The sequence below is a fragment of the Gigantopelta aegis genome, chromosome 9, assembly GCF_016097555.1.
Source record: "Gigantopelta aegis isolate Gae_Host chromosome 9, Gae_host_genome, whole genome shotgun sequence".
Classification (NCBI taxonomy): domain Eukaryota; kingdom Metazoa; phylum Mollusca; class Gastropoda; order Neomphalida; family Peltospiridae; genus Gigantopelta; species Gigantopelta aegis.
This window is the reverse complement of record NC_054707.1, coordinates 42,386,526-42,447,473: the sequence shown is the minus strand read 5'-3', so window position 1 is coordinate 42,447,473 and position 60,948 is coordinate 42,386,526. Positions and strand designations below refer to the sequence as shown.

At 37.1% G+C, this 60,948-nt stretch overlaps 3 protein-coding genes across 3 annotated transcripts; 1 reads left to right on the top strand and 2 right to left on the bottom strand.

Moving 5' to 3' along the window:
• Window positions 1-4,400: 4,400 nt before the first annotated feature.
• Window positions 4,401-19,951, bottom strand: LOC121381267 (phospholipid phosphatase 1-like). The gene is made up of 6 exons (XM_041510508.1): window positions 19,810-19,951; window positions 15,344-15,495; window positions 13,194-13,492; window positions 11,338-11,395; window positions 9,830-10,006; window positions 4,401-5,983 (listed from the first exon to the last, which is right to left on the bottom strand). Exons 1-6 carry the CDS (start codon window positions 19,871-19,873, stop codon window positions 5,828-5,830), a joined length of 906 nt encoding a protein of 301 aa, XP_041366442.1. The 5' UTR covers window positions 19,874-19,951; the 3' UTR covers window positions 4,401-5,827.
• An 80-nt stretch (window positions 19,952-20,031) lies between these two features.
• On the top strand, window positions 20,032-36,612 carry LOC121381205 (single-stranded DNA-binding protein, mitochondrial-like). Its single transcript, XM_041510400.1, has 6 exons — window positions 20,032-20,135; window positions 27,401-27,500; window positions 28,546-28,665; window positions 29,543-29,630; window positions 31,325-31,413; window positions 33,838-36,612. The coding sequence occupies exons 1-6, from the start codon at window positions 20,109-20,111 to the stop codon at window positions 33,891-33,893; spliced, it is 480 nt and encodes a 159-aa protein (XP_041366334.1). The 5' UTR covers window positions 20,032-20,108; the 3' UTR covers window positions 33,894-36,612.
• A 6,144-nt stretch (window positions 36,613-42,756) lies between these two features.
• Window positions 42,757-57,043, bottom strand: LOC121382206. Its single transcript, XM_041511732.1, has 6 exons — window positions 56,915-57,043; window positions 54,674-54,706; window positions 51,652-51,945; window positions 47,959-48,031; window positions 45,689-45,822; window positions 42,757-43,805 (listed from the first exon to the last, which is right to left on the bottom strand). The coding sequence occupies exons 1-6, from the start codon at window positions 56,973-56,975 to the stop codon at window positions 43,732-43,734; spliced, it is 669 nt and encodes a 222-aa protein (XP_041367666.1). The 5' UTR covers window positions 56,976-57,043; the 3' UTR covers window positions 42,757-43,731.
• Between the last annotated feature and the right edge of the window lie 3,905 nt (window positions 57,044-60,948).

Here is a 60,948-nt window from a genome sequence, read left to right as displayed (position 1 = left end):
CTAATAGACCAAATCAATTCCTATTTCCGATAATGTTAACGTTTACTAATAAAACTGATATAAGCAGCATTTCAACACACCCAGGAAGTACAGCAATAGAAAGTGTGGCACCTCACATCTAATCTACCTGCAAGAAAATGGGGGGGGGGGGGGGGGGGGGGGGGGTCACATATCATTTAAGTGATTTAATTAATGTTTTTAATAGCAACCATCATTTTTGCTGAAAATTGCAGTTCCATTTTTGGGGGTACACCGCATTAGTTTCAACCTCTGGTATATACTGCATAACAACTGTATTACAAATAAAAGTGTATTTATTTATTGTCAATGGATAATAGTATTTGCACAAATAATCAATGTCACATATTACTACCAATCACACCCACAGCTGCTTTTACTCCGTAAATATTTGACGGTGCACATCGAACTTTGACACGGAACTGTCTTCTTTGGTACTATGCAACCTGAAACGACTTTGTTAGTAATGTTCATTTGTGAAACAGAGCAGTTGTGACTCAGTCTGTTGAATCATTTTGTTGTAAGGTGAGACATTGAGGCAGTTTTAATAATTAAAAAAAATAAAAAAAAAAAAAAATATATATATATACAGAGATTTTTATTTATTTTTTAAATGGTGTATGTATGCTTGCATGCATGTGAATGATATCACAGTTGGAAGTTGGAACACATTGTCAACTTTAAACTCCAACCCACCGCTAGTCCACTAAAAGAAATTAATTGTATGAATGTGTCAACCATAGTGCTACATCATCCTTTTTTATGCAACAGGAAGGTAGGAAATGTTTTATTTAATGACACACTCAACATACTTTATTTTATGCAACAGATACACAAAACAAATTCTCCCTAAAAAACTTTCTCACCTACAATATCCTACATGTAGCATGGTGTAAAAAAACACCAATACATATTTTTTTTAGAAAAAGAAAAAGAAAATTAAAGGGTTGCTGTCAGAAAAATGACCAAACAAATAACTCACAAATAGGACAAATACAAGAAACACATTTTAAAATGATTTTATTTATTAAGTATTTATTAGAGATTGTTTTTGCCAAAGCAGATATCCTGTGGAATACCTACATAATTATTTAAAATAAGACACCAAATATGTTTTGAGCAAATTGACAATAATGTATGAATATGCTGAAATATGATAATATAAGTGTATTACATACATCAAGTAAAAAGCATAATATGAAAACAAAGAACATAACATTATTCAATCTATCATACTCTAAAACTGATTTTCTCCACAAAAATGTAGATTTAGGCAAAGAAAAAACAAACAAAAACACATGTACATGTTATGTAAATAATCTAATTAATAAAATGTATAATTATGATTTAAAATCGTAATTTAGAAACTAGCTACACATGTATATACCTTTCATGTATATATATATATATATATAGTAACAAACAAAATGATTAGAGAACTGTCTTAAAATCCAGTGAAAATTTGTATTTAAAAAATATTATTTTAGTGTCCAGAGTACGCATTATATGCTACATATTAACACAATAACACCAAGAAGTGCTGCCTGTTGATAAACCTGTTACCAGCAACAGGTAAATATTTCTGCATCTGTCACACTAAGAAATGTCTTTGACTAGTACAATTTAGAAAGCTTGTGCTTACATAAGAATTGTTTGTAATTTTGTGTGAATTTATTGATGCATAACAGTCACAAATTGTATACAATTGCATAGCATAGCGATGCAAGTTTATACTAAATTTGTGACTGTCATACTCTGATAAAGTCACAAGAAAGTAATAAACAATTCTTATAATTACAAACAACACAACTTTTGAAAGTTAAAAACACACATGAATCAGTTTTTAACATTCTACCTGTTTTAAGTGTTTTATATAATGATATCCCATTTGATGTAATAAAGTAATTTTTCGAGGTGTTTAGTATAAAATTGTTTCACTACACTACACAATTTTATACAATTTGTGACTGTTATACATTGATAACTTCACCAAAAATTACAAACAATTCTTATATAATTACAAACAACACATCATACATGTATTTAGTTAAAAATACATATAAATCCATTTATAACACCATTTCCACAAACATTTTTACATAACGACGTCCCAGTTGATTATTTTCTGTGGTTTATCAAAGAGAAACATTGGGCCGATTTCATATGTCTGGGTTTCGAAACACCGGGTTATATCAAAACCTAGGTTTAACACTGGTTTACGTAAAACGCTGAAAAACCTGACCAAGACATACACCCGTGGTGTATTTCACATGTGTGTGTTTTACCTGTGTTTACAAAACCACGCTTTTTACATGAGTTACCCGCAGATTTGGAAAGGGACATAAGCGAGGAATAGCTTACACTTCATATCACTTTGTAGTTGAAACTCGTTACTGGTATATTATTAGCATTTGCGTTCGAGATGGAGGATCAGCTACTTCCTCCCCTCCCCCTCCCCCCCCCCCTTCCAAATGTGGAGCAAACCTTCACATTCTGTAAAAAATGATGGACATATTTGGGAAATATTAGTTATAATCCATGTCAAATGCTTACAGAACCCTACATAGCTGTTGGTAATAATAATGCAAAAATGCTTACAGAACCCTACATAGCTGTTGGTAATAATGCAAATATGAATAAACTTTTTGTTATTGGCATTTCCCTTTAATTCTAACATAATATTAAAAAACAAAAGATGGGACGCGTACGCCCGAGGGCACCGAGATAACGTATGGTCAAACTTTCAAAACTGTGGGCCTGTACCGCCTTGTTCCCCCTTTATTAAGACGAAACAAACACGAAAGTATGTCATAAGATTGCAGTCTGTGATAGACGTTTATTGCTTTGATACCGGTGGTAACCGATCAACTATATTTATTACCCCCAGTGACCAATCATAACAGGGAAAATATTTTCCGTATTTTCTCAATGAGAAATGCAGTGTTGTGACGTACAATATTACTGGATGATTTGACGCTTACAAACCAATGACTTTGTCGGTACTAAATATAACATCATCGCGATTTGGCAAACACACAACATGACATCATGTACTTTAATGAGTTTGCGTTCACGACTGTTTTAATATTAAATTTATAACAAAATGTCATTTTAATGCAAATCATTATTTATATTTTTAGCAGAATAACGATAACTTTTGTTTTTTAAAATTATCTGTGAACGTGATTAAAATGCAAAGTTATAGCAATACCCAGGACAGTGTGTAAAGTGGTTAACATTGTTTCTATAGCCTTCATGTGCGTCTAAAATAAAGGCATAGCTGGGGAAATAAATAGTATAGCAAACTCAGTACAAGTTATTATCAATGTATGTCCCGAGTGAAATACTTTTCATTTGTCACTCGCTAAAGCTTGTGACAACTAAAAATGATTTGATTCGGGACATAATTTTTATAATAACTGTTATCTCGTTTATTATCATCTATATATCTCAGGCGCTTTGTTGTTCATTCACCACAAACATGGTGAAGGGGTGGATCTAATTATACAGTCGTGCAAAAAAACCCAGGCAAAAGGGCATCTTGTCTAAAGGGGGAAGGGGTTCGAACCCCCCTACCCCCACCCTGTATTCGTTTCTGTACAGTGGTGTAGGCAGGATTTTGTATTGGGGGGGGGGGGGGGGGCACCTGGCAGCCAAGTAAACAATGATATTGAGTACGCCACTGATCACCCCTAATTTTGCCGGGATTGGGGGGTTGCATTGAAGTCTTAAATAAGGACAAATATTACACATGTGCATATGGGTAAACTCCCACATTCATAAAACATTATTAAACATACATGATTGTCCAGGAAAGTTACATATGACAAAGGGTTAAATATCTTTTGTAAATTTAGCTTTCAAGAATCAGAAAATGGTGGGGGATGGAGGGTCTGTTTTTGCCTTTGATTTTAAGGTGATCTTTGTTTCATAATGATATATGCAAACCTTTTAATTCCTCATATATATTGACAAATCAAAAAAACATGACGGTAATAATCTCTGTATCATATAACATCAAGCTTAATCCAACATTTATATTTGGTAAACTTTAAACTAACTATAATAATTCCTGTCTGCCATTATTCCATTGATGTTCAAATTAGGTATACATATATGACACACGGTCTGTTTACTAACATGCATAGCACTAGAAATAGAATCTACATATACTTCTTCATCCAAATCCACTGTTATCATTTTATTCAATTATTTATAATTAAAGGTGCCTAATTACTTGATAACATAACCTCTGTTTATATACTGATGGAAAGAAATAAAGGATCACACAGATAGCAACCAGAAATAATGACTGCATCAAAAATCAATTCATATTGTCAGAAGTTGACTGGGAACATATAGGCAGCACATTCAACACTACAGACATTCAATACCACATTCCAACTTGGTATGAAATACAGACATTATTACATTAGTTGTGAATTACATTTGGTCTACAATTCCATGTGTTCCCTTATTTCTTTCCATCAGTATAAAAATATTCATTATGGTAGGGGATTGTCCTCTCTGCTAGTGGTCTAGTCATAATTTTCTGTTGCTATACAACTATGGGTTAAATTGCATTACAGTTTGTGACACGACATTGGTAAAAATATTTTATGATTTACGTATATTTTTTTACTTTATTTGTTAAAACCTAAATATAGTATCATAAAAAAAAGAAAAAATTAATTTTTTTTATTGACAATTATTTATTTCAGAATCTTATTTTTATGTACCAATTCCCATGCAGCAAACTATAATGCTTTGTTTTTTGTTTAACTATAACTTACTTTAATTTTTTCTTTAAATTTATAAAAAGTACATTTTTAAAATAAAAAATAAAATTTATTTAATATTAATAATGACAAAATAATGAATACAATACATATCATTCTGAATCATTAAAAAAACTAATAAAGCCATGTTTATTTGTTTACTGGTATGCAGTTTACATCTATAAAAGTAGTTTCATAATCTGATTATAACCTGCGTGCACTACAACAGCTTGTTCTGAATGTGCACGTAAAACCCTATATGACCTGATTAATTTGCATTGGAGCATGATCCAATTTAGTCGGTTGACTGCTCGCCTGAGGTGCTAGAGTCCTAGGATCGAACCACCTCAGTGGACCAATTCTCCTATTGGTTTTTTTCCCTGTCCCAACCACAGCATATAGGTTATTATCAGAGGGTGTTTCGGTATAATCAATATCATACATTTGGAATACAAACTGTAATATGTGTACCTCTGGCCAGCATAAAACATTATTTTTATTCCTAATATACAATATTGACAATACCGAAATGCACGAGGGTAATAATCTCTTTAACATATAATCTCAAGCTTGAGACAATATGGGTTTTTTAAACTGTATACACAACTTTAATTCCAATCAGACACTGCTCGATATTGAATATGTGACACTGTGTCCTTTTGAATGCGAATGGCATCAACTTAGCATGATGTCACTTTGAATATCCTTACATAAAAATAAACAAGTACTTGACGTTTTTTATATTTCATAACGCTGGACAGCTTTCAATGTAATCATGAATATTTGTTTGTCTGGTAATTGTGAATGCATACATCAATAAACTTAGTGCCGTGACCTGACTAATTGACATCTAACTTGCAAAGTTACCAAATCTTGAAAGTACAAATACATGTACATGTATGTGATCTGAAAAATATTAAATATCAAATTTGTTTAAGTGAAGACTCCGTGCTCTATAAATAATCGGCCTTGGACCGTGTCTTGAAAATTAAAGCACTCAGTGAACTCAGAATGTTGAAAATGTGAGTATTCTACATGGCAGTCATTTCATCAACTTCATCTCTTGCTGGAATAATCTGTTGTATTCCACATTCCTTTGATTTATCAAGATCTGCTATTCCACATTTCTTAAGTTCCACCTCACTGGAACACCGGGACTCTGCATACAGTCCACTTACCTTTAAAACCTATATGAAAATAAAATATAACAACTGAAAATAATTATACAGTGAAACCCCTCAAAATCGGACCCTCTTTAAACCGGAATTTCCTCAAAACTGGACGCTTTACACGGTCCCGTGATTTGCGTATCTTTTAACACTAAAATGTACCCCTCTAAACCGGAAACCCCTCTAAACTGCACCGGACGAAATATTCTTGCCCACTGGACAGGGTTATCCAGCTTTTGCACGGTGTTAGAAAAATCTGTCTGACCCTAGGGCTAGATAAATATGTCCGACCCGAGGGCTAGACAATTTCTACATATGTGTGACGTCATAACTCATGTTTTACGACGATTGACGTCATAACTCATGGTTTTCAAAATTCTGTTTGCCATTTCACGTTGTATCATTGTTTTAAAAATATTTAAACAAATTAATATTTTCAACTTTATATTTATTGGTAAGTTGAACATTACATATTTATGTCATTGCATAAGGTGGACTATATTTTTCCACGTATGATTAAATGAGTTAGCAGGTGAAATGTATACGAATGGTTCTATAATGAATGGTTCTATAATAAACAGACCGTAGCTTACAAAATTAATGTTTCGTTACTGTAATTAAATGGGCAAGAAAAAGAATCAATCACCGTTGTGAGGTATAGATAAGGCAATTCCAACCCTCGGGACATTTTGTCCCTCGGGTTGGAATAGCCGTATCTATACCTCACAACGCTGATAGATTCTATTAATCCAGTCCCATTATGTTCCTTTAATGCAAATTTTACCTCATAAAACCAGACGGTCACACCGACGTCAATCATTTCTGCATTACTTACCGGTATACTTTGAATACCCACTCAGCCGATAAGGTGATTGTATACGCAGAGCTAATTACATGGGCGCGTGCTCCAGTGTCACTGTTATGCAGTTGACAAATACCAATTACGGGATTAATTAACAGCTTTGATGTTTAAATAACTGGAAGAAACACGTACTCGCTTTATTCTGAGCTCGATTGTTACAAAGTTAACATTCTCAGAACAATAACAAACGTACGAATTTGATTGAGCTCCTTTTCATAGCCTAGGCTACATGTACGTCTCAGGATTACCACAATGAATGGCAAAGGAACTAGGAATTTAATTAATTTTTCCAATTGTTTGAATTTTTTTTCTTCTTTTTTTCCCATCTTTGCAAAGTTTATTTAACAAAATAAAGAGTAACCAAGAGTAAAATTGTTTGGCTTGGTTTGGTGGAAAATTTGTCAACAGTGTTTCATTTTAGTATTTACTTTGGACATGTCGGAACGTCCAGCGAAACGCTGCCATGTTGAATTATCGCTTGATGATAAACTTAATATAGTTCGAAAGTTCGAAAGTGTACCTGTTTTTTTTGGGCAGTTTTATTAGGTACTATATCAGTAGAGAACACCAACCAACAAACGGTTTACCTCAATACTGAAACCTCTGTAAACCAGATACCCCTCAAAACTGGACTTTTTCCTTGGTCCCATGGCTGTCTGGTTTTGAAGGGTTTCACTTTACATGAAATTGATTTTAAAAACTTAAATTATTAGTTATTTACTGGCTGAACACCACTAATGCCTGTGTTGTTACTTTGTGTAGCAGCTAAATATAATCTGGTTTAGGAAATAGGTATTCATTAAAAAACAAAAACATAAATTACTGAAATTTATTTTCAATTTTTGTTTTTGGATGATAACAAGTAAGTTGACCCCTGTAACATTTAAATAACCCATTGGTTTCAAAAGTTCTTATTATTGTTTTTTCTATTTGATATGTGGTATATAATATTATAAGCTGTCATTTTCAGCACAATGAGGCAGTGCTTTGGATTAAGGTTGGATAACTCCAAATTTCTATTGTCAATATATATAGTGATTTTTTTTGTATGTCGGTTATCTTACAACTGTACAGTGTACCCTCGATTTATTGCCCGATTTAATGCCAACCCCACCTACCGCCAACTTCTTTTCAAGTACTGTTTGTATCTCTGTTTAATTCCCTCGATTTACTGCCTCCCTCGCCATCTGCCAAAGTTCTTTTTGAACCAAACTCCATTTAGTTATTATAATCCCCTCGATAATACCACCAACAGTGTGGTCAGCAGTTAATCAGAGTGCGTGATTTGACCAGGTGACTTGTGAAAATCTAACATCGATGACCACTGGTGGTATCCAGTAAATGTGCTTTGTGTTATTGAGTGGCAATTAGCAACAGCTGCTCTGGGTAGCCACGGTATTCATGCGCAATTAGCATTCTCAGAACAAGAACAAACGACAGTCTGATGATCACGTGAAAAATAGATGCATTCGATTTGTTATTTCATTCATGGATTAATTACTCTAGTACTAAGTGATGGCATTCATTTGGTAAAACAAGCCTGGGACAGTGTCAGTGCCACGACCATCAGAAACAGTTGGATTCATACAGAGGTTGTTCCCCTAAAGCTTGAAGAACCAGCCAATGAAACGACAGCATTACGGGATTTTGTTGGTGACATAACACACGTTTGTTTTGTTTTTATTAACAATGAACTGCGAATGGACTTTGATGAGTTTGTCAATGTTGGTAATGAATGAATGAATGTTTAACGACACCCCAGCACGAAAAATACATCGGCTATTGGGTGTCAAACTATGGTACATGTAATTCAAATAAATAAAGTGATGATCAACATCAATATAAAAATTCAAGACTTAAACAAAAACAGTGTAAAGAACTGTGCAAAAACACAAATATCACAGAATTTTACGGATACTGAATTTTACTCAAAACTTCAATTTTGTGCTGTATTGGCCATTCTCAAAGAGAATGTTACACCCCTGCACCATGGTGAGGTTACAGCACATGCAGGGGTCAATGTTGGTAAAGAGGTGGTGACATTTGCAGTCTCAGTGACGAGCAGATTGTTGAAAGTATCAAGAATTGAAAGAGTCTGACACTGAACCGGAGCCATCAGTGACCATACAGTGCCTGGGATGCCATTAAAACATAAAATGTTCGTTTTGTAGAAGGGAATCAACATTCTGACTTACAATGCTCATAAATACATAAAATATTTTATAATTTCTTACCTGGTTGTTATTTTCATTTTATTTTATTTTATTTTTGTTACTGCCTGTTAGTTTTATTTAAAACAGGTTATTCTGTTGACATTTAGCAACTTCAAACAAAATATGTTTTGTAGTAAACCCAAGGCACCCTCACTATACCGCCAACTCGATATAACGCTAAAATTGCATTGGTACATTAGTTGGTCTTAAATCAGGTTATACTGTACTTCCTAAAAGTAGCAGTCATGTGGCCCTTTCCATATTATGCTTTTTTTCATAGAATATATTCCGACATAAAAACTGTACTCAACTGTGTGCAAACTTGAGATTGTTTCTAAAATAATAGTTATTAGCAGAGTGTAGGGAGGAGGGGAAAGAGTATGGATATTTTATTTCAGTTAATTCAAATATAAAGGCAAAACAACAAGCTCTGGTCAACCAATCAGATTGCTGTTAGGTAAAGAGATGAAAAATAAACAACTGTCAGAGATTAAAGTAGGTTATGAAATAATTGTTTAATACTGGTGGTTTGGCTACTAAGACTGGACCTAGGATTGGAGTTGCACAATACCAGTAGTCTAAAATGGCGGCACTATTCAGAATGTTTGCTAACTATCACCTGAAACCATATCGTAAGTGTTAGACGAATATATGAAAAATTATGGACAAATATCTTTAATCACTATGGACACACACAAAAAACCCCGGTATTTTGGATAAATAAAAAAAACCTTTCATCTCTGAACTGTTGCTTTATTTTTAAATTTTTAAAAAGCTTTGACCACTTACAATAAGAATAGCCATTACAGCACCAAGCAGATCTCCAGCCAAGACATCGGTCCAGTGGTGCTTGTAGTCAGAAATTCTCGACAGGCCAGTGTACAGGGCAAGACTGAAGAAAAGTGTTTGTAGAGCCGGTTTCAGAAGCAGCACACCCTTCCATGTGAACCGTCGCTGTATGTAGATCTGTTAACAACAGTGAGACATTCGGCACTGATTGGTTTCAGGATCAAACACACATGGGTTATTATTATATTTCTATTATTCCAGTATTCTGTCCCAGACCACTGGCTATCCAGAGGCCGGGCCCGAGATGGACATGCCCGAAACCTTAGTGGTATAGGGGCATGTTAAAAGGGTACGCTTTCTGTCTCTATTATTCCAACAATGAATCAACATATGTTCTAATCTATTAATGGGGAATTGCACATACATGTACATGTACACGACTGCATGCTGTTAGTGTTAAAGTGCAGCCTAATTAGACACCATAAATTTCTTTTCCAACATTCAAGATCAAGATCCACAAGTACATGTAACATGTGTAACACTTAATAAGAAAGGACAGGAATATTTGTTTAACTACTCTTCAGCACATTTAACAATACTGCTGTTTTGGAGTCTAACATATGATTATTTTGGTATTTGGTCCAGAGAAAGTGAGAAAGAGAGAGAAAAACCATCTGTTGTCACATAGGCTAGATACTATCAATAAAGCTTCAAGTGATCTTTTATATGCACTTTCCCATAGACAGAACAACTATATACTCCAGCCTTTGATGTACTAGTATTATTGTGGCACTTGTTGGAATGGGACAAAACCTGAGTCCTCTGAGAGCAATCGATCCTACAACCCATTATACCTCAGGCAAGCCCTCTACCACAGATTTACAGGTACAAATTGCACTCTTGCATCTTAATTATAAAAGCAACCACATAAACAAAAGGGGAGGGATGTAACTCAGTGATAAATCCCTGACTTGAGGTATGATGGGTTGTAGGACAGACCACCTTTGGTGGACCCATCAGGTTTTTCTCCCATTCCAACCAGTGTCCCATGATTGGTACATCAAAAACTGTGGCAAAGTTGATGCAGTGGTCTTGCTCCCTCTTGCTTGAAGTTAATACGAAGACTCAACTACCTTCTTGAAGTCACATGGCAGCTTTAGGTTTGACCACATCAGTTACTATTACTGAAGCTTAACATACACTGTATATTTAAGTGCTGAATTTCTTGTAGTTGGGGAAAGCAAACAAATTATAGACATATACATGCATGACGACATTAAAAAAAATATATACAAAAGAACTTCAAATTATATACATTTATATATTACTCAGTGGTCAGTATTTTCTGTTAGATGTTTCATATTTTCAATAGAAAAAAAAAGAGGATAAATTACCAGGTAATTTCTTTGGAACCACAGTTACATGTATACAGGGAATACATTTGAAAAACCTATACCAACTTATTTTGTAGCATATATATGTATAAAAGTACAAAGATATGTACATACCAAGAGAAAGACCATAAAGTACATAGACATTGATGCATGCCCAGACAAAAAAGACACTCTGAAAATATAAAAGAGCAGAAAAACCTCAAATCCAGAAAAAATATATAAACAAAACTAAACCATTATGGAAGAACAAAAAATAAATTATAAATTAGTTTTTGATAGTCTTAAGTCTCAATTTGAAACATTCCAGATTCACATGTAATGAAGCAATGCTTTGATGTTATTCATTGTTAAAAAAACACTCAATAAAACCTTTATTTTTATTATTCATTGTTCCATAAGGATGGAGAGGAGATGGTCCTAATACACACACGTTTTATTTGGCTAAATTGAAAGTAGTCCACAAACTATATAGGTACACTTTTACACCCCCACATTCCCAGTCTGGAGCTCCACGCGGTAAGATGTGTTTGTTTCGCTTGTGCACGTGCTTTCGTGTGCTCGACTTGGGGGTCTTTCATTTCGTTGATTTTGTCAGCGAAATGAAGTTTTCTACTGGGATGTATGCGGCCACTGGAATTGATTGAATGCTGGAACGCTTCTCGTTTCAACAGCCTGCACCACCAGGTTGGATTCTTTTTTAGCGAGATTACTTGCCTCCACGTCATTTCTCCGTCTGACTGTCGACTTGTTTTTTTTCGTGACTCGTATGACAGCCATTCTGCAGAACGCCACGGTTGTTCGTGTTTAGTCTCTACATGTCCGAGCCTGTCCTAGCAGCACTGGAAGATTGACCGCCCCAGTCTAAGAAGAAATAGGAAGCGGGGTCGGCCCCTACTACTCTTTTTCTAGACTTTACCTTGCTTTATAGTGATACCATCTCGTATCCTCCGGAGTCGGGCCCGTCCGCACCACTATACCAAACCATGTCGACTGGACTATACCATAGTCTGATACTCTCTCTTGTTCAAACGGATCCGGCTTCTCAAGATCTGTATTTCAGCACAGCACTACACCTTCAACGTCTATCGACTGTCAATCTAGAGGTTTTCTTGATGGGATGCAACCCATCTCGTCCCTTTAAGCTGTGCACCCAAACGGCCTTAACGAGGCCACTCGCGTGGACATATCGATCGGACTTTAAACTTTTAGATCTGCGTTCAAAATTTTATGTCGAAATTACTTTTCTTTTTTAAATATTATTAAATAGTCCGATCCTCTCTTCTTTCTCCTATTTAATTTTGGACTGTCCTTCTAAAATGCTCCAAATTATATAAATATTCGGCCGAGCAGTCAATTCTTTTTTTATTTTGGCTTGTAACCTTTTTATTTTTTTTATTTATTCTATTAACTTTTTTACTAATTGCTATTTTCAAAATTCTGCCCATTTTCATCCCCCCTCTCTCCCCCCCCCCCATCCCGAGTCATGCCACCGATCTTATCGTAGGTCGGACTCGGGATGGGCGTGTTCGAAACCCTAGTGGTATATGGGCACGTTAAACTAGTTATCATATCATATCATACACCCCCACCCCAAAAAACTCTTCCACAACATGTTATATCTGATGCCACATTTGTGAATAGTGCACATGATATATATAGCAAAAATTTTTTTGTTTTTTTTCATTCCTTCTGAATGGCAAACATTGGTAAATCAGTTACCAAGTGTTTTCCATTCAGAAGGAATAAAAAGCAACTCTTGCTATATATATCACGTGCACTATTCACAATTTATTAGTACACAATAGCATTGGCTTCTTGAACATGTTACTATTGTTTTTTTCTCTTAAAACAAAACATTCTAACATAATTTTTTTAAATTGCAAACCAGTATGCATGCATAATGGTCTTTCATAAAAATCCTGTTTAAAATACATTTTAAGAAAACAAAAGAAACAAAAATCCAAACAAACCTTGCTTCAGTTATTAAGCTTTTATCTGTTCCAGTGCAAACATCCTCTGTGACATATCTTGCTATGGCCCCGGTCGAACAATTTGCAAGATTCCAGTCTGGTCTGCAAATTGCAAAAAAATGTGGCCTTAATCGACCAACAGAATACTTAGCAATATTTGTAATGAGGTTTGTGACCCCTCCTCCAAAGAAAAATGCCACCAGTGTTTTGAACACAACCTTAAACAAGGTTTCTATAACTGATCTTCGTTTCTTTGCTTTAGGACTGCTAAGTATTATCACCAACTCTGTCACTATAATCTGAAAATAGGAAAAAAGTACTTCATTTTACATACATGTACATTTATTATGTCATCTCGTTTTTTTAGCAACTCTCTTTTTAAAATGAGAGAAAAGTTGCTTCAACATATTGTAAATATTGTAAAAGGTATTTACAGTGAAACCTGTCTAAACTGGATCATACTGGAGAACTAATATTTATCCAATTTATACAGGATCAGGTATTTGTTTAGGGGGTCACATTTTAGAATTTAGAAAATTTGGGACCATAAAATGTGGCCAGTTTTGACAGATTTCAGGTTATTTCAGGGTCCAGTTTAGACAGGTTTCACTGTATAACTAAACCAAGCCTCCAACACCTGTTACCACTATACTATCATCATCATTTAGATATATTTCGTGAACATATATCAATTATTATATGACCCATACAACAATCACTACAAAATTCTTCCCAAAAAGACTGATATATATATACATGTACATGTACTGTATACAGTCAGACCTTGTTACAACGACCGTTGTTACTACGACATTTACACCATCCGACCACAAATTCTCGGGAACAAACATACATCAATGTTATTCTGTTCATTACACCGGAATTCACACCTTCAGACACTGACAGAGCAAATTAGGAACAAACGTGCATCCGACGTCTTAAAACCGATATTACATAATCACAGATGTCATAGCACGTTGGCAGTACACACAGCCATCTGGCATCCTTGATCACATTGTGAGCCGACAGTGTCACATGATGTCCGAGTTACCAATGTATGCCAAATCTGTAGATGTGTATTGCTTTTGAACATAAGCCTTTAGTCAATCAATTAAAGGATTAACTTCAGAACAATCAAGTCTTCTATTTTGAAGATATTTCGGAAACGAAGTAGGTACCAATAATAGTCTTTAACTAAGGAATGATTAGACTGACAGTGAATGTGCCTTGATCAGTGGCGTGGGGGCAGGGGGAGGTGGCAGGGGGACCATACCCTACAATCAAACCTTTTTTTAAAACTATTAAATTTTATAACATCATACATACATACATATGTAATGTGGGTTGCCCCCCCCTCCCCCCACCCCCAATAAAAAAATCTGTGGCCTTGATTAATATAATTAATGTTTAAATGCATATTAATTTATATGTACATGTATGTGTTATTATTCTTAATAATAATTAATGGCAATACATTAGTTATTTAAATGCTATTCTGTCTTCAGTTAATATTAATTAGTATTTTCTCTTACGTCATTTTGGCAAAGGATATAACCAATGACAAATTAATTTGATACAATGGCAATTTCGATACAATGACAAAGTGACCCAGGAACGAACATGGTCGTTGTAACAAGGTCTGACTGTATATACAGCCTCAGACAATGAAATCACTGTCATATTGATCTGATCCCAAATCCTGTTGAACCCCCGATAAAACAACCAACCAACCAACCCATCAACAACAAAACATGTTAATATTTCATTTCATTTCAACTTATTTTTGTGCTTATATCCAATTAAGGTTCAAGCATGCTGTCCTGGGCACACACCTCAGCTATCTGGGCTGTCTGTCCAGGTCAGTGGGTTAGTTGTTAGTGGTTAGTGAGAGAGAGAGAAGAGGGTGTAGTGGTCGTACACCTACCCACTAGGTTGTTAAAACTCCTGCTGAGTGGAAGCCGATACCGGGCTGCGAACCCAGGACCTATACCAGCCTTATGTCCGATCCTTACCAGTAACCACGACACCACCGAAGCCAGTTGTTAACATTAATAATGACTACAGTTGTACAGTTGATATTCAATTTATAATCTGTTGGAATACAAAATACATCATAAATCAAGAGAATAAAGCCACAAAAGTTGACCTACACAAAAACATGGTAAAATGAATCCAATACTGTACATCACAGTGGCAGGAATAGTTGAATTCTTGAACGGGTACATCAGGCTCTCGTCATCACAGAAAAATCCACGATGATACGGTATGGCTAAGCGGCGAATTACAATGGAAATTACCCAGGCTGAAAAATAACACATCATTTTAAGCTTATGTAATTATACCATATATACATGTTATACTTTAAGCACTATTTTGGTTAACTTCTGTGTTTTTTAAACTTTTTTAAGAGTCTAAATACATTTATAACCTGGAAAGGACAGTTTAATGACATCCCTCCACATGGTTTATTCAGTGTTGCTATGTTTCAAACATACAGTGTTTGTCACACATGGTCTATGAGAGCTCTACTAATGGTGAAACTTCTCAACGACAGTAAAATGATAATATCTGGTGTACATTATCTGCCAGTTCATATTTATTTGCTGCAAAAGTGACCTTTTAAAAAATTGCCCTTGATTGGTCGTTTCACCCATGGCAATTTAAAACAAAAAATGCTGTGTGTGCGTGTGCGTGCGTAAGTGCATGCATCCGTTTGTCCCAAGGCTGGATCCTGCAGCATAATACATATATCTAACCACATTGTGGATTCTATTTTTACGGTACGGGACGTGGCCCAGTGGTAAAAGCACTTGCTTGATGCGTTGTCAGTCTGGGATCGATCCCCATCGGTAGGCCCATTAGGCTATCTCTCGTTCCAACCAGTGCACCACAATTGGCACATAAAAAATGTAGTGGGTTTCCTCATTAAGACTACAAGTCAAAATTACCAAATGTTTGACATCTAATAGCCAATGATTAATAAATCAATATGCTTTAGTGGTGTCGTTAACTTTAACTTTTATTTTTAATGCACTCATGTATTTTTGGTCAAAATTCAGTTATATAAAGAATAATCCATTCTAGCATTTCTCAAAAAGACTGGAACAGTTCAAACTGATAAAACCTCCACCCAACCCACCCCCACCCCCAAAAAAAAGAAGAAGAAAAAAGCCCAAGGTATTTGGAGAACACTATTTTCCCACACCCACACGTATTTTACAAGTGAAAATTTTCTTTAATTTATTATTTGTAGTTTACTTTTAATAATACATTCATGTTACAATACCTGTATTAAGTAAAGGTTAAAGTTTGTTTTGCTCAACAACACCAGGCCTCTGAAAATTGAAAATATGCATGACCCATTTATCGATTTACGCAGAAATAAATCTAGGTAACCCATTTCCTTTTTGCGTATCCCGTTATGTTCAAGTAAATGGTGCTCCAAATTTTGCGCATACAACAAACAGGTGACGCAAAATTAGATTTGTGCGAGCAACGCACGAACAAAATGATCGTTATCACAATTTTCACAGGCCCGCTAGACCATTAGAGTACCCGGTACATTGATTAATTAGCTATTGTGTTCAAGTAAAACATTTGGTAAGTGCAAGTCTGACATGTAGTCTAAATTTAGAGGATACCTGCTAAATTTTTAAATCAGCAGAAAGGAATTTTTAATATGCATTTTCCCAGACAGGACAGCACATACCATGGCTTTTAATATATCAATCATGGGGCAGTGGTTGGGTATGTTTCATTTAATTATCATATTCATTTAAATTTTATTCTTATATCCATGTCAGATTTAAAAGTATGCTGTCCGGCACGAAATACAAATGTAAGAAGTAAAATATGGCATTAATATTCTGTTATTTTGTTTTCAAAATAGCAGACCAAAAGAAATATGGCTTGGTGAAAATAACACAGCAAGGTGTGATGGAGGCTTTGGGACAGTGTGTGTAAAATTAGGTTGTCTGAGATGTATTTTAGAGCATTATTAAATTGAAATATAACAGAATCACAAGCACAGTCTCAGCTAAATAAAAGATGAAATGATCGTACATACATCTGTCTCTTGAAATAGTAAATTTTTATTTCACATGCATGCTGAGCCCTGTGTCCTGAGCATACAACTCTGCTACCTGGTTAACAACATGCAAGTTTAATGTCACAGGGGCGGCGCAGATGATATGGCCAGTATGGCCATGGCCATACCACTTTTGTGTGTATGTGTGTGTGTTTATATTTGTTATATCTGTCAAAATCTCCTTCACAGGTGAATTTGAATGGAGAGTCTGCCAACCTCGGGCCGTACTACTATGTTTTACACTGTGCTTCCCCTGTGTCATAATTGGACTCGAAAATAATCAAACAAGCTCTGTGGTATCAGATTTAGGAACAAATCTGTATTTTAAATACAGCACCATAGCTTGCAACCATTTGGTTGTCGACATTACTTAAACATTACCTAGAGTTTCCTTTAGCCTTCTCCTACATAATACTTGAATTGTCCCAAACAACTGTGACTGTCACCAAACCTGTGTGTAAAATGTTTAGGGATATTAAAGACTATCATTAAAGTGCTTAGACATCACATTAAAAATTTAATTTAATTATGAATTATATAATTCATCATGGAAACGCTAGGTCGATGACAGTCACTTTTCGCATCCTTGTTTTGGCTTCATACACAATAAATATAGCATATCTTACCGTAATTTCACTTGAAATCTATATTTCATAAAAGGTACAATTTTTTAATCACAAGATTTTCTTCAAACACGTTCAGGTGTATTAGTAATGTTCAAACAAACAAAATTCAATAGCAATTTTGCACTGAACTTTTTCCAGCATTCTTAATACGGAAGCGTCATGTACCCAGTTTCGTGGTTAGGCCATCGGTCAACAGGCTGGTAGGTACTGGGTTCGGATCCTAGTCGAGGCATGGGATTTTTAATCCAGATACCGACTCCAAACCCTGAGTGAGTGCTCCGCAAGGCTCAATGGGTAGGTGTAAACCACTTGCACCGACCAGTGATCCATAACTGGTTCAACAAAGGCCATGGTTTGTGCTATCCTGCCTGTGGGAAGCACAAATAAAAGATCCCTTGCTGCTAATTGGAAAGAGTAGCCCATGAAGTGGCGACAGCGGGTTTCCTCTCAAAATCTGTGTGGTCCTTAACCATATGTCTGACGCCATATAACCGTAAATAAAATGTGTTTGAGTGCGTCATTAAATAAAACATTTCTTTCTTTCTTTGTACCCAGTTTAGTGTTATTGTAAGAAAATACAAAGTGACATCATTGGAACACTGACGTCATTCAAATTCAAAATTAGCTATATTATTACAATGCTTCACCACATTAAAGGGACATTCCTGAGTTTTTTTTAACGATTGTAATTATATATCAAATATATGTTACTGCATAAAATATTAGTGGCTGTTAAATTTCATTTTATTTCCTAAAATATTTTTTTTTCGTACGTACGAAATTATTTAAAGACAAAATCCAGTTTGGGCTTCTTACAAATATTAAGATGACCAGAAACACATTGAATATACAGACACTGACATTCTAAACAAGAAAATATATTTAATATGTAAGTTTAATCATAGAAATATTTTATTAGTTGAAAACATCTTACAATGCAGCAAACTCAGGTAGGCCAAGGCTATGTCCCTTTAAAATAAGAATTGGTCTACTAATCTTGACCCGGGTACCAGACTTTAATAACCCATTACAGTTGTATCTTTATGGGGGCGAACTGGTACCTTTGTAGGGGCAAACTGGTTATGCACGTAGGGGTGAAATGACATCCTATTTGGGGGCGAACTGACTGGGGGCGAAACGTCATGGATTCCCTTGACCCCTGTCAAATTTCTATACCAAGCAGACAACGCTGTTTACAGGTGGCCTCAGATTACAGTTATCTTCCCATCTGGTTGTCCAAAATCCGGAAATTTGTCCGCACAAGTAGTCTGCTGTTTGACTGTGATTATTTCATGGCAGACAGCTATGAAGTAGCAACTATTTGACAGGAGAGAGCATGTAGTTTGTAAACATGTGTAACTTGTTGACATTGAAGACTTGTTTGTGGTAATTCCGGCACATGCAAAAATAGTGCTTTTTGTGTAAAATAGGTGTACTCAGGCCTAGTTTAGAGGGAGTGTTTATTTTAACCAATAGGCTGGAAGAAAGAGCTGGACAACAGGGGTTGTCCTTTTCAGGGTATCATGTGTCCCCCAAGCAGGCAAAGGTACATACAAAAATCCACGGGCCTGCTGATATTAATAAAAATGTTATAGCCACTAAGGCTATATATAGAAACATATAGCGAAATTAATTGTGGTCTGAGGCCAGGTCGGGTTGTTTGTTTGTTTGTTTTTTCATAATTCTGGACAAAATATTAATTTTAAGTTTTAAAGGTAGGATTTTCCTTTGGAACATTATAAATAATAAATACTTATAATAATATAAAGTTAGGGTTAGGGTTAGTGACAGTGCTAAAGGAAAGTCCTTCCCAGTGATACTGATAGCAAGTTGACAAAATTCAACGAAAACTGATTATACACGGAAACATCTCATCATCATGAATCTGGCAAACTATACTCACCAACTATGGCAAATAATATATCACCAGCAACACAGATAACACATTTAATATTACTACCAGCCATTGTCAGAGAAATGAAAAGTTAAATAGTCTTAAACGGCAGTAAATATGTTCAAGTTAAACATGTCAAAAATAATTTACAACTTTCCGAGAATTCCCGAAAGTATCTAAACAAATTTACGTAAATATTCGGAAAAATCACGGATATATTTTTTTCGTGAATAAGGGGAGGGCAGTCTGTTTTGACTAAAACACGTGCGTTTGTTTTCACGTTCTCAAGAAGTGCTTTTGGAACAGAAATGTTTTCGATTTTTGCGCGGAGATGCGTACGTTTGTGTTACTTTATGCTATTTTATTCAAACAATAACACATTTTTTTTATGATACAGGCAAAGAACACGGAGTGTTACGCCATTTTTCAAGCTAGTTAAAGGCTAAATGTCTCCAATGTGAAAATTTAAAGTGACAGTTTGACTCATGACTGTCACTTAAGCTGTCAATGTAGCAGATAAAGTTTGTTTTGTTTAACGAGACCACACAAGAGCTCGTTGATTTATAAATTATTGGCTATTAGATGTCAAACATTCAGGCCTCTTGAGAATTAAAAATTTGCATATGCCATTTATGGGTTATGCTAAAACAAATTTGGTTAACCCATTTTGTTTTTGGTAACCCCTCTAGTTCATCAAGATTAACCTTGAATGTAAGTGTGCATACTTGCATACACGGTTAATCTTGATGAATTAGTAACCCGACATGACCATGTAAATGATGTTATAATTTCAATGCGTGAACAAAAATTGGGTTACACAAGCTATACTTACGTGAGCAATGCTCAAGCAATTTTCAGAGGCCTGAACATTTGATAATTCTGACATAACCTGGTACAGTTTTTCATTTGATGATTTGTAACAAGGAATCTTTTATATGCACTTTATATAGGGACCGCAGACACTTTTTAAATATGACAAGAATGATATTGATTGTTTGTTATACTGAAGAAATACCTTTAAAAGCATTTTTTAAAAAAATTCAAAAAAAAATTCAATTAGCCCTGACCCCCAAAATTAAAATTTTGTAATCAGGGTAGGTAACTCCGTTTTGCAAAAAAAATAAAACCCCAATAAGTTTGGCACACTCAGAATTTTAGGAATGTATTCATTATTTTCAAATAAAATACCTTCAATACCATTAATATAATCAGTATAATTGACTGATTGATCATTATAATACACATCCACCCCCGAAAAGGGTTCAACATAAGAAAATGGCCATTTTTGTTGCATAAGCATAAGCATACAACATGTGAAATGTAATAAAACTAATTTGTGCATTACAAATGAACATTACCATCATCGTCATGTGCTACATGTAGTAATCAGTAACTCCTCATTCGTTACCCGCATTATCACAGCATTCAATTGTACAGAGTAAAGAGCATCAATCGGCCATGGAAAAAGTGATATACAGGTCAATGGTCAATATGTAAGAGGACAAAATGTGTACCATTAATGTTGTATCTCTGTAAAAATGTCAACTTGTGTGTGTGTTATATGAGAGATAGAGAAATGAGACAGATAGACCGTGAGAGAGGAGGGAGAGAGGAAAAGGACAGAGCAAGAGAGAGAACAGATGTATGTTAGGTTTTGGGAAATTGAGTTTCTTTATAATTACAAAATTTGAAATAATTAGAGAATGCTTCATTGTTGGTTGTTTGACTTATTAGCTAGCCTGTCTTTGATTTTTAAAAAATAAGTTAGTGGCATTAAAAAACAAAATTACATCACCCATGCTGTGTTATTGAGACAATTATGTACACATTTAGTGCTGTCGCTGTCAAAGGTGTGCAAACAGTGGTTTAATTGGTGAAACAAAAAGTTGTAAAATACATGCAGTTAGGATTTAAAAAAGTTTTTTTTACACATTAAGTATATAGTCAAAGTTGACATTTTTACCTGGGTACCACTTTAATAGATTACAGCCAGTGCTTCACAACTGGTGTAACAAAGGCTGTGGTGTGTACTATCCTGTCTGTGGGATGGTGCATATAAAAGATCCCATGCTGCTAATCGAAAAGAGTAGCCCATGAAGTGGCAACAGCGGGTTTCCTCTCACAATATCTGTGTGGTTCTTAACCATATGTCTGACGCCATATAACCGTAAATAAAATGTGTCGAGTGCGTCGTTAAATAAAACATTTCCTTCCTTCCACTTTAATAGTTAATATTTTGACTTGACATTTTTTCCAGTGACATTTTGTCCTACATCCGTTAATTATAAAGATGTGGTTATAGGGATTAATTTTATGTGATTCCCTAACAACAGATGTGTCAGGGCCACAATAAATTTATTCATAATAACAAATCATTGAAAATGTAAACAAATATCCGCCATCTTGGATTGTAGTAAACACACAAACAGGAAGATGTTGTTAACGGGCGATCACAGTTATACAATAAATCAAAACATATAAATTTTGTCTTGTACTGCAAGAGTAATAAATTAAATATAATTACCTCACAAAAATAAATACTTGCAATAACAACAACAACACTATTTTTCAATAATTAAATGTGGTATCGCTACTTTTTCACTTTGCCACTGAATAAAACGTAAAGTGGCAAGTAACATGAGTTCTATATTTGTTATAAAGTTTTATCAATGTGTTTTATACCTATTACAAGTACTGGTATTCTTCCAATATTAAACAATAAATGTTTTATAGACGTTTTAAACTAACATGTGCTTTTCAAACCTTGCATTCAGCAATGGTGTAACAGATGTGAGTGGCGCTACCAGTCTTCCGGTGCAGTCTCTACTTTATAGTATCCCACACATAGGACAGTACATACCATGATCTTTGATATATACCAGTCATCAGGCACTGGTTGGGATTGAAAAAACAAACAAAATCTGAGAATGGGTCCATGATTGGATTCGATTGGGCTAAAACGGAACAACTACCAAAACGGAATCATTTTCATTGGCAAAAACCAAACTGATTTGGCTATAACGGCTTCACATTTTTTCCTTTACTATAACAGTTCAAAATCAACCCCACCCACTCCTAAAATTAAAAATAAAATAAAAATAAAGACTAGCAAGGTTTTCCCCTTAAACATGTGTTGTCTCTATTAAATACTTAATGATGTAAACAATGCATGATTTATTCTAACACATGGACTGTATTTCACAGATAACAAAACAAATGTTTGTTTCAGCGGCAGCTTGGTTATGATTGTCTGCATTAAATTTTGCCGATGTCTAGGTAGCTGCTATTATTTCTATCTCCTCTACATTAATATAGAGCTATTGTTTTATTGAAGATATCATTGTTCACAACTTCACAACCATTTTATGCAAGCATTAAACAGATTTTTGTTCCATTTCAGCCATATAGCTATAGATTTTGTTGCCGTTTCAGCCAACACTAGGTTCCTTTGTGTCCATAAATTTTGGTGCTGTTTCAGCCAAAACTTGGTTCCTTTGTGTCCATAGATTTTGGTGCTGTTTCAGCCAAAACTAGGTTCCTTTGTGTCCATAGATTTTGTTGCTGTTTCAGCCAACACTAGGTTCCTTTGTGTCCATAGATTTTGTTGCTGTTTCAGCCAACAATAAGTTCCTTTGTGTCCATAAATTTTGGTGCTGTTTCAGCCAACACTTGGTTCCTTTGTGTCCATTAATTTTGGTGCTGTTTCAGCCAACACTAGGTTCCTTTGTGTCCATAGATTTTGGTGCTGTTTCGGCCAACACTAGGTTCCTTTGTGTCCATAGATTTTGGTGCTGTTTCAGCCAACACTTGGTTCCTTTTTGTCATATTTGATTCCATTTTTGCTTGGACCATTTTGGCAGGGTTCCGTGTTGGCTATAACCAGTTCTATGACTGGAGGACCTCCGGTGAATATACCAACTGAACTACAGTGTAAACCTTTCTACCTAAAGCCAGCTCATCCTGGTTGTTACCGGTTTGACCCTAATGCCATTTTGCCAGTAGATATCAATATTTTTGTTACTATTTGCCTTGACATAAAAAAAGAAGAAAAAAAAAACCCCTCCCCCAAATAAACCTCCAACACTACCCACCACAAGACAAACAAACAACAAAACTGTACTAATCATAAAGTGTTTATGTTGCCGTTATCCTTTATTTGCACAATCCATTAAGTTTAACAAGCTAAATTAGTGTTAAAAACTGTCAGTTTTGAAAATTCAGATGACTAAAGGGTTATTAAGTACTGTGTCTAAAAGTAAAATCTACATTAACAGGGCTCATGCTAGGTCTAAATCATAGAGCGAAGTCACTTCTCTCTCAAACTTTAGAGAGGGCGAAGTTTTTATTAACAGGGAGACTTGAAGTTTTAATCCAAAAAAATAAAATACGCAAAAAGAAGTTATCTTAAAGGGACACACCCTAGTTACAGTTATTTGTTAACCATTATGGCGTTGTTTTTCGCTATTAAATCCCATTTTTCACAAATAAAATTGCACTTTACTTATATTTTATTATTTAGAATACACATTTCCATTCACCTGAAGTGCTTTTTGGTAATCCTGATGTTTGTAAAACCACGAAATGCATTTTTTGCATTTTTTCACAAGACGTGCTATCGAGAAAAAACCGTTAAGCAAGCGAGGTCCAATCTATTTTTAGAGGGAATCTTCCTGTGTAAACGTCACAGATGTTGGTATACCACGTGACCGTTATCATTTTGGTTCGGTTTGTTTTCTCGTACACGGTTCGCACAATCAACATCCGATTTGTTGTTGTTCATTTGTGAGATTTTTCTTCACAGTTCGTGAACATTTTCAGTAACAATAAAGTTCAGACAAGTAAGTGTCTCAATACAAAACGTTACAAACCCTTAAAACCAATAATTTTGCTAAGTCTTACGATATCTGGAGAGGGGATACAACCAGGACAGAACAGTTGGAACATGTCCAGGAGAGGTGAAAAGAACGCACCCCAAGTCTGTGAAATTTGTCGTGACGTAGGCATTGTTGTGCTTCGAGCGATATCTACCAGTGACATCAGAATACTAACTTTCAAAATTATTTCAAGCAATTGGGACATGGGGATTCCCATGGTATTTTTCGATATAAAACCTGCTTTTTCACTCCATTTGATAAAAACGTGATCTAAGTGTGTTACAGGTTTGTAGATTAACCAAATTATAATTTATTTTCGCTGGATGGAACTAGGGTGTGCGGCTTTAATACAGGTGCAACTTTTACAATCTGTATTTATCTGCATTTTTTTTTTTTTTTTTTTTTTTTTTTTTTTACCGTCTGTACTGCTAATTGATGGATATGTGCTCTATAGTTTAAAAAAAATTCACTTTTCCACATGTCGCCTTCTTTAAAAATAATGAAATGTAATTGAACAGCACTAATTTAACTGTTTAAAATTCATTCTCTCACAAGTTTGTCTTGTCATTTCGTGTAATAACTACTTCATGCAGAGCATTGTCCTAGTAGATTAATCTACCACGGTCAAGCTTAGATTATCCAGAGGCAATTGAATGCGTTCCATAATCACAGTTTCTTAATTGATATGTTGTGGAGTTGTTAGACTGAATGGGCACTAGTATCCGTGAAGGTGTGAAAATTCCTTATCTGCTGCATCTTGTCACTGCTATTTAACATTAAAAAACTGTTTATGGAATTTACAGTGGTCGCTTAACACTGGCATTTTAGCGACTTGGGGATCCAGTTTTGGTGTCTGCAGGGTGTGTAGGACAGGTTACCTTTTATTATGAGTGCATATATACATTAAAAGTCTACTAGAACAGGTTTGCTTGTATTATTTTATAATTTCGACATCTGTGTTGTATGTTGAATTTATTCATTATGACAAAGTCTATGTAAAACTAGTTAATTACTCCCCGCATTTTTTTTCACGTCGAGGTCTGCTGCTTCAATTTTTTTTTCAATGTATTTTCCGGTGGAGTATGACCCAAACTCTAAAAAAATGCATTCGCCATAGTCTAGATCCTGACCCTTGTACAATTTCCAGCACATTCGCCTGACAATATACTTCAACAGTCAGTAGCACGTTTAGGCCAACTATTAGTGCCAGACATGGGTGTTGTCTGAGCTAGACAGTCTACCGGTATCTGTGAACCTGTCGCATGATTTTGTGGCGCCAGTCTCTCTTCAAACTCTCAAACACTTCACACTTAATTATTATCTATGAATAGGTGTTCCTCGATGTCTTCACCATTCATCCGTGATGTGTACATTGCAAGTGATAACTAATTTAGAAAGGCGACACAAACTTCGCCTTACGGTGATTAGCACGGTGAAGTCAGGCTGGTTAGAGTGAAGTTTGGGCTCACTTCGCCCGGTCGCGTGAGCCCTGCATTAAATGTATGTAGATTTTTAAAGTTGATGCCAAAGACTTCTAATTTTATTATTTTAGAGATCAGTCATAACCCAACACCCAGGCCCTACAGGGCTTCAGGAATTTTTATAAAATCCAAAAGCCATGAGATCAGTGATTTAAAAAATTTACTAGCCATGGTTAAAATTTCACTAGCCCTAATTAACTTTAAGTTAATACAATTTTACTAAATAATAGTAATAATCAGATATCATGTGTCACCTAAAGAGGGAGCTATAGCTTAAAAACACTAATCTAAAATCCCTGCCTTATCTATAACACTGGGTATTATGTTTTTTTGTAGCATTTCTACTAGTCACTAACATGTTAGTTCAAAGTTACATGTATGAGTGAACTCAAACTAAACTAACCCTAACCCTAAAAGATCCATAGCATCACATTTAGGAAAATGTGTTTATTTAAGATATTATTAATTAATGTAAACTGTTAAAGTTTCACAATGTCACCACAGTGTTTGAAAAGTTTCTTAAAAAGCCACTAGACTGGCCTTGGTGGCGTAGTGGTTAGGCCATCGGTCTACAGGCTGGTAGGTACTGGATTCAGATCCCAGTCGAGGCATGGGATTTTTAATCCAGATACCGACTCCAAACTCTGAGTGAGTGCTCCCCAAGCTCAATGGGTAGGTGTAAACCACTTGCACCGACCAGTGATCCACAACTGGTTCAACAAAGGCCATGGTTTGTGCTATCCTGCCTGTGGGAAGTGCAAATAAAAGATCACTTGCTGTTAATCGGAAAGAGTAGCCCATCTAGTGGCGACAGCGGGTTTCCTCTCAAAATCTGTGTGGTCCTTAACCATATGTCTGACGCCATATAACCGTAAATAAAATGTGTTGAGTGCGTTGTTAAATAAAAAAAATTCTGTCTTTTAAAAAGCCACTAGCCCACCAAGCTTGCAACTAGCGAAACTTTCTGATCAAAATATATACATTGAAAGTTGTCTAGCTGTATAACATTTCTAGTATAACAGTAAAGTAAAACAAACATCATTGAATGATGTTGAACTAAAAAGAAAGGTTAATAAGAATTGAATGATTACCAGTAACTTACATGTAATTTAAATGGGAGTGTCCATGACCTGTTAGTTCCATTTCTAAGTGATAAAGTGATACATTGTTTTACGTTACGCATGTTCATGTATATTAATAATAAAATAGATTTCCAGTATATTTGAATATATTCATATCTTTTAGGCTGGCTGTAGTCTACGATCTAATGGGCGACGGTTTTTTGCTGATCTGTTGGAAGAATCTGAAGAACCACTGATGAATGGGTCCATGCGATTTGAGAAAAGTATACAGTTTGTTATATTCATCTGGTTATATTTGTTACTCATTTACAGCTATGTAAAATGCAGAGCTCCATCTTAGATTCTAGCATCGAAGTGTTAGTTGAGAAAAAAAATGTTTATTTAAAACTCCTCAGCACATGACATTTTAATTTATGGTTATCATAGCATAACAGCCTTCCTTATACAGCCAAATGTTATCAATACAAAATAATAAGACCATGGTTGCATTAGAAAATAATTTTGTTACTATGCTGTTATACCATATAAAACTGCAGCTCGTGAAAATATACCATTTTTCATGTTTACGAAACAGATGAGTCAACATTTTCCTGTAGATCTTTGTACATGTATGTATAATCTGATATATGTGCCTGAACTATTTGTGGATAGAGGCACAATAATAAAATTACTCAACTCAATGGAAACATTAATTAAAATGATTAAATGAATGAAATGAAGTTCTGGCTGTAGCGAACAGCAACCAAATGTCATGATTTTTAAGCAAGCCAGTGGTTGTAGAAGCAATCTATACACTGTGCAATTATATAAAAAAAAAAAAATTACCCCATATATTTTATCCCACATGGGTAATAAACATGTTAATGCATCTCTGTGTAATATTCAGAACTTTACAAGTTTTTCTTTTGTGTTATTTTCTTCACCGTACATTATCTGTCCAGGGTTGGCTATCCAGAAACGGGACCCGGGACAGACATGCTCAAAACCTTCGTGGTATATGAGCATGTCAAAATTACCCGCAACCCGCAACCATACATTCCAAGCCTATGTAATGAAAGATGCATCTCTGTGTAATGTTCAAAACAATGAAACTTGTTTTGATATTGTGTTATTTAAAATTCTTTATAATTCAGATATTTTTAACTCACATAGTTTAAATATGTATATGTATCTGTATGTACAATTACCTACACATAACATTATCAAATATATTTATATTTCTGTCTGTTTTAATTGTGGGTACATCAGATTCATTGCAGAACCATTATGTTGCCAACTATTAAAATTATGTTAAAAACTATGTTTTAGGTATTAATCAGGTAAATCTGCTTGGTCGTCTTGGACGAGATGCTGAACTGCGGGGAAGTGAAGATCATCCTGTAGTTGTCTTTTCATTGGCAACTAACACAGTTTACAGAAAAAAGGATGGTAAATAAATACATGTAAATAAGTAAAAGAGAGGAGAATAATATAATGGAAGGAAAGGGAAAAAATTCTTGATGAAATAGTTTATGAATTGAGGAAATTGACATGATTTCACATAAAAACAGAGGCTTCATTTTAACTTTCAAATGATAAAATGTATTTAGTGTTCTTTATGCCTAGTTTAAAATAACAGTTTGGGAATATTGACATTCGTATTGGAAGTTACCACTTTAAAATGAGACAAAATCCCCCACATTCTTTTATTTTTCACTCAAGACTACCTGAGTGCATCAAAATGGGTGATAAATCATGCTAAAAAAAGTATGAAAAAAAAAAGTAAAAAAAAGAAAAGAATTTGGATTGAAATAAAATGTGTGGGAAATTACTCTTCATTATAACTACAATGCTGTTTGTAATTTAAAATAACTTTTTAGTTTTTTTGGTGTTCAAATAGAAAGTGATGGACATTTGTATTTCTTTAGGCATGCACCTTTGCATTGCTATTTACAACATTTTATAAAGGAGCTGTATACCATTATTGACTTTATAAAATTTTTTTTTTTTATTGAAACTCAAGACATTTTCTTTATTGTTGCTAGGTGTGATGCGTGGTCAGTCTGAGATTGATCCCCATTAGGCTATTTCTCATTCCAGCCAGTACACCATGACTGGTATATCAAATGACATGGTATGTGCTGTCTGTGGGATGGTGCATATAAAAGATTCCTTGCTACTAATGGAAAAATGTAGCAGGTTTCCTCTCTCAAGACTACAGGGGTATATGTTAAAATTACCAAATGTTTGATAGCCAATGACTAATATATCAGTGTGTTCCAGTGGTGTCGTTAAACAAAACAAAGTTTACTTTTATTGTTGCTAGGTGAGACGGTATCCCGAGTGAACTGGCACCGAGTGAGTGTATTCAAGCCTGGTCTGAGAGAAAAACTAGCTGTTCACCTCAAGAAAGGGTAAGATGTCAGTTAATAGGATATGCATTGTATAATGTATTTTTAATCTTTTTCTTAACTTTTAAGGTGAATACATCACATCTGTACAGTATTAATGTGCATATTTCCCCATGTTTTCAAGATGCTTGCATTTATAGTTGGAATGGGAGGCAATCCAGTTGACAAGGATGACTGCAACAAACGGTAAAACAAATATGTTGCTTGTCACTGTAAAAAGGAAAGGAATATTTGTTTAAGGATACCACATTTTAAATTATGGTGACCTGGTACCTGGCTTCGTCATTTTGACCTTTGCTATAGAGATTGGGAGGAAAGCCAGTGCAGACACATAGGCTGCTTATATCAAACAGCAGCAGGGGTATTTTATTCCCACAGACAAGACATCACATACTGAAAACCTTTGATATACCAATTGTTAATGCACTAGTTGTAATGAGATAAAACCCAGTGGGTCCATGGATGGTGATTAATCCTTTGACCCATTGCATCCCTGCCTGTCATAAAAGAGTAGCCTATGTGGCAACAGCAGGTTTCCTCTAAAACAACGTCCAATAGCCGATGATAAGATAAAAAAATCAATGTGCTCTAGTGGCGTCGTTAAATAAAACAAACTTTTTACATTGCATCCCTGGTGAACACTAGCATTGAGTTAGGTCCCTTGTCCCCTGACTACTCTGTGACTTTAATTCAGTGTAATGGACCTCAATAGAATTTCAAAGCATTACATTATTATTGATGGGATCTATTTCGATGAACCCATTTTTTTTTGTCATTCAACCAGTGCCCACAAACTGGTATATCAAAGGTCATGGTATGTGCTGTCCTGTCTACTGGAAAGTGTCTATAAAAGATCCCTTGCTGCTAAAAGAAAAATGAAGATGCATGTCACAACGACTGACTGTTTGACATCTAACAGCCGATAATTAATTGAACAGAACTATCTGTACCTTTAACTTTAACTTACATATAATTGTTGAAGACTGGTTGAGAATTTTGGTAAATGTTGTTTTTTTATAAAAGCCAACATAAAGTAATTGCACATGTATAATGCATACATGCAGTTCTGCCTTTAGCCACAGTACTGCATATCATTACTAGTAAAAATTCAGGTGCAAATGAACCACGGCTGTTCCAGCATTTATCTTAATTAATCCATATATTACCAGTAAAAATTAGATTTTTGTAGTAAACAAATTTATAGTACTTAATATATCAAGAAAGGGGTTATAATTTATATTGAAATTAAAAGGGGGAAAAGTGTTATGGTTTTCTAAAATCTTGTAAATGTATTTATTCTATATAGATTTCATTTCAACTTATTTTCGTGCTTATATCCAATTAAGGTTCAAGCACGCTGTCCTGGGCTATCTGGGTTGTCTGTCCAGGACAGTGGGTTAGTTGTTAATTGTTAGTGGTTAGTGAGAGAGAAGAGGATGTAGTGGCCTTACACCCTACCCACTGAGTCCTTAAACTCGCTCTGGGTGGGAGCTTGTACTGGGCTGCGAACCCTGTACCTATCAGCCTTATCATTGATGGCTTAACCACGACGCCACCGAGGCCAATTTCTATATAGAGTTATATGTATATGTAACTTCATTGTTTTTTTATTATGCAAACCAATTATAAAATCTTGAATTTGGACATTAAAGTTATATAAGCATGCACCTTTAAGCTGCTATTTATTTTTGTTACAGTGACCGAGTATTCGTGACTGGTTCTTTGAGGTATGATGAATACAAAGATTCTAACGAAAACATGCAGCGAGCAACAACAATTCTTGCCAGTAAGCATCATGTATAAAACATGTTTGATGTGATAGTGACTACCATTAATATAGTTTAATATAGTTAATATAGTTGTCACCAGATAGTTATTAGCTACTTAAGAAGGTCTTGTAGCGTGTTTCTCTTTACATTTGTTTTTATTGTGCACCATAATTAATATATTTAAAAAAACATTTTAAAATATATTTATATTTAGGCATACCCTATCTAAATTTGCGTTACAAATTGTTAGTTGTTTGCTGTATATTAAATATTGTTTGGGAAAATAACGCACAAAATTATTTATTGTAAAGTCCTTTTTCCCTGTTTGTTTAAATATCAAAATTGCCCCAGTAATTGTTCTGTCCCAGGTTGGACTACTGGCATCCGGTGGCCGAACCTGGGATAGACATGCTCGAAAACCTTCGTGGTATAGAAGCATGTAAATATTTTATTGATTGATTGATTATTGTGCACCTGGGCCCTGTTCCACAAAGCAATCTTAGCCCTAAGATCACCTTAAGTCAGTGTTCGAGATTAACGGTATCCCGATATCCCGGGGATACCAGGATTTAAATTTGGATACCAGATTTCAAGAACACCAGGATACCATATAATGGGTTTTTTTTTTTTAAATTCTGCGTGTTTTTTTTCCGCTGAAACAATAAAAGTCGTCATTTACTGGTGAAGTTAAGTAACAATATGTTCGAGCTCGTACCCAGTCTAATGCTAAAGAACTGCTAAGTCTCTATTGTTTTTGTTGTATGTTTCCTCCCTTCAGATACAGCAAATCTTTTTGCCAATTCCGTTTGATTGCGAATTTCACGAATTCTGCGATTTCGACTGCATTATTTATGAATTTCATTTAAGTGGGATACTAAATTCTCAGGTGGAATACCAGATTTTGAAATGTTAGTATCCAACTAGGATACTGCCAAAAAGTTTTAATCTCAAACACTGTAAGGTGATCTTAGTGCTAAGATCGCTTCATGGAATGGGGCCCAGGACCTTTCTTCTATGATGACTTGTGGTGCATATTCCTGTGCACAATAAACAAATACTGTATATAGCAAATCCCCCTAAATTATATGAATAATATTTATGATCTTGTCACTGGATAGTCATTCATTTATTTAGTGAGTGGGATTTAGCTCATTAGGTTGAGCACTCGCCTGAGGTGCTTGTGTCGAATCACCTCAGTGGATCCATTCAGCTGATTGGGGTTTTTTTTTCTCATTCCAACCAGTGCACCTCAACTGATCAAAGACTGGTATATGCTATCCTGTCTATGGATGGTGCATATAAAAGATTCTCTCTTGCTACTAATGGAAAAATATAGCAGGTTTCCTCTCGAAGACTACACATATGTCAGATTACCAAATGTTTGACATCCAGTAGCCGATGATTAATAAATCAGTGTGTTCTAGTGGTGTCGTTAAACAAAACAAACCTTACTTTTGCTACTTAACCCTGTCTGTCATGATGTCTTGTGGTACATTTTTTTGTGCACAATAAACACCTGCATGATATGACAAAGCTTCTAAAAGTATATGAAAATAGTTTATAATATATACATCGGATAGGTCATGAGGTATTTAGGAAGGTCTAAGACTCTTGTAGTATGTTTCCATGGACATATTTATTAAGCTTCTGCAAAATAGACTACTTTAACCAATTAACTGCAGTGGATCAATTATATACACTTTGCCACCTGTTGTGGAACACTGATTGTTCAGGACAGGTGTTGGAGGTGTGACTACAAACTAGTGGTGTAACGGTATGGCGATACAGTATCGTATCGCAAAACGAGGTCTACGAAATGATACATCAATTTATGACAGTTTTATTCCAATACATACATGTTTTAAAGTCTGTTTTGCAAATTAAATATTGAGTTACGTGTGCCAATACTATAAATATCAGAACGACCAGAAACACATTGGTTTTGCTAAAAATAGTGAACAAAGGGTACATAAAAATTCATTTACCCCTCATGATGATGCTTCTACATCTTAATATTTTGTGAATGTATTTAAATTCATGTAATTAAATTCCTGTTACATTCATTACAATGTAATGTCATCCCATTGGTCCAGACGTAGCAACGGGAGTTTGTTAATTTTTTGATGAACGTAAAAATTATGTCGTTATGTAACGTTATATCTGATGACGTCATTTTGTATAATTCAAAATACAGTATAACTTTTTAGTGTTATTATTAGCCTGTAATTTAATTATAAGTATTGTCTGTTATTTCTTTTAGGTTCATCTGGGTATGAACACAAAAAATCATCAGCAAACATATGTGAGAATGACTTCGCTGATTCACACAGTTTGCAGATGATTTTTTTTTTCATGCCCTGATGAACGTAAAAGAAACAGTGCTATTACGGTATGATTTTTCTGTATAAATATTTTCCATCGTATGTTCTGTATTCTTTTAGATGATATTGTGAACTTGACAAAGAGGTATCTATCTGAAGAGGAACCCGACATCTAAACTAAATTCCAAAGATGCTGAACAAATCAAGAGACTATATTATTTGTGACTGTTGGACATTTACATATATAGATTTTATAGTGAAAGCCAGAGTATCGTGAGGTTCTAAATAGCTTAAGAAAGCAGAATACGACCTGAGTTTTGTTAATTAAAAAAACCCCACACAGTTTCTGACAACCACATGGATGTCAATGTTTTGTGGTATATCAGATTTTTGAAAATTGTCACATGCTGTCTTCTAATGATTGGTATCGGTTGGAATTTCATCATCGATCAACAGTTAAAATCGGTTTGCACCAAGCGATCAACTTTCGATTACACAATCGGTTAGAATTATGTGAACATAATTTAGGATTTGAATTATAAGGACCATGCTCGTATGCAGATTTCTGAAAATTGTCACATGCTGTCTTCTAGTGATTGGTATCGGTTGGAATTTCATCATCGATTATCGGTTATAATCGGTTTGCACCAACTGATCAACTTTCGATTACACAATCGGTTAGAATTATATGAACATAATTTAGGATTTGAATTATAAGGACCATGCTCGAATGTCAGATTTCTGAAAATTGTCACATGCTGTCTTCTAGTGATTGGTATCGGTTGGAATTTCATCATCGATCATTGGTTATAATCGGTTTGCACCAACCGATCAACTTTCGATTACACAATCGGTTAGAATTATATGAACATAATTTAGGATTTGAATTATAAGGACCATGCTCGTGTGTCAGATTTCTGAAAATTGTCACATACTGTCTTCTAGTGATTGGTATCGGTTGGAATTTCATCATTCGATATCGATTACAGTCGGTTTGCACCAACTGATCAACTTTTGATTACAAAATCATTTAAAATTATATAAACATAAGAAGGATTTGAATTATAAGGATCACGCTCTTGTTATTGTGTTTACTGGAATAAACACTACAAATGGCTAATTTTACCTTTAATAACTGCTTAATATATGTTTTCTTTATGTACACATGAAAACAAACCCCAACCCCAACATATTTACAGCAGTTCCATCATTTATACAGTACATTTTCCCACACAATTATGGATTTTATAGTCGATGATCATATCTGTAGAGCTAAATTGATAAATCTTTCATTATAATTGCATGGCTTCTAGAATTTTGTTTTAAATTTACTAGCCACGATTAAAAATTGACTAACCCTACTTTACTTTTAAGTTAAAACAATTTTACTAAATAATAGTACATGTAATAATCAGATGTGTCAACTAAAAAGGGAGATATAAACACTAACATTGGGGGTTTGGGTGGGGTCAAGATAATTATATTTACAAAATAGACTTAACTGCAACATTTGACACGAAAAATTCACTTGCCGTCGGGCATGGCAATGGTAGTTATTTACTAGCCCACCATTGAATATCACTAGCCATGGGAGTTAGGCTACCATAATCTAGAAGGCCAGATAATTGATCAGTGGAACACCACTACTGCCTACTAAAGAACAGATCTGTCAGGCCTCTGAAAATCGCATCCACAATTGTTTCATTTGCATGTTGCACATGCAAGTCTAATTTTGCATAACCATTTTGTTCATTACATTACATTTAAGACATGATTAACAGTCATAGACAGGTTATGCAAAATGAAATGGGTTACCTGAATTGTTTTATGTAACCTGTAAATGATGTACACAGATTGTCAATTCTGAGAGGCCTGCATGTTCCATCAAATTGAGGGAATTATGTATTTTAGAAGTAATGATTAGTAATTGTTACGATAATTAGCATGTGTGTAGTATTAACACAACTCTGGACCTATACTGTAGTTGTAAACAGAGAGGATCACAGAACACACAGATTGTTATAGGTTGTCTGTACGTATGTGTGTGTGTGTGTGTGTGAACTACCTATACAGTGTGTTCCAAAAGTCAGGATCTTTTGTCAAAACAGACACTATAGTCATACAGTTTCCTGAACCTACACCTGCCACCAAACTTGACTATTTGTGCTCCCTTGCACATGCCAGCATGGGTGACCGTCTCTCCCACCCACCCACCCAATCTCTTTCCTGTCCTGGTCGGAGGAACGGACAAAAGTCTACACATGCGCCCATGACAGGTGTGTGCTACATCTGTTTGTTCTGAATGTGCACATTAAAACGTATGACCTGACCTGATCTGGCCGTCCCCTCAGTGTCTGGCATCGTCTGCTGTTTATGAATTAAATAGAAAAAATGGGAGTTTCTTTAAGAAGATGTTTACCAATTAAAGAATGAAAATGTCGATCCATTTTTTTATGGCAACAAACTGGCACTGGTAACATAATCAACACATGCCTCATCTAGTAGAGTTCGGTGGGTGGGTGGGTGGGAGGATCATGTATAAATTAGAATAAAAACTAAATAAAGCCTGAACAATGAGAATTCAATAATTCAATCCTTTCTTTTTATATTAGACACTCGGAGACGTTTTTTGTAATCTACCCATGGGTTGAGATTATACATACTGTAAGTGTATTATAAATGTGCATGCATATTCCCTTCTCTTTTTTTAGAAGACAGTTGTCTTCAGTGTTAGTCTCAGCTGAGCTGTTGTTACTTTAAAGTTCAGGCGTGATCTGAACTATTGGATGGTGCTTGTATGGTCACTGTATACATACATTCTAAAGGAGGAGTTTTGTATTCCGTTTTATATTTTACATGTGAATCTAGTGATAATAAAGATACTTATATAAGAAATATATGTTTCTAATAACTAGTGGGTACCATGTTTTTGGATATGTTTGTTTTGTTTTAGTGGTTTCTAGTGGTTTCTATGATTTTTGTTTTCAGACAAGGCATGATGTTACATTGTTTTTGCTATACTGTTTGGAATGACTCACACTCACGATCTCTTTTATATTCGGGTGGGATGTAGCCTTGTGGTAAAGGGTTCACTTGATGCACGGTCGGTCTAGGATCGATCCCCATCGGTGGTCCTATTGGGCTATTTCTCGTTCCAGCCAGTGCACCACGACTGGTATATCAAATGCCATGGTACGTGCTATCCTGTCTGTTGGATGATGCATGTAAAAGATCCCTTGCTACTAATGGATAAATCTGGCAGGTTTCCTCTCTAACACTGTCAGAATTAGCCCATTGTTGACATTCAATAGCCGAAGATTAAGAAATCAATGTACAAAACAAACATTAACTATCCCATTTTTTACAAAATGCCACAAAGATGTAACAGAGACAAAGACGAAGTGGCAGCATTTCTCTTTCAGTATGGGACTGCTTGGCAGAACCATGCTATCTCTTGCTAGTTGAGCCATCTCTGTATCACCCAATAGCAGGGTACACATAACCTGCAGTACCTGACAGGAAATCATCCCCTATCTGAGAGACACACCCATGATCGCACCTGTAAAGTGGGACCGGCGTCATGGCAGGCCATCGGTCTACAGGCTGGTAGGTACTGGGTACAGATCCCAGTCGAGGCATGGGATTTTTAATCCAGATACGGACTCCAAACCCTGAGTGAGTGCTCCGCAAGGCTCAGTGGGTAGGTGTAAACCACTTGCACCGACCAGTGATCCATAACTGGTTCATCAAAGGCCATGGTTTGTGCTATCCTGCCTGTGGGAAGCGCAAATAAAAGATCCCTTGCTGCTAATCGGAAGAGTAGCCCATGTAGTGGTGACAGTGGGTTTCCTCTTAGAATCTGTGTGGTCCTTAACCATATGTCTGACACCATATAACCGTAAATAAAATGTGTTGAGTGCGTCGTTAAATAAAACATTTTTTTCTGTGAAGTGGGTGAAACTGTGTATGTGGTCCTACAACTCCCTGGTGGTGCACTCACTCTGGGTTGGAGCTGGTAATGGAATGAAAACTCCCCTTTTGCCTCAGGTGGAATATGAAACCGGTACCTATGAGCCTCATGTCCGATTGATTAACCACTAGGCCAGGTTTTTTTTTAGTCTTATGTGCTCAGTTGGTAGAGTACTTGCTTTAGGTGATTGGGTTGTAGGAATGAACCTCCTTTGTGGACCCATTGGGTTTTTTCCCCCCGTCCTATTCAGTGCCACATGACCGGTGTATCAAAGGCCATGGTATGTGTTGTCCTGTCTTTGAAATTGCAAATAAAAATTCCTGACAGATTTCCTCAAAATATCCATTAAAAATACCCCCCATCCACATCCTGTATGATAATTTCTGGAACAGCCCCTGGAAGGCCAGTGTGATAATACTGAGATTTGCTCAGGTGTCATATCCCTGCGTGGCTTCATGCAGTTGAATCTGTCATAGTGCCACAATATCAATTTTGTAACAAAATTTAAACATTTCTTTTTATTTGTACAATGTATGTTTGAAGATTCAGCTTTTAAATTGATAATTATATAATCTGACATCTGTCACTTGTTCAATAGCCAATTTAATGGATCAGCGGGGAAGTGTAAGACTTTTGGTCTTACAAATCATTCTTTCATTTTATTTCAACTTATTTTTTGCTTATATCCAATTAAGGTTCAAGCACACTGTCGTGGACACGCATATCAGCAATCTGGACTGTCTGTCCATAACAGTGGGTTAGTTGTTTGTGGTTAGTGAAAGATAAGTCGGTGTAGAGGTCTTAAACCTACCCACTGAGTCATTATAACTCACTCTAAATGGGAGCTGGTACCGCGCTGCGAACCCAGTACCTACCAGCCTTAAGTCAGGTGGCTTAACCGCTACACCCCTGAGGCTGGTGTCACTAATCGCTAACAACAAGCCGTTATCCCTTGTCCTTGACAGCCTAGCTGAGATGTGTGTCTTGGACAGTGGACATGAACCTTAATGGGATATAAACACCAAAATAAATTAAAAGTTACTGTGACTGCATCTAGTTTCAATATTAAACAAAGACACCTATAGCGTTGTATGCTTTAAGGGACATACCCTAGTTTTTAAACACTAACCCATATTTTAAAACATTTTAAACGTTTTTGGTAACTTAAATCATACTTTACTTAGATTTTATTATTTAGATTATCATTTTCCGTACATTCGAAGTGTTTTGGGTTATCCTGGTGTTTTTAATATCACAAAATGCATTTTTCATAGTTTTAAAAACGCTCGTGCGTCTGAGAAGTAACAGTTATGGAGTCGAGTTTTAGTCTATTGCAACTTTATTCAAATGTTTTACAGGTTTGTAGATCAACTAAACTTAGTGTTAATTTTCACGAGTTGAAACTAGGGTCTGTCCCTTTAACAGCAATGTAATCTGTACCACAACTATATATCACTACATTCTGTTCAATGTGGTTTATATAAAAATGTAAAGTTTGGTTTGTTTAACGACATCACTAGACCACATTGAATCATTAATTATTGTATGTCAAACGTTTGGTAATTTTGATATATATTCATCAGAGGAAACCCAATACATTTTTTTTTCTAATGCAGCAAGGGATCTTTTATATGTCATTTTGCACAAATAGGAAAACACATACCACCGCCTTTGATATACCAGTCGTGGTGCACTGGCTGGAAGGAGAAATAGCCCAATGAGTGGATTACAAAGTGCCTCCTCTACCCATTAACTTCAGTCTCAGGGACAACAGCGTCTGTTCATATGGGTTAAATTCCTGTATCAAAACATCAACTCTGGAGACCTACTGGACGTCATTATAACGTTTGTTAGTTTGTTTAACGACAATATTACTATGGCACATTAATTGTCGGGTATTGGATATCAAACATTTATGTTTTATTGTGTTGATAACCACCTAGTTACACGTTGGAGTTGAAAACAACAACAACCTACCATCCAATTTGTAACTTCTTTTATCCATTTAATTATATATCACATGGTATTCAAACTTTATAAATATATAATAGTGCCTTCATGCTAATGTATTTATTACTTTTTGTTTTAAAATATAAAAGTATTATGTTTTTCAACAAAGTATAACCTAATAATGTTATTAACTATTAGAAAAATATATATTAGAAAATCTACAGAGGACGAATGGCATGTCATAATTCTTTGCGGTAACTTCAAAAAAGAAAACTGTATGTCAAAGAACCTAAAAGAAGGAGGCAAAAAAGCACTACCAGAAGAACGTTCATTGGCAGATATAGAGAGGGTCCAAGGGGTCCTCTCGCCAATTTGTAATTCATCATCCACAATATAAAACGTCCGCATAAATACAACTCTGGACATCTTTATTTCCAACCTTCAGAGCAGCATGGTCCCGGACCTCTCTTCATATCTCGCTTCCTTTGCCAGGCTCATTTGGCAAATTAAAAACTTGCCCTTTACAAAAGTTTGTGAACCCCTCTGTACAAAATCCTAGACCCGCCTTTGATGGTAAATGTATTAGGTCTAGACCTACATACAGGAATATGCATCACAGATCCATATTTGGCCGAACACACTGCTATGGATTTGCTAATGGTAGGGCCTATGAAAACGACGGGGTTAAACTATTTTATGCATAATTTTACCGACAGTGGGAAACGTATTTCTTCATGGGTGCTTTACCTTTCACCTCAAATAGTAGCTTTTATTATATTAATCGGATATATACATAATGTATTTATTGATACGTTAGAGGTGTATATTTCAATCAAAATATCTTTTATTTTTCATAAATTCGTTTTGTTACCACTTTATGAACGCTTTTTAACTTCATTTTGTCAAACGCCATGTAGATTCAGACATGCAGCCCTATGTGACTACACATCATATTAAAGACACTGAACAATGAAAAGACACAGAGGTTTACCCTTAAACTACACATTTTCTTTTTTCTTTTTTAAAAACTGAAATTGTATTTATTCTCTCTTGTAAATCCAGTGTGTTTCTGGCCATGCTAATGTTTGTATTTGCTCTAAATAAACCAGCTTCGTAATGAGCTAAGTAGCGATATAGCAGCCATCTTGAAAATTAGCCGCCATATTAAAAACTCAAGTAGCTCATTAAAGGGACTTTTCTGAGTTTGCTGCAATTTTTAAGATGTTATCGACTAACAGAGACTTGTTAATGATTGTAATTACATATCAAATATATTTTTCTGCATAAAATATAAGTGGCTGTATATGAAACGTGTTTCTGATCGTTCTAATATTTGTACTAGGTTAAATTTAATTTTATTTCCTTTAATTTAATGTGCAGAACGACCCCATAAGATCACATGTGCCAACTTTCATGCTTGTATAATTATAATTTACAAGGTTCTCCCAGCTATGTACTCTACCAGTAGTGCCGTTAGTAGTTGACCCTGGGTTTTTTTTTTTTTTTTGTTTTTTGGTGGGGGGGGGGGGGGGGGGGGGGGGTGTGTGTGTGTGTGTGTGTGTGTGTGTGTGTACTGCATTGACCTCCATATATATTTGCTACAACCACCACCAGAAGACCGTTTACCGAAACGTTTTTGTTTACATATATGACAAAGAATACAAAAATAGAGGTCTACACGTGTATAATATCTTCTCCGGGTGCAGGCGCGTGTGTAGAGGAGAGTTTTTTTTTTTTTTTTGGGGGGGGGGGGGTCTACCCCCCTGCTCCTAGCGAATTCCTCCCAATGTATTTTTCCTGGGTTGCCTAACCAGACCTTCCTAAACATTTCGCTCATCACAGGCTAGATTACCCCCCCCCCCCTGCAAAATAAGGTGGCACTTCTATAGATACATTCTATTTTGCCAAAAAATATACATTTTGTAGGCACACATATGTATACTTATAAATAAAATGATATAATGTGCACATTATGGGGAATGGTAAAACAATGGATTAGAATCGATAAACGTCAATAATAAATCGGTAATACATGCATAATAATAATAATAATATACCATATAATAAAACACGCCATGTATCGATGTCCAAACTTTTGGGTCAGAGACGTGCAATTGATCTCCGACAACATAGCATGGGGGAAACACGATTTGACCTTTTCAGACCATTTTCGTGATTTCAATAAATTAACAATCACGCGTTTCTTTGTATCTGAAATGACTGCAGTGTATTTAGTACCGAAACGTATAGCACAGATAACTATCTTGCTTTGTACGCTTCAAGTCTCTGTTACGTGTTTAAGCCACGATAACAGATAAAATAATTTCACAGAATATGTATAAAATAACTGACTAATTTTCAGATATTATGTATAAATAACTTAAAGGGCCACACGCTAGTTGTTAAACACTAAGGCATATTTTGGACTATTACAGCCGTTTTTGATAACTGAAATCATACTTTACTTAGATTTTATGGTTTAGATATATATCACTTTCCGCACATTCGAAATGATTTTGGTCATCCTGGTGTTTTTAATATCACTAAATGCATTTATCATATTTTTAAAAACGCACGTGCGTCTGAGTAGTAACAGTTATGGAGTCGAGTTTTAGTCTATTTTTAGAAGGTATTTTACAATTTCAAAGTCACATACTCATGTTTCACTCAATTGTAACGTTATCCAAGTGTGTTACAGGTTTGTAGATTAACTAAACTTAGTGTTAATTTTCACGGGCTGAAACTAGGGTCTGTTCCCTTTAAATGTTCATGGATTATGCATAATTCCTGAGTGAGTCGGACATTACATATATTACGTGAAAATCCTAGGGATTATACATAATCCTTGATAACATAATATGTATTCCCTGTAATATATATATCGGGTAGGCCGAAGAAACGATAACCCTCCTGAATATAGAATTATTTGAAAAGTACGGGGACATTACTATATGGATATTTGCCACCTAAAGTAAAAATTTTAGGCTCCTAGGTCAAATATTGTTAAAATAACAACATATTCAAAATGTTTGGTAAAAAATGCTACGCCAAAAGCTAAGTGCCCCCCCCCCCCAAACCCCAAAAACAACAAACTAACAAACAAAAAACCTACACACACCCCTAACAAAAACGATAACCCTACTGAACAAGGAATTGTTTAAAAAGTATGGAGACTGTATGGTTAATATTTCACATTCATTACTATATGGATATTTGCCACGTTCAATGAAAATTATAAACCCATAGGTGACGTAAAAAATGCGACGCCAAAAGTTAAGTTAAATTTTATTTACTTTTGTTTACTTAAAAAGGTGGTCAATATGTCTACAGTCTTGCTCGTAGACTGTCCTCAAACATATTTTTCATGAGGAATTTGTTTTTTCTTTTTTAAATTTCTTCCGGTGTGAATTCTTCCCATTTCTCTCTTATTTTGTCCTTTAGTCCATTCTCCGTGAATACTGTCGTGCCGTAAACAAAATTTAAGGTACATGTGTAGATAAAATTTAACTTATAGCTTTTAGCGGCGCATTTGTTTACTACAATTTTGAATCTGTTGCTATTTTAACAATAATTGAGCTATGGGCCTCAGTAAATGTGGTAAATATCCATATAGTAATGAGTGTGAATATTAAAATTACAGTCGCCATATTTGTTAGCCAATTCTTTATTCAGTAGCGGTTTTTTCGTTTTTGAGGGGTTGGGGTGGGAGTCATCCGATATATGTTCACAATTAATTGGTATTATATATCGACACTGATATTCTACACTGCAATGCAAGGGACTCCTCGAATTCTGCAAAGTCACTAATGAAAAAATAAATTAAAAATATAACTGTCGCAAAATTTAAGGCGCCACCTTAGATCCGCCGCTGCAAACTCAAACAGTCTCTTTAATAATCTAGATTTACACAACGTTATCGTATTTCCAAAGTTCTTGTAAATAACATTAACACACCGTTAGCACCAGCTACCGGCAAGTGTAGTTTACATCTGTTTTGCACGTGGATCATTTCAGCACTATCTATACAATGTTTTATGAGTCAATGACAGCAGATGACCTTGACAGAGGGTGACAACGTGTAATGTCACTGGTTTTCACCGATGAAACATCTCGAAGAAAATAATAACACAACCAGTAATAACCAAAGTAGTCGGCAGTATTGCTGTTCCTGAAATGTAAACAGAAATATTCCATTAGAATGAGAAGGAAGAATTTCACTGACAGATTAAATGTATTTGTTGGACAGGGGACGGGTGGTAGCCCAGTGGTAAAGCGCTCGGTTTGGGATCGATCCCCGTCAGTGGGCCCATTGGCTATTTCTCGTTCCAGCCAGTGCATCACGACTGGTATATCAGAGGCTGTGGTATGTGCTATCCTGTCTGTGGGATGGTGCATATAAAAGATCCCTTGCTACTAATGGGAAAATGTTGCGGGTTTCCTCTCTAAGACTGTCAGAATAATCTACTGACATTCAACCTCACATTACTGACATTTGGTCCTATATTACATCATTGTGGATTATACAAACATTATGATGCGCGGCTACTTTAGGATCGATTCCGATCAGTGGACCCATTGGGCTATTTCTCGTTCTAGTCAGTGCATCATGACTGGTATACCAAAGACCGTGGTGTGTGCCATCCTGTTTATACGATGGTGCGTATAAAAAGATCCCTTGCTACTAATGGTAAAATGTAGCGGGTTTCCTCTCTAAGATTATATGTCACATACAAACAGACAATAATTAATAAATCTAATGATGTCGCTAAAAAAACAACAACAAAAAACAATTTTAAATTTTGGTGGTGGTTGCTGGCCTAATCCCCCAATCGAGTATGTTTTTTTGTGCTATTCTATATGAATAAAAATCTGGCGTTGTCCCCATCCCCACTAGAGACTGTGTTCCCCACATTCCAGATATCGTTCTTACAGGCCTGCTAATGGGGACTGCATTTTTGGTATACCAAACGTTTTTCTTTTTTGTTTGTTTAACGACACCACTAGACTCGTAGTCATCAGAGGAAAGCTACATTTTATTTTCATTAGTAGCAAGGACTCTTTTATATGCACTTTCCAACAGGCACTTTTAGCACATAACACGGCCAAGTGGAACGAGAAAAATCCAGTCAGCTGAATGGATCCACCTAGGTGGTTCGATCCTGCGACGCAAGCACCTCAAGCAAGCTCTGAGCTAAATCCCGCCTACAAAACTAAAGATCATATCAATATATTTGAAGCGTTATATGGGACGTATGATATAGTTTCTGTTGTTCATATACCGGCCTCGGTGGCGTCGTGGTTAGCCATCGGTCTACAGGCTGGTAGGTACTGGGTTTGGATCCCATTCGAGGCATGGGATTTTTAATCCAGATACCGACTCCAAACCTTGAGTGAGTGCTCCGCAAGGCTCAATGGGTAGGTGTAAACCACTTGCACCGACCAGTGATCCATAACTGGTTCAACAGAGGCCATGGTTTGTGCTATCCTGCCTGTGGGAAGCGCAAATAAAAGATCCCTTGCTGCCTGTCGTAAAAGAGTAGCCTATATGGTGACAGCGGGTTTCCTCTCAAAATCTGTGTGGTCCTTGACCATATGTCTGACGCCATATAACCGTAAATAAAATGAGTTGAGTGCGTCGTTAAATAAAACATTTCTTTCTTTCTTTCTGTTGTTCATACATTGAGTTTTAAAGCGTTACACGATCGGCTGAAGTAGCCTACGAGAAAGGAAAGGAACTATTTGCACATTTAAACTTCGGCTATTTGATGTGCAACATAAAATTATGGTTATTTCGATACCTTGTCGAGAAAGAGAGACGGAAACCACTGCCTCTACCAAGAAGCAGCAATTTCCCCATGTACAGGACAACAGCACGTACCACGGCCTTTGGTGTACCAGTCTCAAATCAGTGCTTAAAATCGGGGGTGGGGGCCCCACAAAGAATCCACCAAAGACGACTAATCTTACAACCCATCGCACCTCAAGCGACCGTTCTACCACAAAGACCTTCTGCTCGCACTACCCTATTGTAGTTGAAGTCCTAATACTCACCACTGCAGCATGTTTCAATGACTACGGGCGTGATGTTATCGTTCAGGTAAATAGCAGTGGAAGTTGATCCATCACACGCCATATCTGACGTTAACTTGATTCTTTCCAAGCATATTTTAGCTCTTATGGCAGCCCTGTAAATTAACAGTTACAGTACTATAGTCATCAACATCCATACTTAAATCACCTTTCAAATGGGGGCGGGGTGGGGGAGGACTGTCCCCTCCATCCAGCTTTAGAGTTGAGGAGACCAGTGCCCCCTATCCTCAACACCCCCCCCCCCCACCCCCCGTTTCCGATGCCTATGAATTGCTATCGAAGAATGGCGTTAAACAGTAAGCAAATTATGGTCTATTCTAAATGGTTAAATAATACATATAAACCCTACATATAAAGCCCGATATTGCAGCTTTAAGATACATTCACTTAAAGCGACAGTCTCAAAGTTGTATAATCATACGTTATTTTTTCTTGTGCAGTGTAAAGGTTACACCTTCAAATAAATACCCCAACCCCCTAAAAAATACATCGAAATAATTTTATTATTACTACTACTACTTTAATTTTTTTTTTGAACTCTATATTATTGAAACATCCAATAAGGGTGGCCGACAGGTTGAGCCGTGTTATTAGAATTTTAATTTGACAACCCCCTCCCCCCAAAACCCCCCCAAAACAACTGGCTCTTATGCATGGATACTATACATTTTTTTAATCGTCAGTTTTGCCAGTGACTGACAATGGATTATTACTGTATATGGTCTTAGTGGCGTAGCAAGGGGGAGGTGGGAGGGCACTGGTTCCATGACTCCACAGTCAAACGTTTTTGGAGTTTTTACTGTATTAAATTTTATAAAATTGTATATACCTTTATTCTTTGTCGAGGATAGGGTGCTGGATGTGCCAATTTGAATGGTATTTCTACATTTTTCGTTAAGTTTCGAAAATTGCCGAAAACTTCACCAATGAAAACGTCAACGTCCCTTTGACGTGACGTCACAATGCGTTGACGTTTTAATATGGTTATTGATATCAAATCGATACTACATACATTCTTTTGAAATATGCGAAAATGTCGCTATTTTACATTTATAAACATATTTGTAAATTATATTATAAATGTAAAATATCTATGCATCGATCTAATACTACCTAATAGTTACATCTACCTACTGTGCTTTTACAAATGTTTAATGCATGTATCAATAGCCTTATGTGTCAATGGATCTATTAACTATACATGTTTTACTATGTAATGTACATATACGTAATTGTTGTTGTTATTGCTTTTGTACCTGCTCCTTGTAAGTGTTTTGTACAATAAATTGAATTGAACTGAAATAGAGGTAAGTGTTTGTTTATTTGTTTCTTTATATTAATTGTTTGTTTATAAATCAGGACCGATGAAGTAGGGGGTCGGGATGTTGCCAGGATTTTATATTGGAGGTGAGCGGGGAGGGAGAAGGGGAGGGGGAGGGGAGATACGCAAATTGGGAGGAAGCACTCACACTGTAAAATTGTTAGTGAGTCTAGTTTACCCAGGCAAACATCTACGGTCCGGATTTTTTTTTTTTTTTTTTTAAAGGGACATTCCTGAGTTTGCTGCATTGTAAGATGTTTCCGACTAATAAAATATTTCTATGATTAAACTTACATATTAAATATACTTTCTTGTTTAGAATACCAGTGTCTGTATATTCAATGTGTTTCTGGTCGTCTTAATATTTGTAAGAAGCTCAAACTGGATTTGATCTTCAAATAATTCAAATAATGTACCCGTTTTTTTTTTTATTTTATGGAAATAGAATGAAATTTAACCTAGTACAAATATTAGAACGATCAGAAACACATTTAATATACAGCCACTAATATTTTATGCAGAACAATATATTTGCTATGTAATTAAAATCGTTAAAATGTCTCTTTTAGTCGATAACATCTTTAAAAAATACAGCAAACTCAGGAATGTCCCTTTAACATATATTGGACCTCTGATACGGCCCAGAAATAAACATCACAATAATAAACATCGAGCCGAAACGTTTATCTTGAAGAACTACAGTCGGTCGTGTTATAATTTATGGGGCGACAAGCTCATTTAAAATATGTTGGGGGAAAAAGGGGCGTGATTGATATGGTTTGGGGTGGAGAGAACTTAGAGAATGGGCATTGAACTAGTCATTCGCGCTAATTAAACACCCATAAAATGTAACCAGGAACCGAACGCCCGTGCCAAGAACATGGAAATTACCTAAAGTTAAACAACGTACGTGCATAACTTGGTAGCATCACCGACATCCTCCATACCGTATGCTCTCTCACATACGCACGTCTCTGTCGGTGCTGTCAGGAAACAAGATGTAACAAAATTATTGCATGTGTTTGAAACGCAACACAGCGTAAACTAAAAATGCTTTAAATAATAACATGAATGCCAAACAAAAGTAGGGGTATTTCGACGAATAATGAGCCCCCGTTTATGATAGGCCTATAGGCAACGTATTTTGAAATCCTTTATTTTCGTGGGCTTAAATTTTCGTGGTTTTACTAAAGAGAGCACATTTCGGTATGTACTTAAAATCGCAGATCTAATATACATGTAGTATCATAAATTCGTTTTATATGTATGGTATAGTTTTATTATATTTTTGTAGTATTTTTAAATTCGTTGACCGCTCCAGTCCACGAAATACACAAAAATAAGACCACCACGACAAAAAGTGATTTTACAGTCAAATGTTAGACCCATAGGTCAAATATTGTTAAAGTAGTTCAAGTTAAAGTTTGTTTTGTTTAACGACACCACTAGAGCACATTTATTTATTAATCATCGGCTATTGGATATCAAACATATGGTAATTTTTACAGTCATAGAGAGGAAACCCGCTACTTTTTTTCCCCATTAATACCAAGGGATCTTTTATATGGACCATCTCACAAACAGGCTAGCACATACCACGGTTTTTGATATACCAGTCGTGGTGCACTGGTTGGAACGATAAATAGCCCAGTGAGCACACCGACGGGGATCGATCCCAGACCGACCGCGCATCAGGTGTGCACTTTACAAATGGGCTACGTTCCACCCCGTTGTTAAAAAAGAAACAGATTCAAAATTGTAAGTAAACAAAACACGATGCGAAACAGGAGGGCAATTAGTACAATGACGCCACATTGTTGATACTACCAATTTTGAATATGTTGTTATATTAAAAATATTTGACATATTATGGGCCTAAAATTGTCACTGAAGGTGGCAAATATCCATAGAGTAATATACCTCGAAATTCGCGACCGCAATTAGCAGTGCCGCCGCAAAACGATGTTGCAAAATTGATTTGCAATGATATGTTTAGCATTATGGGATATATACTTTATTATTATTTGTACACAATTGACCTAGTAAGATTATCTGAATCATCGAGGGCTGTAGTATAGTAATGGGTGTGAAATATTGATTTTCGCGGATATAATGGGTGTGAAATATTGATTTTCGCGGATCTAATAGGTCTGAAATATTGCTTTTCGCGGATTTAATAGGTATGAAATATTGATTTTCGCGGATTTAAAATTTAGGTTGAAGAGTGCCGGGCATATTTGTAACAGATTATTTATTCACTCAGTATTTTTAATTTCATTTGATATTTCATGCAAGACTAAGGAAGGAAGGACATTTTTTTATTTAACGACGCACTCAACACATTTTATTTACGGTTATATGGCGTCAGACATATGGTTAAGGACCACACAGATATTAAGAGAGAAAACCCGCTGTTACAACTTCATGGGCCACTCTTTTCGATTAGCAGCAAGGGATCTTTTATATACACATATACACCATCCCACAGACAGGATAACATATACCACGACCTTTGATACACTAGTCATGGTGCACTGGCTGGAACGAGAAATAACCCAATGGGCCCACCGACGGGGATCGATCCCAAACCGACCGCGCACCAAGCGAGCGCTGTACAACTGAGCTAACGTCCCGCCCCTGCAAGGCTAAATTTGCACGACAAAACCCACGCGATGTTGTTACAGAACCCAGTCGCTTTAATATTAAATTGTCTCAGTGTATATAGCCACCTACCTGAAGGGGTAGTCGTCGTGATAGGGGTGGTGGATGACGTGGAAGTACTGGAGGTGGTAGGCGTAAGGGTAGTGATAGTAGTAGGGGTAGTAGTGGCGGTAGGAGTAGTGATGGTGGTAGGGGTACTGGTGGTAGGGATACTGGTGGTAGGGGCACTGGTGGTAGGGGCACTGGTGGTAGGGGTAGGGGTAGTGGTAGGGGTAGTTGTAGGGGTAGTAGTGGTGGTAGGGGTAGTGGTAGTTGTAGGAGTAGTAGTGGTAGAGGTAGTTGTAGGGGTAGTGGTGGTAGGGGTGGTGGTAGAGGTAGTTGTAGGAGTAATAGTGGTGGTAGGAGTAGTGGTAGTAGGGGTGTTGGTAGGGGTAGGAGTAGTAGTAGTGGCAGAGGTAGTTGTAGGGGTAGTAGTGGTAGGGGTGGTGGTAGGGGTAGTTGTAGGAGTAGTAGTGGTGGTAGGGGTGGTGGTAGGGGTAGTAGTGGTGGTTGTAGGAGTAGTGGTGGTGGTGGTGGTAGGAGTAGTGGTGGTAGATGGGGTAGTAGTAGGGGTAGTAAGGGTAGTAGCAGGGGTAGTAGTGGTGGTAGTGGTTGGGGTAGTACTGGTAGTAGAGATAGTGGTAGTAGTAGGGGTAGTAGTGGTGGCGATAGTAGTGGTGTTAGTGGGAGTGGCAATGGTAGTCTCTGAAATATATAACAACAAAATATTAAAACATGGGGAACTATCCAGAATATAGTCAAATATTTAATGCACTCCGAAATATATAGTTTATTTACTATATGGTTTATTTTCTTTACGCTCAACCGATTTCTAAAACCTTTTTTAAATATTGATATCAGACATTACATATATATATTTTATTGTTAATAAATTATCCGTTTCCGAACATCCGAAGTGTTTCTGGTTATCCTGATATAATACCACAAAATGCATTTTTCAAATAGTTCATATATATATATATATATATATATATATATATATATATATATATTCATAACACGCACGTACGTTTGAGAAGTGACGGTTATGGAGACCAACTCTATTCTGTTTTAATGTGGTATTTTCACATTCAACGTCACAGACATGTTTCACTCTATTGTAACGTATCAAGATATGCTACATGATTGTAGATTAACCAAACTCAGTGTCCATACAATGGCGTAGAGGATGGGAGGGAAGGCACGGGGTCCATCCCACTAATCAAACTCTTTTTTTTTCAACTTTATTAAATTTGATAAAAATCGTACATATATATACATAGTGTGGGTTGCCCCTCCCCCTCAATATGGGTTGGCCCCCAATATCGGTTGCCCCACCAATATGGGTTGCCCCTCCCTCCCGAATATAAAATCCTGGCTACGCCAGTATGTCCATATATTCACGGGCTGAAACCAGGGTCTGCGGCTTCAATAAATCGGTGGACTACTATAGCTACCAGCGGTTATTGCCAGCTGGGCTCAATTTCACAAAACATCGTAAGCCTAGTTTTGAACGTAAATGTAAATCTACGACTAAAGCACAATTCTTATTACTAATATAGTTCAGCAAATATGGTGAGAATAACACATATTCCATTTTCTTTAGTCTTTAAAATACTCGAGCTAGTAGCAGATGTAAACTTACAATGTTTAGTGAAATGGGCCCCTGACCCGGAAGTGCCACAACGGAGAGTCGCCATAGTTCCCAGTGCGTCAACGAAAACGACCCGACCAAAACCTCGACGAGCCAACGAACAATAGCCCGCTGGCTATATGGGTGTATATAGCAGTCAGAAATATTTTTAGTATAAATAATATATTATAATACATTATGGAGATAACGTCTGATGTAATTATAAATGAACGTATAGATGTAGTCGAATAGAGATAAATAAACGTTTACCTGGTTCCAATGTAGGTCCGGTAGGTCCATCAATTAATATAGGCCCGCCTTCCCCTTCAAATCCTGTGGGTTCCAGAAGTGCTGTAATATTTTCTGGTTCCCATGTAGGTCCGGTAGGTCCATCAATTAATATAGGCCCGCCTTCCCCTTCAAATCCTGTGGGCTCCAGAAGTTCTGGTTCCCATGTAGGTCTGGTAGGTCCATCAATCAATATAGGCCCGTCCTCACATCCAAATCCTGTGGGCTCCAGAAGTGCTGTAGTAATGTCTGGTTCCCATGTAGGTTCGTTAGGCACTTTGCGCCAAAGAGATAGCAAACATAGAGAAACCAGAAACCAGCTGTAAGTTTACAGATAGTCGTTAGAAATCACGATATATCACCAATATTATATATACCATGGACTCTGTCTAAACCGATAGGATCGATCCCCGTCAGTGGACCCACTGAGTAATTTCGTATTCCAGCCAATGCACCACGACTGGTATATGAGAGGCCGTGGTACTGGAATATGTTATCCGGTCTGTGAGATGGTGCATTTTAAGCATCCCTTGGTACTAATGGGAAAATGTAGCGGGTTTCCTGTCTGACTATAACATATTATGTCACAATTACCAAATGTTTGACATCCAATAGTCGATGATTAATAAATCAATGTGTTCTAGTGGTGTCGTTAAACAAAACAAACCTTAACTGTCTAAACCGGATACAAGTAGCACTGACGAAATGCATCAGAATATGCAGAGTGCCGGAGTAGACGGATTTCACCCACGCTAAGGTCAGAAATCCGGATTACCTAGTTAAAGGTTTCTTTAACGACACCACTAGAGCACATTGATGTTTCATCATCGGCTGTAGGATGTCAAACATTTGGTAATTGTCACATATAGTCGCTACATTTTATTTCATTGGCAGCAAAGGATCTTTTATATGTATTTTCCCCATAGACAGAACAGCACATGTCACGCTTTTGATATACTAGTCATGGGGAACTGGTTAGGACAGGGGAAAAATCAGAGAATAGTTCCACAAGGGAGTTGGATTCTGCGACCAAATCACCATAGACGAGCGCTCTACCGACTGAGCTAGATCCCGCACCCCCGGGTTACACAGGAAGGAAATGTTTTATTTAACGACGCACTCAACACATTTTATTTACGGTTATATGGCGTCGGACCATACGGATATTGAGGGAGGAAACCTGCTGTCGCCACTTCATGGGCTGCTCTTTTCAATTAGCAGCAAGGAATCTTTTATATGCACCATCCCATAGACAGGATAGAACACACCACGGCCTTTGATGTACCAGTCGTTGTGCATTGGCTGGAGCGAGAAATCGGGTTACACAGATGCTGGTTAAGACAGAGTCCAGTCACTGCATACATATACAAACGAAACGCGACTAAAAAAAAAAAAAAACCTGTACATAATCCGCATACTGTAAATGATCACACAATATTATCTTACTAATTCAAACAGAAACTCTTCTTTTGAATGTCTGTCAACTTTACATAACAAAATCGCAACATAATATGATATGCACATTTTATTTACGGTTATATGGCGTCAGACATACGGTAAAGAACCACACAGATATTGAGAGAGGAAATCCGCAGTCGCCACTTCATGGGATACTCTTTTCGATTAGCAGCAAGGGATCTTTTATATGCACCATCTCACAGACAGGGAAGTACATACCACAACATTTGATATACCAGTCGTGGTGCTCTGGCCTTTGTTACACCAGTTGTGGACCCCTGGCTGGGACGAGAAATAGCCCAATGGGCGCACCGACGGGAATCGATCCTCAATCGATCGCGCATCAGGCGAGCGCTGTACCACTGAGCAACGTCACGCTCCCTGATGTTAAAGAGTTTCACAATATAACCTGGAAATTAATTAAGCACCACCCAATTTATATTGTCACTAAATTATTATTATTATGGGTGGTATCCAGGCAATATTAATACTGTAAATATCATGTCTCTTCTACCTCTTGGTCTGATGAAAGCCGAATTCTTCTGCACATGACTGATGGAAGAACTCGTGTCTGGTGGCAACCGAATACCGCCTATGCCGCCTATGCCGCCTACAACATCCTGGAAACCATTGTATTTGTCGGTGGTTCTGTGATGGTGTGGGGATGCGTTTTGCATGATTGCAAGTTGGATCTGGTCACTGTTCAAAGCAATCTTAATGGGCCAAGGTATCAGAGGGACATCCTCGAAACAACCATGCTTTGGCCACGAGACCAGTGTTTATGGATGACAATGCTAGACCCCATCGAACGCGTGCAGTAATGGATTTCCTACAGCGAAATGCAAGCACTACCATTGCTTGGCCGGCATGAAGCCTTGACCTCAATCCGATTGAGAACTTGTGGATTATTCTGTGTCGAAGAGTACGTCAGAGAGATCCTCCAGTCCAAAGTTTAGCAAAATTGTCAGCAGCATTGCAATAGGAATGACGTGCGATCACCCAACGTTAGATCCAACGTCTAGTCCAGGGCATGAGAAGACGTATTGAAGCGGCCATCCGTGTCGGTGGGGGGTTACACCAGATACTGAAGTTTTGAAGATTTTCTAACACTCTGGACCTTGTTCGAGCATGACAGCCATAAAACACTTCTGCAAATCATTTCAAACTAGCGCCAGTCCCATAGTTAATTTACTTACATTTTCACCCAAATTGACACATTTCATTTCCCTTGTAACATTACACATTAAATTAGGATAAAATTATGTCTTAACTTTCGTGTGATCATGTGACATGCTACATCTCCACAACAAAATAGCAATTTACATGGAATGGGTCAATTAAATAGTCACAGTATACTTGTGAAGGTACAAACACACACACACACACACACACACACACACACACACACACACACACACACACACACACACACACACACACACGCACACACACACACACAAACACACACACACACACACATTCTCGAGTATGTAATACTGTCGATATCTTAATTATTATAGTATTATTATTTTAAAACCCCACCTACCTTCAGTAGGAATACTAGACAGTTCTGCTGTACCTGAGAGGGAAAAAACATTATTTTATTTTACCAAAACATTAATGTGAATGATACTTATTAGAGCTCAGTCTTTAATCTCATATACCTTATATAGAAAGAAAGTTTGTTTTGTTTAACGACATCACTAGAGCACATTAATTTATTAATCATTGGCTATTGAATGTCAAACATTTGTTAATTTTGACATGTAGTGTTGGAGAGGAAACCCGCTACATTTTTCCATTAGCAGCAACGGATCTTTTATATGTACTTTCCACAGACAGAAAAGTACATACCACAGCCTTTGACCAGTTGTGGTGCACTGGTTGGAAAGAGAAAGAAAGAAAAAAAACCCAAACAGCTGAATGAATCCACCTCAGGTGAGCACTCAACCGAGTAACAAGGGGTATTTTATATACACCATACCACAGACAGGATAGCACATACCACGGCCTTTGATATACTAGTCGTGGTGCACTGGCTGGAACGAGAAATAGCCCAAATGGGCCCACTGACGGGAATCGATCCCAAACCGACCGCGCACCAAGCGAGAGCTTTACCACAGGGCTACGTCCCGTTCCACCTATTATAGAAACGTTTTGCAATCCGACGAATACGGAATACGTCTACCGTTTATTTTATAATTTTAACTTGGCCAAGCAAAATCTAATAGGGTTAATGTTTTGAGTCAGAACATTACGGTTAACCTTCCGTCGAAATCTATTTGTCTGTCTGTCTGTCTGTCTGTCTGTCTGTCTATGTATGTATGTATGTATGTATTGATATATGAATATCTATATATTGTATGTATGTCGAGGTTGACTATTACATACATAGATATTAACGCACTGGCGCCGGGGATAATTAAATCCTTTCTGGCCTTACAAAGTGTCCCATGCCGTTGCTGGGACTCGAACCTGTGGCACCGATTCGCCCGCAAATTGCAAGGCTAACCACGATACGCTCTGAGCTATCGAAGCTTCCATAAAAAGGATGTATGTATGTATGTATGTATGTATGTATGTGTGTGTATGTATGTGTGTGTGTGTGTGTGTGTGTGTGTGTGTGTGTATGTCGGGTTTTGACTTAAACATACATATATTCAATGACGCACTGGCACAGGGGATATTAAAATCCTTTATTGCCTTCACAAATGTCCTCATGTCGTTACCGAGACCCGAGCCTGTGGCACCCAATCGCCCGCAATTGTTGGGCCGGAACGCCACCAATCAGACCAACTACGTTCCACAAAAATAGAACGATCGTTAGTCGACAGTATTCGTACCTGTCCAACAACCACGCGGTTCTAAGGCCCCATGACTTGACAACGTTTGACTTACATGCAGATGTGGACAGACCTGGCACTGGCTATATATGTATTTTTATATTTTGAATATCTCTATTGTATGTATGTCGGGTTTTGACTGTATGTATGTATGTATGTATGTATGTATGTATGTATGTATTGATGTATGAATATCTATATATTGTATGTATGTTGAGGTTGACTTACATACATAAATATTAACGCACTGGCGCAGGGGATAATTAAATCCTTTCTGGCCTCATAAATTGTCCCATGCCGTTGCTGGGACTCGAACCTGTGGCACCGATTCGCCCGCAAATTGCAAGACTAACCATGATACGCTCTGAGCTATCGAAGCTTCCATAAAAAGGAAGTTCTTTAACTCAACTATATGCATGGGGCCTACAATCTACGCGGTCGATCCCACTTACGTGCATGAAACAGTGGGCAGACCTGGCACTGGCTAGTATGTATTGATGTATGAATATCTATATATTGTATGTCGAGGTTGACTGTTACATACATAGATATTAACATACTGGCACAGGAGATAATTAAATCCTTTCTGGCCTCACAAATTGTCCAATGCCGTTGCTAGGACTCAAACCTGTGGCACCGAATCGCCCACAAATTGCGAGACTAACCACGATGCGCTATGAGCTATCGAGGCATCCATAAAATGGATGCTCTGTAACTCAACCACATGCATGGGGCCTACAATCTACGCGGTCAATCCCGCTTACGTGCACGAAACAGTGGGCAGACATGGCACTGTATGTATGTATGTATGTATGTATGTATGTATATATGTATGTATATATATATATTGGCCTATAACATACTACATTGGTTACAAACTCAGGGATGTCCATTTAATGAACATACCAATGCATTTTATATTATATGGATGATTTAAAACTTACCGCGTCCTAGCGCCGACAAAAGACAAAATGTTTCCACGGTGGTTATGATGAAGAATTGCATCGAGAACTTTCACTCCGATGTTTTAAACACTGCTGTTCCTTCCGTGTGCAATGTGTTCAATTTAACGACTCAAAATAATTAATGTTTATTTATTCACACAAACATACTCATGCAGAAAGGTGTCTTGATCATCAGGTATATGTCAAGTGTATGAGCGACTTATTGTGAAGTTAACATTAAGATGCATGTTATAACTCGATACCGACATATCAACACTGGTGTATTGAAATAGAAGAAAATAAACAATTTCATGGTCAATTGCACACACAAAGAAACAAACACGATCAAAGAGAGATTTGAGAGTTAGATGATCACAACATCGATGACTTACAATTAATATATATCCCTGGGAATTAATTAAGCACACACACACACACACACACACACACACACACACACACACACACACACAACACACACACACACACAACACACACACACACGCACACACACACACACACACACGCACACACACACACATGTCCTCGATATACACAGAACATTAATTTTACTGTTTTGTATCCATGGAAATGCTCACAATTACTGGGGAAGTACAAGTAATATGATCAAAACCAGATGGTTCTTAAGTTCCAGGGCTTCGTGATATACCAGTCGTGGTGCATTGGCTGGAGCGCGAAATAGCCCATTGGGTCTACCGACGGGGATCGGTGCCAGACCGACCGCGCATCACATGAGCGCTTTACCACTGGGCTACGCTCCACCCAGAGGTGATGTGAGCAGAATTTGACATGGCTGATGTTAGTGTTTACATAATGTGCCCAATACTGTTACATGTGAGTAGAAAGGGAGGGAGTGTTTTGTGTGGGGTTTTATTTTGTATGTGTGTTTTTTTCATTTGTTTTTCATGTGACCTAGATTAGCGACTGCATCCAAATGGAATCGGGTGGGACCTAGCCCAATGGTAAAGCGCTCGCTTAATGCACTGTCGGTTTAAGATCGATCCCCGTCGGTGGCCCCATTGGGCTATTTCTCGTTCCAGCCAGTGCTCCACAACTGGTTTAACAAACGCCGTGGTATTTATTATCCTGCCGGTGGGATGGTGCATGTAAAAGATCCCTTGCTGCTAATCGAAAAGAGTAGCCCATGAAGTGGGGACAGCGGGTTTCCTCTCAATATCTGTGTGGTCCTTAATCATATGTCTGACGCCATATAACTGTAAATAAAATGTGTTGAGTGCATCGTTAAATAAAACATTTTCTTCCTTCCTTCCAAATGGAATCTAAAAATGGCGAGTCATGTGATGACTAGAATTATGATTGAATAGATATGTACTCGCGACTACACCCGTAATGTATTCCAACTGCTCGGTGGTCCCATTCTCTGATTGTTTTTTCTACGACTCTACGACTGGTATATCAAAAACCCAGATATTTGCTATCCTGTCTTTGAAAAAATGCATATTAAAGATGCCTTGCAAGCGGAAGTGGGATCACATCCCGACTGCATCCAAATGGAATCGGGTGGGACCTAGCCCAATGGTAAAGCGCTCGCTTAATGCACTGTCGGTTTAAGATCGATCCCCGTCGGTGGCCCCATTGAGCTATTTCTCGTCCCATCCAGTACATCACCACTGGTATATCAAAGGCCGTGATATGTGCTATCATGTCTGTAGGATAGTGCAAATAAAAGATTCCTTCATACTAATGGGAAAATTAAACGGGATTTTTCTCTAACAATATATGTGAGAATTACCAAATGCTTGATATCCAGTAGTCGATGATTAATAAATCAATGTGCTTTGGAAGACCAGTAGGAAGGACGTCTTCTGGAGATTGGGGGTGGGGGGTGGGGTGGGGTTAGTGGTTACAATATCCAGTGTAGGGGGAATGAGGGGGGCATAAATCATATTTTATTTTAATTCAGAGTGGAACAAAAACCATTTATTTTTGTCCGCGCGCGCGCGCGTGCGTGCGTGTATGCGTGTGTGTGCGTGTGCGTGTGTGTGCGTGTGTGTGTGTAGGGGAGGTTTACAGAGCCCCCACCCAACTCCGGTTTCTATGGGCGCGTCTAGGGGTGTCGTTAAACAAATTTCATCAAAAAAAAAGAAAGAAAAAGTTGTTTGCTTCTCTGGCATGGTTTAAATTGGGCCACCCGCCGAATGTTGATATATACCAGTTGTTAGGGAAATACACAAACATGTTTATTAGCAAGCCATTAGCGTATTCAAACTGGTACATTATTGTGGTTTGTTCATTAGACGATACGGCATGCTGTGAACCAGGTAGCGTGTTTGAATCTGCTGGCCTTCGTCCACTGATTCATTTGAGAAATTACCTTCAATTTGTTTTCAGCTCATTTTACCTGTAAATAGATACAGGTGCATAATGAGGATCTGAAAACGATTCTCAACCACCATGGTCTATTATTCTATACAAGTTTATCGTGAAATGACCAGCATTATACTGATGACTTTCGTCATGGTTTAAACCGGCCTCGGTGGCGTCGTAGTAGACCATCGGTCTACAGGCTAGTAGGTACTGGGTTCGGATCCCAGTCGAGGCATGGGATTTTTAATCCAGATACCAATCTAATTAAAATTAGCTCCACTATTACATGTGGATCTAACACCAGCCAGTTGGAGCTCATGTCCACCAATCAAAACCTTACTTGCAGAATCCTGCCAGTGATTTAAAAACTAATTTGAAAACATTCCGAATTATCCTGAGAGTATACGATATGTTTCATGTGAATTACGAATGCCTTATTTAGACCATTAGAACTAATTTTAATCGGATTGCTAACAACACTGCGTAGTCCCCAATGTCCAGGTAACATTTCGTCTGTAAATAATAATTTATGGTATGGGTAACTTTATTTACGTGCCCCTATCCACGAAGGTTCAGGCACGCCCACTGCGGGATTAGCCTCTGACTTCGCCAGTGACTGACTCCGGAGCAGGAGGGGGGGGGGGGGGGGGGGGGGGGGGGGGGGGGGGGGGGGGGGGGGGGGGGGGGGGGGTAAGTTTGAAGTGGGCGGAATTTGGAAAAAAGCCATTTAGTTAACGCGGACCGACTAGCAGACACTTCATAAACAAGAAGTAACACCGAGTGGGAGCCGTGTTCTGATTGGCTGAATTTCGATTCCTCGGTGAAGCCTGTTTTTTACCTAAGTCTACAAAGAGTACTGCATACCGATACATGTCTGGACTCTAAAATTTTAGCCAAAAATGTTTAAGACTGCTCGGCCGAAAAGTTTTAAGGTGATTTTGAGCAATTGAACGGGCGCCAAAATAAAATGCGTTAGACTATTTATAAAAAAATAAACATAAGAATTTAGAACTGCTTCCAAAACGTTTAAAGTCTAACTAGCCCAATAAAAAAGGTTGGTACTCACGGAGGAAAAGGTTGGTAGGAGATTGGTGGGAGATTGGTGACTACGGCGAGGAGAGCCAAACTCTGGAATCGTAGTTGGGCAGGAACTGATGAAACTCTGGTGTGCCTAGGACTTTGGCAGCCTTAGGGTACTGATCACCTCCGAAGATCTTCTTCAGGATGCGATGGATTGAGACGTTATCCATCTGGGCGATCAGCAGAGCCTGGTTGTAGAGTTGTCCCTTGCGATGTGTCACTAACAAACAGCTGATTCCGTCGTTTAGGCTGATGATATGGTTTTCGTACTCTCCCTCGCCGTTCGGGATTTTCCTAAATCCATGTTCGGAAGGGGGGCAGAGAAAGTCTTCAGGCCGAGTGATATCCATCCTGTAGCACTTGCCATATCGTTTGTTCAGATGGCCGTGGAGCGTCCAGGCTTGAGTGCCTTCCACTGGTTCCGCCCCTTTGGGGGGCGGCGGCGGTTGTTGGGGAGGGTCCCTGCTGGTGGTGGTCGCAGTCGTCTCGGCCTTCCTCTTTCCAACGGCGGGTAGGGCCGAACTCCGGTCGTGCTCCTCCTTGGTAGCACGGTTAAATTCCGGAGTTGAAGTAGAGTGACGAATAGGGTGCCTGGTCGCCAACTC

Coding starts and splice junctions, on each gene's coding strand:
- LOC121381267 (XM_041510508.1), bottom strand. CDS start 19,873: ATGGCTGGTAGTAATATTAAATGTGTTATCTGTGTTGCTGGTGATATA. Junction 11,396..13,193: donor AGCTTAATAACTGAAGCAAG/GTTTGTTTGGAT, acceptor TTATATTTTCAG/AGTGTCTTTTTTGTCTGGGC. Junction 10,007..11,337: donor ACTTTATGGTCTTTCTCTTG/GTATGTACATAT, acceptor TGTTGTTAACAG/ATCTACATACAGCGACGGTT.
- LOC121381205 (XM_041510400.1), top strand. CDS start 20,109: ATGTTTTCGATTTTTGCGCGGAGATGC. Junction 20,136..27,400: donor CGATTTTTGCGCGGAGATGC/GTACGTTTGTGT, acceptor CATATCTTTTAG/GCTGGCTGTAGTCTACGATC. Junction 31,414..33,837: donor AGCAACAACAATTCTTGCCA/GTAAGCATCATG, acceptor GTATTCTTTTAG/ATGATATTGTGAACTTGACA.
- LOC121382206 (XM_041511732.1), bottom strand. CDS start 56,975: ATGCAATTCTTCATCATAACCACCGTGGAAACATTTTGTCTTTTGTCG. Junction 54,707..56,914: donor TTTGTCGGCGCTAGGACGCG/GTAAGTTTTAAA, acceptor TTTCCCTCTCAG/GTACAGCAGAACTGTCTAGT. Junction 48,032..51,651: donor CGGACCTACATTGGAACCAG/GTAAACGTTTAT, acceptor GTTTCCTGACAG/CACCGACAGAGACGTGCGTA.